General features: G+C 43.8%; 2 protein-coding genes across 8 annotated transcripts in view; both read left to right on the plus strand.

Annotated features, from left to right (window-relative positions):
• The window catches only part of LOC125282809 (phytanoyl-CoA dioxygenase, peroxisomal-like), an 18801-nt gene extending 15350 nt beyond the window's left edge, over nucleotides 1–3451 (plus strand). For 4 of the 7 annotated variants that reach the window (XM_048219523.2, XM_048219521.2, XM_057304756.1 and 1 more), the window contains 2 exons: nucleotides 702–836; nucleotides 3136–3451. In XM_048219523.2, coding sequence (XP_048075480.2) covers nucleotides 702–836; nucleotides 3136–3189 — 189 coding nt within the window. In that variant the 3' untranslated portion in view covers nucleotides 3190–3451. The remainder of the gene's footprint in view (nucleotides 1–701; nucleotides 837–3135) is intronic. The other 3 variants (XM_057304755.1, XM_048219525.2, XM_057304754.1) reach the window with 1 other exon arrangement.
• Nucleotides 3452–37317: 33866 nt separating this feature from the next.
• Nucleotides 37318–47936, plus strand: UCMA (upper zone of growth plate and cartilage matrix associated). Its single transcript, XM_026478660.4, has 5 exons — nucleotides 37318–37559; nucleotides 37882–37947; nucleotides 38040–38135; nucleotides 42440–42538; nucleotides 47493–47936. The coding sequence occupies exons 1-5, from the start codon at nucleotides 37502–37504 to the stop codon at nucleotides 47588–47590; spliced, it is 417 nt and encodes a 138-aa protein (XP_026334445.2). The 5' UTR covers nucleotides 37318–37501; the 3' UTR covers nucleotides 47591–47936.
• Nucleotides 47937–51468: the final 3532 nt, after the last annotated feature.

Here is a 51468-nt window from a genome sequence, read left to right on the forward strand (position 1 = left end):
TGCCTAGAGATCTGATGTTCTGGGCTAAGCAGGCAGACCTTCCAGTAGGCATAGTCACCTCAAGAGAAATAACTTGAGTCTAGGAAAGTGAGTTTTAAGTTTAGATCAACTTGTAAGTCTTTCAAGAATGGGGAGAACCAAGTAAGCTCCATCATACGTTCAGGAGGAAACAAGATGGGGATCGTATGTGAATTGGACTTCAAATGTCAGGCTGATTTCAAAGGGGTGGGTGTGTATGTTATTTTCGTTTGCAAGGTATTTTTGTGGATTTTTTTTCATGATCTGTAGCCATTGAAGTAACAACTCAGCACAAACTCAACTGAGTTAACTAACTTCTCTGACTAAGAAGATGATAAAGAACCCTGGAACACATTCCTGTTTAGGACCTGAGGACATCCACACCCAGAAAAATCACATGTTAAAAAGTAAAGTCCTCTTACTCATGTCATTATGTTGCCTGCCCATTTTGAACACAAGTATTGCAGGGAGCTAAAAACTTCTTGTATTTCTCAGTTAGCCTTTAACTGTACCTGGGGGGAAAAAGTTATTGAACCCTGAAAAGACTAATACAGAACACCATGGAACATTCTAGAAACCAAATGCTGAGTGAAATAGCTGACTTTCTAAAAGAAGTCTCCCTGTTTGGTTGCTGGTGTTGATGGAATTTTTATTCCCAATATTCATCCTGTCACTCGGCACAGGTAATTTCCTGCCATTTCGCCAGTGCGGACTGCCACTACATTGATGTGAAAGGCACCAGTCAAGAAATCACTGAGAGGGAGGTTGTAGGGGTAGGAAACAAAATATATGGAATTCCAAAAGACACCAGCCTGAAGGTACGTTTGTGTGAGATGACAGGTTAAGATATTTTTTTTCTTCTTTTCTTCAGATGCTTAATAATTCTCATACCTGATGTAATTTGGAAGTATAATGTGCTTTGTTTAGAGTGCCTTGCAGAAGCATTGCTGAGACCCACTAAGAATGACAGTGTATTTCAGCTTGTTCTTGCTTCCCAGGCTGGGGCACCTGAGCGTCCCACGGTTCTCTATGTCTTTGGCCACCCTGTGGTATGCAGGCTGTCCTGTTCCAGGACAGAGAGGTGGAAACAGAAAACAGATCTGGAGGACAGCAAGTGAAGGACAAAGGCTACCTTCTGAACGCACAGAAGGAAAGTTAAAAGTTTGGACTGTCCCCATAGGTCTCCTTTATGTGCACAGAGCAGAGGATTTACACATAGGCAAATCCAGTAAGATTCCCAGAAAACCATTCTTACGGAGGGTTTTGTTTGGGTCCGTTAGCATCTGGAGTTTCATGGAGCAGATTCCAGAAACCACTGATGCTTATCAATATGGGACATGAGACATTATTTCATATGCTCTCGTACTTAATACACATCACTTGTAAAGTCCTTGTTTGTAACTAGTGGACATGCAAAGCTGATGATGCTCACCAGACTAATTATAGTCAAGGCAAAGAAATATATTCACTTTGTAGACAAAGTCCACTTTAGCCTCCAAACCAAGAAGCTGATCCTATGTTTTAATTTGCATTAATCATAAATGTGTGCATTTCCTATGGGGGTGACAGGACCCCCAAGGAGACGGAGTGTCGTGATAACTCCGGGTATTCTGGTACTGTGAAGAGTACCGTCCGCCAGCACTAGGCTACCGTGCCATTGGGAGTCATCTGCTGAAACTCCTTCCCAGCTTAAGAATCTCACTTCTCCCTTGGCCCCTTCTTCCTTTAGAATGTATGAACCTATCCTGTATCTGAAAAGGCTCTCATTTCACATTTGCAGGTGGTAGACAGTCCTGTCCTTCTCCCTCAATCCAATACTTAAAATGCTTTATGAAGGCATCATATTTTGTCAACTGGGGCTTCCAGGCAATACTCTGAACTTTAAAGCAGAAAAAAAATGCATACATTATGTTTGAGTTTTGCCAGGGTTGTGATAGATGAATTGCCTCCTGTATTTATTTCATTTTATTTTTTAGAAGATTTTATATATCTGAGAGAGAGACAGCAGACGGGGCGAGGCGGAGGGGCAGAAGAGGGAGAGGGACAAGCAGACTCCCTGCTGAGTAGGGAGCTAGATGCAGGGCTTGATCCCAGTACCCTGAGATCATGACCTGAGCCAAAGACCAGCACTTAACTGATGAGCCACCCAGATGCACCTCCTGTATTTATTTTTAAATGTTAGTCTCACAGATATAGTTTCTCAGCTTTACTTAGAATAATGATATCAACTTCTGCTACATAGTTCTTTGTAAAGTACAAGAGCACTTTCATAGCCCTAAGTTCTGCTTTCTTCACAAATCCCATGAAGCAGTCATTCTCACTTTTTTTTTTTTTTTTTGGAGACCTATGTATTTATTTGAGAGAGAGAGAGAGCACACAAGCCAGGGGAGAGGAGAAGGAGAGGGAGGGAATCTCTAGCCAATTCTGCACTGAGTGAGGAGTCCCAAATGTGGCTCGATCCCACCACCCTGAGATCATGACCTGAGTCAGACACTTAACTGACTAGCCACCCAGGCTCCCCTCACTCCATCTTCTTAAAGAGAACGTGAAAAGCCCAAGAGGTTGGCCAAAGTGATGTAAGAGACAGACCTACACTTAAGGGTCACATCAATTTCCAAAACCATTCTTTCCACCTGACCTTGCTGTCGGCTCAAAAAAAAAAAAAAACAAGAAACAAAGAAGTCTGAATTTTTTTTAAGAAAAAGGAAAAAAATCCCCAAATCAGCAATTTTCAACCCATAACTCATGACATCATTTTCACTTGGGAGCAGATCACTCAATGGGGTAGCGCCTGAACGAACCCAGGACATGGGGGAGTGTGGGCTGTTCTGACCAAACACAGTGCTCAGCTGGTTGGAGATACCTGTGGTCAACAATAGCGCCCAATAACACAGGCTGACCTTCTAGCAACTTGCTCTCTTAGTTTGTTCAACACTATTCTAGACGTGGGCAAGCACATTATTTGGAGACGTAGAATATGGTTTATTTACTACTTGACAGGACTGCTGAGCAACGTTTTTCCATTTAACCGTTGGTAGATGCTAGAAATCGACTTTGTCTTATGCTCAACAGATTCCCAGTGTTCCATCAACTAACTGGGTTTGGCTTTACTTCCAGGATGTGTTTAGATTTCGAGGGCGGCTGGTGAAAGGCGAGAGGACCAACCTGTGAGCAGCCCTCTGCTGGAGCTCTTTGAGAGAAAACCCAAACGAATCAAGGTGCCTGGGGAAAACGTTTTCTTAACAAGCTGTCCTCATCTTTTCTATCCCTTGTTATCCAAATCACGACCTGGAGATCGGGTACTTCCTGGCACGTGGTTAGCTCTGAGCACAGAGCTGTTCCTTTCATGGATGAATAGATGTAACAGTGGCCGATTACTATTTTCGGGAAAATTAACTGAGGGTTGCACCTAATAAAAGGGATTGATGTCTAATTTAAGTGTGTTCCATCCGTTTCTTTCGTTCAGTTGGCTCTTTGCCCAAGCAGAAAGGAATCCTTTGAAACTCAGGGTATGCTGACTTCTGCATCCCTCTTCTGGAAAACCCACCACCCACCGACTTCAGGGCATGAGACTGTCAGATCTAGAACACTGTCTAACACAGGCAGGTGGAATGAAGGGCACTGAGGAGTACAAATAAGGGCGATGCTCGTGCTCTGACTCAGGATTCCCTGCATGACTTGTCAACCCAAGCGGCCTCCTTAAGAAAATAGACCAGATCTTCCCAAGTCGTTTTCTCGGTTCCTGAAGAAGGAAGACAAAGGTGGCTTCATCTGCTAAACTTTATTGAGTAAGGCGGCTGAAGACCTTCAGCATTTGTGAATGAAACCTAAACTCTTTCAAACAACAGAGAGAGTTTTAGTTTGGTTTTCTAAAGGGCTTGAACCAGGGGGATTTATTTCATTTTTAAGATTTCATTTATTTATTTGAGAGATACACACATACACACACACACACACACACACACACACACACACACACGAGTGGGGGTAGGGGCTGAGGGAGAGACAGACTCCCCGCTGAGCAGGGAGCCCAACAAGGGGCTCAATCCCAGGACCCTGATCCCGCCCTGAGCCTAAACTAGATGCTTAATCCACTCAGCCTCCCACGTGCTCTATGGGGGAACTGATTTTATTCAGTGCTGTATTTCTACACCAGCTGAGGGCAGCAAAGAGACATAGGTCTTGATTTTTAAAAATAGCAATTTGGTAAGAAATAACAGAGTCCCATTCTTGTCAAGAGGCTAAGCACATGTTTTCCTAAATCAAGTTTGACTGTTTTTGTCGGTGGCTTTGTGAGAGCACCCTATTTAAGGTCAGGTCCAGCTGACAACTGGAGAAGGCAAGACTAACCCGGACAGGGTTTAAGGAAACTGGATGAAGGGGTAATTGGACATAAAACGTACACAAGGAATGCCCGTGTAAATAGCGTGTATGGAACACTGCTCCACAAAATACTTCTCAAACCAATCACAAATGTAAAACAAATTTGAAAAAAGAAGTCAAGCAGAGAAAGACAATTATCATATGGTTTCACTCATATGTGGAACATAAGGAATAGTGCAGAGGACCACAGGGGAAGGGAGCGAAATCTGAATGGGAAGAAATCAGAGAGGGAGACAAACTGTGAGACACTCTGGACTCTAGGAAACAAACTGAGGGTTACAGAAGGGATGGGGGTTGGGGTGACTGGGTGATGGGTATAAGGAGGGTACGTGTTATGATGATGAGCACTGGGTGTTATATGCAACTAATGAATCAGCTTGAATACTGCATCAAACACTAATGTTGTACTACATGTTGGCTAACTGAATATAACAAAAATAACAAAATAAATGAAAAAAAGAGAAAGAAAACTTCAGTAGGAAAACCAGACAGCACAATTTGTTATTTCCCTCATGCATTTTGGAGTGCACGCCAACTAGTCCATCAGGATACAATTCATTTCCTATTTTATCTGTGTCCCTCTTGACCATTCGTTCGTTTCACAAATATGCAACCATCCATTCCCCACAATAGGACCAGATGTGGAAGAAAGACAACACCGGGATGAGTTAGAATGGCTCGTTGTGTCTGTGTGGACCCACCTGGGAAAGGTGGGAGCGAAGGTGAGTTGCAAATGAAAGCTAGAACGGGAATATCACGGCTTCTGGGCAGAACGAGGAACAGCTGCTTTCCCGGGGGTGTAAAGGGGATTTACCCTGGGTTAGTGTTTATTTGCCCAGTGACTAACCTCAAAGGACTATAGGAAGCACTCAAAGTGCAGACCAAACGAATAGAGTGGATCCCCTTTTATGATGATTGGTGCTGACAGCCTAGGAAAAACAGACCTTTGCTCCTGGTGTCTGCTTGGAACTCCCCCTTTGTGAGCCACAGATAGAACCAGGTTGCTGATTGAATCAACAAAGCACAGTAATGTTTCCCAAGGCCAATTCTAGTAATAAGGCTCCATGGTTCACACCAAATCCACCTGTGCACAATCTTTTCTTACTAACCCAGGGCAGCCCCTGAACTCAGCTCCTGTACCGACTCGGAGGTTCGGCATGGACCTCCACGTGGCACCTGATACTGTTCCTGAAAGCACAATTTTTTCCATGTTAATATTGTGCCTTCCCATATAGCGATGGTAGGCCCCTTCACAGCCCTGTCTATTCCTTTGCCCCCCACCCCAGGCCACTTACACTGCCCTCACACACGAGGCACTTGCTACTCATGGCTTGTTCAATGTGAGCACCAAACTTCTCACTTTTGCAGCTGTCCCTCCTACAGAAGAGAGTGCCTCCCGGGCGTTGAGACATGTGACCTGCAGAGCCTGGGCACCTATTGTGGGTCCCGGACGTGGTTTTCTTCCCGAGTGTTCCAACCACCTCTAATTCCACTGCTCTCTTCACCAAACCTATTCTGTATAGGTAGGGGGGCTGGAAAAGCTGGTGACTGTGACTGAGAAGTCATTCATTCCTCAGAAGCTCTTGAAGATGTTTCTGCTGAGTTCAACAATTTTTGATTTTTAGTTTGATATTCTTTATTTTTTTAAGTTTTATTTGATTTTTAAAAAGTAGTCTCTATACCCATGTGGGGCTTGAACTCACGACCCTGAGATCAGAGTCAGATGTTCTACTGACTAAGACAGGTGCCCCTAGTAGTTTTTTCTGGGTGGTGGGGTGGAGAGAGAGAGAGGGAAGGGCTCCTTACCTCTCCCCTCACGTGAACAGGAGGTGGGGCAGAGGGAGACAAAGGAGCACACTCCATGCTCAGCAGGGAGCCTGAGGCTGGGCTGGAACACAGGACCCCAAAATCATGACCGTAGCTGAAGACAGACTTTCAAACGACTGAGGCAACCAGGTGACCCTGGAGACCTTGCTTTCAATTCTTTGGGGGTATATACCCAGAAATGGGGTTGCTGGATCATATGGTATTTCTAGTTTCAATTTTTGGAGGAACCTCCATACCGTTTTCAATAGTGGCTATACCAGGTTGCATTCCCACCAGTAGTGCAGGAAGGTTCTAATTTCTTTATATCCTCACCAACACTTGTTATTTTGTTTTTTTGTTGTTTCTTTTGTGTTTTTGTATGTTTCATTTGTTTGTTTTCTTTTAGACAGTACCCATCCTAATGGGTGTGAGGCGGGATTGTGTTAGATATTTTTAACCAAAGTAAAATTCTTAGCTCATTCTTCTAAGGACAACTGAATGTTAACTATGACTCCACAAGGACTCAGTGACAAACCCATTTTGAGGACAGCTAGCTTGAAGCTAGAGGGTTAGACAAGTAAAACACAAAAATGAGCTGGTGTTAAGAAGGGGGTGATGATACATTACAAAGCTGTTTCTGAGTTTGCCGTTTGTAAGGCACCATGCTAATAAAGCAGGCCTGATTTCTGGTTGACTCTAAGGAGGAATGCCTTGCAAATGAAACACTGGTGCAAGGATTCTGCAGCCCCCACCCTGATCACAGATGCGCCTCTTGGATGCTTTGGGGGCGGGAGCTTCACAGGAAGGTGGAGGGCTTCAGGATTCTGGCTCTGCCACTTCCTAGCCAGTTAACCTCCCTGAGTCTGTGTCCTCACTCTCAAGTAGCAACAATTATGTCTGCCCTTTAGGGTGGCAGTAGGGGATAAACAGGATAATATATTGGGGGGGGGGCATCGATGCACTGCTCAGATTCCTTTCAGGAATACAGAATTGGAGTGCCTGGGTGGCTTATCAGTTGAGTTTCTGACTCTTGATTTTGGCTCTGGTCATGATTTCAGGGTGGTGAGATCAAGACCTGTGTCAGGTTGTACACTGGGCGTGGAGTCTGCTTAGAGTCTCTGTCTCCCTCTCCCCACACCCACCAGCTCATTCGTGCCTGCTCTCTCTCTTTCTCTCCCTCTCTCTCAAAAAACAAAAAAGAATATCTATCCAGCTGTTGGAAGTGCTGCCAGCAGATGTCCTTCAGCTGTCAGCTCTCCAAGGAGGGTCCCAGTTGCAGAGCTGCCTTGGCCAAGGTCACGTCCCTGCCCTTCGTCCACTGGCTGGTACAGTGTAGGGGGCATGAAGGCTGTGACTTCTCAGATCAACTCAAGGCAACTCTAAAGGGTCATCCCGTTTCAGAATGTCTCTCGGCTCAGGGTGCCTATTTCTCTACACTTTGCCAGCATTAGATGGTCTAAATCCTTTAAATTTTTGACCATGTATTAGAACAGCAACATAGAAGTGATAATTAGAATTTGCATTTATTTCATAATAATGAGATTGAGGATTTGTCTTATCGTTATAGGCCTTCTGAGATTGACCTGCTAAATGCTGTTTTCTTCTTAGTCCTAGGGACACCTTCTTCCTTAATTGGTGTAGAAAAGATTTCATGTAGCCATCCATGGCTCAAATGTCTTGAGAGATTGAGCTTACTTCTCCTTCCCATTCACTGCGTGCCTGAACCCCATGTTGTAATTCCCAGACTCAGGGATTTAACGGAAGCAGAGTGTGACATCAAGTCCTAAACCCAATGCTGGGTGTTGATATATGTCCTGGACGATAGGGAAAAGAGGGTGGGGACAAGGGTTTGTGCAGGGGTGATGTGTGAAATATGTCAGAAGGGCAGCTTTAATGAGACATCGTGCAGACAGGAATGTAGCACGTCTTGACAATCTGTGAAGTTCCTGAGAAGTGGGCAACTCATCAGGCTCACTGGAAGTGCTCCAGGAAAGCGGCCAGACTTCAGAGGGCTCTCAAGGAAGGCTGGTCCCTATGGCAGGTTGGGGCCTGGGTCTTGCAGGCTGGCTCAGTCCATGTCCACTATTTCCAGAGCAGCATGCTCTCTGCTCTCCTTCCCTGGTACCTTATATCAGAGTAATACCCACGCACCTTTACTCAAAATAGGGGGTACTGGATACATCATCCAGACAAAAAGATCAATAAGGAAATGATGGTCTTAAATGACATATTAGACCAGATGAACTTAACAGATAAATACATAACATTCTACCTAAGAGCAACAGAGTACACATTTTTCTCACATGTACATGGAACATTCTCCAAGACAGAGCATCCATTAGGATGCAGGAAAAGTCTCAATAAATTCCGGAAAATTTAAGTCATGTCAAGCTTCTTTTCCAACCACAATGGTATGAAAATGAAAATTAATTACAAAAACAAAATAGGAAAACCCACAAAAATGTAGAAAGTAAACAACATGCTACTCCAGAGCCAATGGGTCATCAAAGAAAGCAATGGAAAAAAAATACCTAGAAACAAATGAAAACAGAAACACAACATACCAAAATCTGTAAGAAGGAGCAAAATGATTGTAAGAGATAAGGTCACAGCAGTAGAGGCTTACCTCAAAAAGTAAGAAATATCTCAAATAAACAATATAACTTTACACAGAAACAAACTATAGAAGGAGCACATGAAGTCCAAAATTAGTAGAAGGAAGGAAATAATAAATCAGAGCAGAAATAAATGAAAGAGATTAAAATGATAATAGAATAGATCAATGAAACTAAGAGCTGAGGCTTAGAAAAGATAATGGAAATGTATAAAATTTTAGCTACACTAATCAAGAAAAAGAGAGAAAACTTAAACAAACAACATCAGAAATGAAAAAAGAAAAGTTACAACTAATACCACAGAAATACAGTGGATTGTAAGATACTACTATGACCAATTTATACACCAGCAAGCTGGACAACCTCGAAGAAAGGGATAAATTCATAGAGAGTATACAATCTTTCTAGACTGAATCATGAAGTAATGGAAAGTCTGGAAAAAGAGATTACTAGTAAGGAGTTTGAAGCATTAAACAAAAATCTCTGAACCAAGAAAAGTCCAGGACCACATGGCTTCACTGGCAAATTCTACCAAGTACTGAAAGAAGATATAATACCCATCGTTCTCAAACTCTCCCAAAAAGTTGAAGAGGAGGGAAAGCTTCCAAATGTATTTTACAGCATTACCCTGATAACAAGACCAGACACACCCACCACAAAAAAAGAAATTACAGGGCTATATCCTTGATGAACATAGTGGCAAAAATCCTCAACCGAGTATTGGCAAATCAAATGCAACAGTACACTGAAAGGATCATGACCACATGATCCTTTGACCACAATCAAGCGGGATTTATTCCAAGGATGCAAGGATGGTTCAACATCTGCAAGTCAATAAATGTGATACATAACATTAACAAAATGAAAGATAAAAATCCGACGATCATCTCAATAGATCCTGAAAAAGCATTTGACAATATGCAACATCCATTTATGATAAAAATTCTCTACAAAGTGAATATAGAGGGAATGTACCTCAACATAATAAAGTCCATATGTCACATCATACTCAATGATGAAAAAGGTGAAAACTTTTCCTTTAAGAACAGGAGCAAGATAAGGATGCTCACTCTTGCCACTTTTAGTCAACATACTACCAGAAGTCCTAGCCATTGCGATTAGGCAAGAAAAGGAATAAAAGGCAGTTAAGTTGGGAAGGAAGAAGTAAACTGCCAATATTTGCAAAGGACATGATATCTATATATAGAAAACAGTAAAGAATCCACTAAAAAACTATTAGAACTAATAAATAAATTCAGTAATTTTGCAAGATATAAAATTAATATACAGAAATCTGCAGTGTTTCCATACACTAATAATGAAACATTTGAAAGAGAAATTAGGAAAACAATCCCATTTAAAATTGCCTCAAAAACAATAAAATAGCTACATATAAATTTAACCAAAGAGGTGAAAACAAAACACTAAAATCTATAAAGCACTGATGAAAGAAACTGAACACACAAATAAATGGAAAAATAGTTTGTGTTCATGGATGAGAATAATTAATATTGTTAAAATGTCCACACTACCCAAAGCAATCTACCAATTCAGTGCAATACTTATCAAAATTCCAATGGCATATTTCACAGAGTAGAAGAAATAATTCTAAAATTTGTATGGAATCACAAAAGATCCCAAACTGCCAAAGTAATCTTAAGAACAAAGAACAAAGCTGTAGGTATCACCCTCCCTGATTTCAAACTATACAATAAAACCATATGGATCAAACAGCATGGTATTGATACAAACATAAACACACAGATGAATGGAACAGATCGAGAGCCCAGAAAAGACACACACATATATGAACAATTAATCTATGACAAAGGAGCCAAGAACACAGATTGGAGAAAAGACAGTCTCTTCCACAAATGGTGCTGGGAAAACTGGGCAGCTGCATGCAAAAGAATGAAACTGGACCACTGTCTTACACCACACACAAAAATTAACTCGAAATGGATTAAAGATTTGAATATAAGACCTGAAACCATAAAATTCCTAGGGGAAAACTAAGGCAGTAAACTCCTTGACATGTTCCTTAGTAATGTCTTTGTGGGTATGACTCCAAAAGCAAGGGAAACAAAAGCAAAAATAAACAAAGGGGACTACACCAATTCATAAAACTTCTGCCTAGCAAAGAAAATCATCATCAAAATGAAAATGCAACCTACCAAATGGGAGAAGACATTTGCAAACCATGTATCTGATAATGGGTTAATATCCAAAATACATAAAGAACCCATACAACTCAACAACAAAAAGACAAACAACCTAATTAAAAAATGGGTAGGAGATCTGAATAGACATTTCTCCAAAGAAGACAGATGGCCAAAAGGCACTTGAAAAGATGCTCAACATCACTAATTATTAGGGAAATACAAATCAGAAGCACAATGAGGTGTCACCTAACACCTGCTAGAATGGCTAATGTAAACAAACAAACAAAAAATAACAAGTGCTGGAGAGGATGCGGAAAAAAGGGAACCCTCATGCACTGTTGGAAGGAATGAGAATTGGTGTGGCCACTGTGGAAACACTATGGAGACGCCTCAAAAAAATTAAGAACAAAATTACCATAGGACCCAGCTATTCCACTTTTGCATATTTATCCAAAGAACGTGAAAACATTAATTCAATAAGACATTCACCTTTATGTTCACTACAGCATTATTTACAATAGTCAAGGTATGGAAAACACGTGTGTTCATCAGAGGGTGAATGGATAAAGATCTGGTATATTTATAATGGAATATTACTCAGCCACAAAAAAGAATGAAATCTTACCATTTGCGACAACACAGGTGGATGTGAGAGTATACGTTAAGTAAAATAAGTCAGAGAAAGACAAATACTGTATTTCACTCCTATGTGGAATCTAAAAAAAAAAACCAAAATCAAAACCCAACAAACCTAAACAAACAAAATCAAACTCAAAAATACAGAGAACAGACTAGTGGTTACCAGAGGAGAAGGGATTGTGGGGTAGGCAAATGGCCTGAAGGAAGCCAACTGTATGGTGATGCTTGGTAACTAGACTTGTAATGGTGATCTCACTGTAGTGTATACAGATGTTGAATTATAGAGCTATACATCTGGAACTTACACACACATAGATATCTATATACATACATATACATGTATATAAATGAACAGCCTGGGTGGCTCAGTCAGTGAAGTGTCTGCCTTCTGCTCAAGTCATGATCCCAGTGTCCTGGGATCAAGCCCCACATCGGGCTCCCTGCTCAGCGGGGAGTCTGCTTTTCCCTCTGATCTTCCGCCTAACTTGTGCTCGCTCTCTCTCTCTCTCTTGTCAAATAAATAAATAAAATCTTTTAAAAAATGCACAGGAAGAAATTATGAGCCACCTAGAAACCGGACACTCAGAAATACGAACTTTCTCTTGGTTGATTTGGGGATTTCTGCCCTAGTTTGGGAGCCGGTGATCCTTTTCTGTCAAAAGCCAGATCGTAAATATTTTCTGCTTCACAACTGTACTCTCTGTCCCAAGGACTTAGCTCTGCTCTTGCAGCAGGAGGGCAACCGGGAACAACAGCTACATGAAGAGGTGTGGCTATGATCCAACGAAACAATATTTACAGAAAAAGGCATTCCGCCAGATTTGACCCTGGGGCTCTAGTTTGCCTACCCTGCATTGGATGAGTATGTGTATTTACTAAAGCAAACAATTGTCATGCACCTTGACAAAATCTTTACCCGGCGGCGTTGGAGCTATGCTTCAGAACACCTCCCTGTTTTTTGAGGTGAACAGAAAGGTGCTGTGAGTCTGGCCCTGCTCAGTGCAAAGCACAGCTTGCTTCCTTAAGTGATGTCCAACTGTTTGTTTTTTTCCCTTTGATGTGGCCAATTGTTAACATAGATTAACTTCATGCACCCTGTGAAGACTTCTCACCCTCAGTCCTCTGGTGTAATTTGTAGCCCAGAAAGGGGTTGCTCTGAAATAGTGTGGGAGATATACAGTACTCGAGTACTCCGTTTATTTTTTTATTTTTAAAGATTTTATTTATTTGTCAGAGAGACAGAGAGAGCACAAGCAGGGGGAGTGGCAGGCAGAGGGAGAAGCAGGCTCCCTGCGGGACTCAATCCCTGGACCCTAGGATCATGACCTGAGCCGAAGGCAGACGCTTCACCAACTGAGCCACCCAGGCATCCCAAGGACTCCACTTATTTACGCACATTAGTATCCATCAGAAATCTTGGTTGCAAACAACAGAAACTGACCCTAAGCATGGGAAACAGAAATCAGACTGTGTTAGCAGGCTCTCCACGGCTTAGGGAAATGCTGTGTGGCTAGGGGGCCAGGTGTACTGTGGACAGGAGCACAGCACAGTGGCTATGGTGATAGATGTGCCACCTGTCCTCCCACCCCCATCCTCGGGGCCCCTGCTTTGGAGTCAAAGCCCTGGGGACAGGTCCTGGGGCCAGAGTGTGAGCCACATGCCATGACTGGTGGCCGCAGAGGCCGAGACAGACAAAACGTGGGCCTTTCTGGTTCTGTGCTTTGGGACGTTACAACCTACCCTAAGTCCACACTTCATGGTGGGGTGGGATTGCCTCAAAGCAAGATCGGGTTGCAAAAAGAAAGAAGACAGACAAAATGTCATCGTCTGCTACAACACCCACACATCTGGATTCCATAGTCTGCCTGCATGGGAAAGGTAAAACCCACTGTGAACTTGATGAAGGGAAGGGCTGTGTCCCGACTGGCTCTCTCAGGCCTGTCCTAGGTGCCTGTCTCAGCCCTCATGTGACACAGGCTCATCACCCATCATCTGGGAAGCACACTGTGGCCCACAGGAGCTCTGGCCTGGTGCAGCATTCCTCACACTGAGGTGGTGACTCATTATGGGGTCACTGTTAGTACTTCAGTAGGTCACACCCTCAGGGTTTTTTTGAGAGAGAAAGCGCAGGGAGGAGAGAGGCAGAGGGAGAGAGAATCGAGCAGGCTCCATGCCCAGTGCAGAGCCCAACTTGGGGCTGGATCTCATGATCCTGAGATCATGATCTGAGCTGAAATCAAGAGTCAGTGCTCAACCAACTGCACCATCCAGGTGCCCCTATACTCTCAATTTCTAAATAAAATTATAAAGTAGAATAGAATAAAAGAACAGAGAAGACAAAATCAGAGAGCACTGCATATGGTAAGGGAAAGCAGTGCTTTCTGTTTTATTATTATTTTTTTAGATTTTATTTATTTGTCAGAGAGAGAGAGAGAGAGCACACAAGCAGGGGGAGCAGCAGGCAGAGGGAGAAGCAGGCTCCCCACTGAGCAAGGAGCCCGATTCGGGACTCAATCCCAGGACCCCGGGATCATGACCTGAGCCAAAGGCAGCTGCTTAACCGACTGAGCCACTCAAGCGCCCCTGGATTTCTTACTCTTGACTGTGGTCACAAAGTCTGGAGCCCATGAACCTTACTCATGACATACACACTGTATTAGTGTGCTTGGACTGCCATCACGAATACCCCAGATGAGCAGCTTAGTAACAGCTTGCTAGTTCTGGAGATCAAGGTGCAGGTAGGGCTGTTTCTTCCGAGGCCTCTCTCCTTGGCTTATAGCTGGCCGTTTTCCCTGTGTCCACACATGGTCTTCCTTCTGTGAGTCTGTGTCCTGACCTCTTCTTACAAGGACACCAGTCACATTGGATTAGGGCCCATCCCAATGACCTTATTTAACCCTGACTGCCTCTGTAATGACCCTATCTCCATATACAGTCACACTCTGAGCTACTGGGGGTTAGGAATTTTGGGAAACAACTTAGTGCATAACATGCACCTTGAAGCTTTCAAGCAGCTGATGAAGCTTCGGGAGCTTCAACCTTGCTTCTGTTTTCTTTAGTAACCCACTTCCAAACACGATTATAGTTTTAATATATGCTTTTATTTTTCCAGCATCCAGATTCCTTTATTTCTTGGTAGCATTGGTATTTCTTGGTATAATTTACACCTCTTCTAGTTTAGAGAGAGCCAATCTTTGCTAGTGGCCTGAGACAATTTAAAAAATTATAGCAAGGATGGTTTGGAGATACTTCTTAGCAGAATGAAGGGCTAGGGACCAATAGGACAGAAATAACTTTTGTCTCCCTAAGTCACTGATTTTTGTGTCTTATTTCCAGAGCAAAATGACTCAACATGGCCTTTATGAGAATAAATGTTGTTAGCAGTGTCTTCAACTCCCAGAGTACATTTTATTATGCGTTTACTAGTATGTGATTATTATGGAGCTTAACATATTTTCATATGCATTTCATTCCTTTGGCAAGCTGAACAGCAGTGAGAAGATAATGAGCTTGGAGGTCAGACAAAACTGCATTTAATTCCTGGTTCCAATGCTACGGAGCTGTGTGACCTTGGGTAAATTACTTAACCTCTCTGGGTCTTACAGTGTTCATTTGAAAACTGGAAGTGATAAGGCCTGTCTTTCGAAGTAAAGGCATCCAGCTTGTGCGTGGAATATGAAAGAGATCATACAGTACAGCAGGCACTGAATAAGTGCTAGTTGTAACACGTATTAATCCTCACAAGTATGAAGTAGGGAAGAAGAATATATGTTGCTCCATTTTATGGTAAAACGCTCTCTGAAAGGAATTTAGTTGCTTTGGGGAAGAGATGATATTGGCAAATCGAGGAGTTTTGATCCCCAGTCCAGGCATTTTCTACCACATCATACTCAGAATACTTGCTGATGTTTTTTTTTTTTTAATCTTTTTATTTTTTTAAGATTTTATTTACTTTTGTGAGAGAGAGAGAGAGCACGGAGGGAGGGGCAGAGGGAGAGGGAGAGACAGAATCTTAAGCAGGCTCCACACCCAGTGCAGAGCCTAGCACAGGGCTCAATTTCATGACCTTGAGATCATGACCTGAGCCGAAATCAAGAGTTGGGCATTTGACTGACTGAGCCAACGAAACTGCCCATACTGATGCTTTTAATTCTTGCAACAACTCTATAGTCTAAACACAATCATTATCCCCATTTTACAAATGAGACAATTCAGGCACAGAAAGGTTAAGTAACATGCCTAACATCATACAGCTAGCAAGTGGTGGGGTCAGGATTTGAACCCCAGCAACTGGGCTGCAGAGTCCTCACCACTTTGTCACTGGAATAATGCATTAAAAGATCATTTATACATTTTTAGTGAATGATTTTATTTCATATAATGTTAAGAACTTTGAATTTTTCCAAAATTTCAGCTATACTACAATTCAACTTATATTTCATGAAATGTAACAGTGGCAGACAGTAAGAGTAATCTTTAATATAGATATTGATTGTGTTTACAGTAGTTGGTATTGTAAAGGGATTCTATTGTATGCACAGAAACTGTGTCCAGCAATCCACTGATAAATAGTGGGCAAATGAACAGTTTATAGAATCAGAATACACAGGACATAATAGAGAGGGTCTTAAGGATCATGTAGACCAATCCCCTGATTTCTTTCTTCTCTCATTCATTCATTCATTCATTCATTCATCAACACTCTGTGCACAGGCATATGCTGTGTGTGAATCACATAAAGATGATTAGGACATGTTTTCTGACTTCAAGGAACTCACCTCTAAGCTCAAAGGGTGGGGGGAGGGGTGTCTCTGGGGTGGTACACGTGTCTGCAATTTACTGATTGTTAACCGAGAAAGGAGAATTAAAAACCCCTAAAAATACTTTACCTTAAAACGTCAATAATCGGTTTAATTTCTATAAAGAGAATATATTCATATACTACAGTAACTAAAAATTAATTTTTAAAAGTTCATGCAAATGACTCTTGGTAGTAAAACCCCAATGTATTTCACTAGGCTAATAGGCAGAGGTTTGAGCCTTTTTTTGTTTTTTGTTTTTGTCCTAGAGAAAATAGCAGATACTATTACAGAAGCAAGTCCTTAAGTCCAAAGTCTGTTTGAGTTGGACATGTATGTTTAATTGAGTAAACCTTGATTGCAGGAACCAGTTTGAGCATAAGAGGACTTTTATGATAAGGATCCTGGGTAACTCTATGACATTTAGAGAGTTAGACCGCAGTCCTCCTGGCCAGGAACATAGTGCTTCAGGGAACCCAAGTCTCCCCTTCTCCAGCAGCTGCTTCGTCCTCTCTCCCCACAAGCCAGCTTCTCCTGGGTCCCAGCTGATGCTAGAAATGGGCTTTCACCACAGTGCTGAGTTTGTCTCTCCTATCCAACAGAGCAGTCAGACGGTGAAAATCTCAGTTTAAATTCCAGATTCCTTGCAATCCCTATCAAAATACCAATAGCATTTTTCACAGAACTTGAACCATCCTAAAATTGATACAGAATCACAAAAGACCCTGGGGTAGGCAAAGCCATTTTGAAAAAGAAAAACAAAAATGGAGGTATCACAATTCCAGACTTCAAGTTATATAACAAAGCTGTAGTCATCAAAACAGTATGGTACTGGCACCAAAAAAAAGACACCTAGATCAATGCAACAGAATAGAAAACACAGAAGTAAACCCACAATTATATGGTCAGTTAATCTTGGATAAACCAGGAAAGAATATCCAATAGGAAAAAGACAGTCTCTGCAACAAATGGTGCCCGAAAAACTGAGCAGCTACATGCAAAAGAATGAAACTGGACCACTTTCTTACACCATGTACAAAAGTAAATTTGAAATGGATTAAAGACCTAAATGTGAGACAGAAAACCACTAAAATCCTAACAGAGAGCCAGGCAGTCATTTCTCTGACATCAGCCATAGCAATATTTTTCTACATATGTCTCCTGAGGCAAGGGAAATAAAAGCATGGGACTACATCAAAATAAAAAGCTGCACAGCAAAGGAAACACAACAAAACTAAATGGCAACCTATGGAATGGGAGAAGATATTTGCAAATGACATATCCGATTAAGGCTTGGTATCCAAAATAAATGAAGAACTTCTATAACTCAATACCCCCAAAACAAATAATCCAATTAAAAAATGAGCAGAAGTAATGAACAGACATCTTTCCAAAGACATTTAGATGACCAGCAGACACATGAAAACATGCTCAACACCACTTATCATCAGGGAAATGCAAATCAAAACTACAATGAGCTATCACCTCACAGCTGTCAGAATGGCTAAAATAAAAAATGCATGAAACAACAAGTGTTGGCAAGAATGAAAACTGGTGCAGCCACTCTGGAAAACAGTATGAAGTTTCTCAAAAAATTAAAAATAGAACTACCCTATGATCCAGCAATCACACTACTGGGACATTTACACAAAAAATACAAAAACACTAATTCAAAGGGAGTACATGCACCCTGTTTACAGCAGCATTATGGAAAGAGCTCAAGTGTCCATCAATTGATGAAGAGATAAAGAAGAGGCGGTATATGTACACAATGGAATATTAACCATAAAAAAGAATGAAATCTTGCCATTTGCAATGACATGGATGGAGCTACAGAGTATAAAGCTAAGGGAAATAAGTCAGTCAGGGAAAGACAATTACAATATGATCTCACTCATATGTGGAATTTAAGAAATGAAACAAATGAGCAAAGGAAAAAAAAGAGAGACAAGCCAAGAAACTGATTCTTAACTATAGAGACCAGACTGCTGCTTACCAGGAGGTGGGGGAGATGGGTAAAATAGGTGAAGGGGATTAAGTAATGCACTTGTTGTGATGAGCACCGAGTGATGTATAGAAGAGCTGAATCACTATATTGTACACCTGAAACTAATATAGCACTATATATCAACTCTACTGGAATTAAAATAAAAATAAAATAAAATAAAAATAAAATAAAATAAAAGCCAGATTCCTAGGAAAGAAGCTCAATGGCTCATTTTAGATCAGGTGCCCTGACCTGATCTGATTATTTCTTAGCATTATCAGCTGCTCCCTTAAATAATGCTAGCAGTAGCTAGTTGTCCCAATCAAGTGTGTCAGGGTGTGGGGGACGAAGGTTGAGGGACAAGAGATATAGGTTAGGTGAAGTAAGGCAGGGAAAAAAGCTGACCAGACAATGTAGCTGCGGCCAGGGCAGTCTGTATACTAGGCAACACATCTCTATTAAAAATGCACCGATCCAGGGGTACCTGGTTGGCTCAGTCGGAAAAGCATTCAACTCTTGACCTTGGGATTGTGATTTTGAGCCCCACATTGGGTTTAGAGATTTTAAAAATAAATAAATAAACAAATAAGTAAATAAATAAATACATACCAAAAAAAAAAAAAGGACGGATGGACGGATGGGAAGAAAGGAAGGAAAGAAGGAAAGAAGGAAAGAAGGAAGGAAGGAAGGAAGAGGGAGGAAGGAAGGAGAGAGAGAGGGAGGGAGGGAGAGAGAGAAAGGAAGGAAGGAAGGAAGGAAGGAAGGAAGGAAGGAAGGAAGGAAGGAAGGAAAAGAAAGAAAGAAAGAAAGAAAGAAAGAAAGAAAGGAAGAAAGGAAGAAAGAAAGAAAAGAAAGAAGGAAGGAAACGAAACTTGCATTAAAAAAAAGTGCACTGTGGGTGCCTGGGTGGCTCAGTCAGTTAAGCGTCTGCCTTCGGCTCAGGTCATGATCCCAGGGTCCTGGGATCCAGTCCTGCTTTGTGCTCCCTGCTCAGCAGGGAGCCTGCTTCTCACTCTGCCTCTGCCCCTCCTTCTGCTCATGCTTGCACTCGTGCTCTCTGTCTCCCTCTCACTCTCAAATACATAAAATCTTATATATATATATTTATATATATATAAATATATATAAAAGAAATGCAGGGAAATGCAAATCAAAGATATATATATATATATATATATATACACACACACACATATATATGGAAGCACTGACCCAATCTAGCCGTTCCATTTCTGGGTAGGTATCTAAAAGAATTGAAAACAACGTCTCAAAGAGATGTCTGTATACCTATGTTCACAGCAGCATTACTTAGAGCAGCCAAAAGGAAGAAGCAACTGTGTACATCAAGGGATGAACAGGTAAATCCAATGTGTACACATACAGTGGTATATTATTCGGCCATAAAGGGAAGGAAATCCTGACTCATGCTACAGCATGGATGCACTATGAGGACATTGTGCCAAAGAAAATACACCAGTCACAAAGGCGAATACTGTATGATTCCATCTCTATGAAGTAGCTAGAGCAGTCATATTCATAGAGACAGCAGAATGGCTGTGGCCAGGGGCTGGAGGCAGGGAGGATGGGGAGTTAGTGTTTAATGAGGGCAGAGTTTCAGTTGGGGAAAATGAAAAGAGATCTGCATGGATGGCGTGATGTGTGTAGACGTGGCTAAGTCTAATGGTTAAGGGCAAGCCACGCCTCCAGGCCTGAATCACAGAGCCCCCAGAATCAGCGCTGAACAGTGTGCAGCACCAACTGACGTGACTGCTTGGGAGTGATAATGCAGGGCCACCCAGCCGCGGCTGGGACGTCGTCTGGGTGCCCCTTTCAAAGTCTTTCCAAGTGGGGAGAAGCCTTTGCCATCAGATGTTTGGGGGGGGGGTGTATACTCCTTTCTAATATCTTAGGAAATTTGGGTGTGTTTTCTTTTTTCAATATTAAATTTGTTTTGTTTTTTAAGATTTTAGTAAAACACACATAATGGAGAAGTTACCATCACCATCAAGTCTTTTCTCCTCACCAGGTGCCTGGAGACTGTCCTCCTGGTCTAAAACCTGCATTTCCTGGTCTCTGGGCATTTCCCAGACCTACGACAGGGCCAAAGAAGCCAAACCAAAATCAGAACAGTTCTCAGCTTTCCTTGGAGGGTCTCTTAAGGATCGCCTTCAGACAGCCAGAGGTGAAATCCCAGCTATGCTATTTACTCACTGTACTTGTCACTCAACATCTTAGACCTCAGTTTCTTCATTTACAAGATGGGGCTTCATGGGGTGGTTTTTAGAATGAAATAAGAGTGTTGGCTACATTTTTTTTTCTCTGTTCTTACTGTTTGTTGAGAAGTCTATTCAGACTTCACTTTAGCAAAGAAGATCTTAAAAATGAGGTCCATGTTACCATAAACACAAAGAAAACTACCCCCAAATCAGTAACAACTGTAACTAGTATGTTGCTAGAACCGGGCAGGGAAGAGGGGTGTCCCAGACTAGCTTCAGTTAGGGTGACTCATGGGCCCCTAATCCTGTGTTGGTTCCTCTTTGCTCCGATGGGACCAGAAATCTTCCTCCAAACAAAAAGAACAAAAGCAAAAACACCCGCGTCATCCAGGGCTTGGGAGACCCTCAGGTTGTCTCCATTCATTCCTCATTATATTTTTTTTAAGCACCAGGGTTTTATATATATATTATATTACATAGTGTATATGTAATATAATATATATAATATATTTAATATAATTATTTTATATAATACATAAATAAATATATAATATATATATAAAATAGGTGATGATCTGCTTATTATTAGGACACTTTGCCTCATTAAATTCAGGTAACTTGAAAGGGATGTGGGAAGTTTGGGCACTGTGTGTGGAAATGAAATAATTAGAGGATTGGATACTAGGACTTACAAGATGGCAAAGACAGCTTTAGAAGATCTTAGGCTGACCACACTTCTGAGTGATGTGAAAAATTTACATATGTTCCTGCCACACTTCTGACTCAGCCCTCAGAACTGCACTCCAAACAGTCTCACAGACTCCCCCAGTCACAGGAACAAACTCCCTTTCACATGCCTGTACACAAGACTTCACTCACACAAGCCCACATTCACCCGTTTGTTGACACTCATAGTGTCCACACAGACACCCTCTCATGCTATTCCCTCAACAGAGAAACCCAGATGCCGGCCAGCGTGTGTACCCACACAGTCAAGCCACATCCCTGTCTCCAGGCCTCCTTCCCTCAGATTTGCCTGGATGCTGTTGCTACTTCCCTGGCTTTCTGCCAAGTTCTCCACATAAATCCCCTGCAACAAATATGTATTGGGTGACCATGCCGAGTTGGGCACTGTCGTGACCCCTGGGAGCAACAGAACTGAGGGAGGGCTGGTCTTTGCTCTCAGGGAACTCCGAGTCTACTGAAGAAGGGGGATGGGGGGAAACCATGCAAAATCTAAATGCTTGGGGTGTGGCTGGTCCTAAAACTGAGGTAGGGCCAAGGAAAAGGGATGGTGAAGGGCAGAGGGGAGAAGTGGGGCCGGCCACAAGGAAGAGAAAGTGTCTTTAACATGGAGAGGTCAGGAAAGACAGGTGTTGAAGAGAAGGGGGTGCTTGAGAATAATCTTGAAAAATTAAAAAGACTCTGCCAGTGGGGAAGGAGGAACAGCTGCTCACTGAAGAGGCTGTGAAGAAAGGGAGAATCCGCAAGGCATGGCCAGGGTGTGATATGCCAGAGCATAGAGGGGAAGACGGGGTGGGGGGTGGGGTGGGGACTCGGAGGTAAAACAGGGCAGATGACGAAAATACTTTTTTGCTGTGCAAAGGAATTTGGAATGTATTCAATATTCAGTGCTGAGTAACTCAGGGTGCTTTTGGTGGCAAGTAACAGAAAAAGTTGATTCTGGAGGCCACCAGTAACAAAATGGATTAACTCATATAACTGGAAGCCCAGAGTAAGGGTATGGTATGCTCAGTGTCACCAAAGACCTAGGTTATTCTCACCTGTTTCCTATTCTGTCCTCAGCATGTTGTTCTCACAAAATGGCTTCAGTGGCCTCAGGCCCCGCATCCTCACACAGCATCCAGAGGCAGACAAGAATTACCTCTCTTTTTTTGGGTCTCCTTTTCATCTTTTCTTTGTGTCTCTCTTTTTTTTTTTAAGTTTTTTAGTTTGTTTGTTTTACTTAAGGAATATCTACACCATATAACGTGGGGCTCAAACTCACGACCCCAAGATCAAGAGTCTCATGGTCTTCGGAATGAGCCAGCCAGGCAGCCCTCTTTGTGTCTCTTCCTAAAAACTAAGAATCCTGTTCCAGAATCTCCCCCATTCCAGCGAGCTTCCTTTCACCCCTCAAGTTCATATGTCCTCTCCCAAATCAACGATTAGCAAGAGAATTTACTTGATTGGCCAATCAAGACCTGTCCCCTGGGGCTGAAGATGGAGTCCAGGGGCCCCGGAATCCCATGACTGACAGAGAACTGGACAAAATCTTGGCTCTATTGGCAGAGAGGGTGGCAGTCCCCTGGAGAGGTGAAGGTGGTGGTGTGATGCAATCAAATTTGCAATGCAGAACAGGGACTCTGACAATAGTTTGCAGGATTAGAGAGAGAGGAATGAGAGCAGAGGCAGGAAAACCAGTGGTGGAGGTGTAAAATGACAGCCTCTATCAGGGCAAATGCATTCATGGGAAAAGGGACTATAGTGCATGGTATTTAAGACATGGAAATCTGATGGAGGATGAGGGAGAAGGAGGAGCCCAGGTGACCCCTGGTGTCGCAGGGCACTCACACTTTCCTGTGCCAAATTCACCCAAGAGACCTCAGCACAGCCACTTTGGGACTCTCCAAAAGAAGTGCTTTCCAAACCCTTAGAGATCCCTCTGAGAATGAGAGCCCATGTTGACCAGACACATACGGTTCCTTCTGCCAAAGAACTCACCTTCCTCTTTTGAATCTTTTAACCCACTGGCTGTTCCTTCTCAGCCTTCCCTGCTGGTTCCTCTTCCTGACCCTCATCTCTAAATCTGCACCTGCCTTAGGCTTCTTCAGCCTGAGAACTTCAGACGGGGGTGCCTGGGATCTTGCTTGGTGTATGGGCCACAGACCATTTTAAGAAGATCAAGACCTGGGTCCTCGATTTCCGTACATTCCCTTCCCAAATCTGTTCTGCCCCAGAAAGTGCCTGGATGGAGGTGTGGGGTCTCCTTCCCACATCTAACAAAAGACCTTCCAAAATCTTTCTGAACCTTAATGAGATTCATTGCTCCAGGGAGTAAAACCCTTCAGAACTGTCTGCTTCTGAGGAACTTCTGGTGAGAATAAAGCCAAGAGACTGTCAGAGAGAAAAGCCATGGGCAAGGGGATTGATTTCATCCCAGAGGGAAACTCAAGGCGAGGCTCCGTGCCTTACCTATTTAGCTTAGCAGCAGAATTCAGAAGACGGTTGTCCCAGGAAGTATATTAGCAGATTTATTTAATCTGAAAAAAAAGTCAGACTTTTGATGACAGCAAGTCTGCGGGGCCTGGTTTGACTTTATATTGGGGCGACACAATGTTCTTTGCAATCTGGTGAGGCAGCATGTCCTCTGAAGCAATGAACAAAATATGCAGCTCCTGCTGTTTGATAAAATTAATGGAAAGTATGCTTGGGATGAAATTTTTGTTAAAATATTTTATTAGCAAGTAATAATTTAATAATAAATAATTTCAGAAGTCTTGATAAAATCTTTATTCTATTTTCCAGAAGCTGGGAGAGCAAATGACTTTAGTGACAGGTAACAAATCCTTTTCCAACTCTAGTGGTTTCTAATTCTTTGTTTTCATCAAAATTGAAAAAAGGTCTAATAGACCTGTCAGCTGATAGGTCTTCATAAATTAATATTTGATGACAGATCACTATGTGATTTTTGGCTTATAACTCAGAAGACTTTAAAAGAATTGGGTGACAGCTACTATACTAAAAATCCTTGCCTCATCTATGTATTTACAAGAAAAAGTTTCATCAGTTCTTCTAGCAATAAAAATGAAAAAACAGGAAAAATACTGCTGCTGACTCTTGTCCCAATCTAGCAAGAATAGTCACCCACACATATATAATCTAATTTGCAAACAATGACCCTCATTTCACGAAGTATTTAATAACTAACATCTACAAGTCATCATCTGTTGTTTCTAATTTAATACGTAATAATTATGTTGTTTGATCAGTTATGCACTAATGCTAACTGTAATGACAACTCAATCTAGAAGAAAAAATTCTAACAACAGGGATTATGGTTTCAGAAAACTCCCCCACAAAAACCCCACAAAACACTGACAGAGAAGTATGATAGGGTGCCAAATAAATGACTTACAAGCTTAAAGATACATTGCATTAGGAAAATATTTTGTGAAGAAGTGGAATGAAAAGGCTCTAGGGTCTTGCCACTTGTCATTTCAGACCAACAGATTGTAACTAAGGGTTCAAGGAGGAAGAGGAAAGTATGTTAAATTTCCAACTGTTAAAGAAGAGCCTGTTTATGCATTTTTTAAAAGAAAATGAGTGATGGTGGCTATAAAATCACTACTGTATTTATTTGGATTCCCTTCAACACATTTAAAAGAGCAATATGGTAACTCTACTTAAAAATGTGAATGCCTATAATATGCCTAAAGTCACTTGTAATTATTTAAACTTATAAGCAAACTGCACCTACCACTTTAAGAGGCGTGAGGAGAATACTAGTTTTTAAAAAACAGTTTTTTTTTAAGTAGGCTCAGTGTCCAACATAGGGCTCCAACTCACAACCCTGAGGTCCAAGAGTCATGGGCAACTGACCGAGCCAGCCAGGGATTCCTCAAAACTTTTTTTAAGACCTTGATGCTGAAAAACCACGACAGTCAACAACTGCAGAAATCAAAGTGAACCCAAATTTTTATCGACATATACCAAATATTGGCCATAAAACAAGTCTCCATAAATTTCAAAGGACTGAAATCATGCAAAATACATTCTCTGACTATACAATTTATCAGAAGAGTTATCTGGAAAAATCCCTGACTATATGGAAATTAAACAACATACTTCTAAATAAGGCATGGGTCAAAGGAGTCACAGGGGAGCTCAGAAAATATTTAGAAACCAATGACAAAAACACAACATATCAAAATTTGTGATATGTGACTACAGTGGTTGCTGACAGAGAAATCTTATGACTTTAGATGTTTATATTAGAAAAGAAGAAAATAAATAAGATCATTAGATTTAAACTTCCCTCTTAAGAAGCTAGAAAAAAATAAGACAAAAAAATACGAGAAAAGAAATAAAGAGTGTAAGTCAATTAAATAGAAACTGGACAAGCAATGGGAGGTAAATCAATGAAACCAAAAGCTGGTTCTTTAAAAAGATTAATAAAATCAATAAACACCAAGCAAGACTGATAAAGAGAAAAAGAGAAAATGAGAGTTTACGATTTCAGGAATGAAAGAGGGGGACATGAATTCACAGCACAGAAACAGGAATAAGTTAAGAACAGGATATTATGTACAGCTTTCTGCCAATTGATTTGGCAGCTTGTTTCAAACAGAAGATCGGAATAGCCATGTATCTATATATCCATATCTATCTGTTAAAGAAACTGAAGCTGTAATTTAAAACTTCCCACAAAACTCCAGGCTCAGAGAAAACTGTAAGTTCCAATGTCTTCACTAGTGAATTTTATCAAACATTTAAAGAAGAGATAATATGAATCTTACATACAACTTTGAGAAAGGAGAGGAGGAGAGGATACTTCATAACTCATTCTAGGAAGCCAGCATTACCTTGACCCTGACACCAGTAAAAGATACTACAAAGTAACTACAGACCTGTAGCTGGGAACACAGATCCAAGAACTCTAAATAAAATAGGATCGGTAGAATTCAGCAGTAAATAATAAGGATAATCCAGTATCACCAAGTAGGGTTTAGCCCAGGAATACAAGATGTGGGTTTCACATCTGAAAGTCAATCAAGATAAGCCATCACATTAACAGAATAAAAGAAAAATCATAGGATTATCTCTGTAGAGGCAGTAGAAGCATTCAACAAAATCCCGTAACAGTGACAAAACCAAGAGCAGACTAGAAGTAGAAGGAAATGATCTCCTTCTGATAAGGGACATCTGCAGAAAAACAACTGCTGACACCACACTTAGCGAGGAGAGACTAAACTTTCCCCCTAAAACAGTGCTCTTACACTTCTAAGCAACCTCTCGTCATAGACTTCAGCTGCTGTGCCAAGGGAACATAAAGCATACGGATTTGAAAGAGAGAAGGAAAACTTTCATTCACAAACAACATGACTGGGTACATAGAAAATCCTTAAGGATCTACAAAAGCCTACTATAAAAAGGGAATTTAGCAAGATTGCAGGATAAAAGGTCAATACACAAAAATATATAGCATTTGTATATATTAGCAGTACGTAGAAAATAAGAAATTTAAATTCCATCTAAGAAAAAAAACCCATAAAATACTTAGGAATAAATTCAACAAAAGCTGTGCGGAGCCTCTCTACAGAACAGTACAAAACACTGCCGCAAGGCATTAAATAGGATCAAAATAAATGGAAAGAAACATTATGCCCCTTGATTGGAAGACCCAATATTGTTAAGACTCCAATTCTCCCCAAATTAATCTCCCTAAAGTGCTTCTAAAATGTATATGGAAATAGAGAAACATGCAGAATAGCAAAAGAAGGAACACAGTTGGAGGTCTTATGCCACATGCTTTTATGAAGTAAAAAGCTATAGAAATCAAGACAATTGGTATTGACATAAGGGGAGACAAACAGATCAATGGAACAGAATATCACACAGATATGGCTGATTTTTGACAGATGCAGCAAAGCGATTCTATGGAGAAAGGAAAAATATTTCAACAAATGGTGCTGGAATAATTGGATATCCATAAGGAGAAGAAACGAACGTCGACTCCTATCTCATACCATACATAAAAATCAGTTCAAGGTGGATTATATAACACTTGTATAAGAAAATAGAGAAGATCTTTGAAACCTTGGATGAAGTATTTAAAAATACATTAAAAAATCTGTATCTGACAAAATACTGTATCGAGAACATAAACAATCTATAATAAAAAGACAGACCAAAAAAAAAAAAAGAGCAGAATACTTGAACAGAAACTCTACAAAGGAATACATACAAATGGCCAATAAGAACATGAGAAAGTGCTCAACATCCTTAGTCATCTGGGAAATGCAAAGTGAAACCATAATGTAATATGGTTTTATTGACACTCACCCAACCGGCTAAATTAAAAATAGTAACATCACCAGATGTTGGTGAAGATGTGGAGCAACTGGAACTTGTATACATTGCTGGCTCCTCACACTCTAGATTTTGAGTCATAAAGGTGACGTTTTAACCTTCACCTACTGCTCTGTGTTGTTCTTTAATTTGTCTAGGACCCCAGTGAGAAAAAGGGGGTTCTCAGTGATCTTATCTCTGAAATGGTGACAACCCCCGCATCGTGGGGTTTAGGGTTGTCCTGAGAGTCAAATGTGGTGATGTGGTGATTCTGGCCTTGGGACAACACAGATACCCTACATGATCATACAAAAGCTTGCGCTCATCTTTTCCTTGAACAGCTATTCTTATGCTTGGAACACTCTGTCCCCACCTTCTTTGTGCCACATGACAGCCAGTCTCTGCTTCTCTCGCTCCCCAGCTCTTTCTATAAGGATTACAGCCTCAAGGATCGGCCTCCTTCCTGCCCAGGTTTCTACAGCAGCCACTTCTCTACCTGTCCATCTCTAGCTGCCCTCCCTGGAATCAGCCGTGCCAAAAAGTACGAGTGGCAAAGATTTGGGGCAGGGGGACTTTGTTTTCTTTTTAAATTTTAACAATTTTACCAGCATTGACAATTCACACTCTTAAGACACTGAAAGATCTTAGAGTAGCTACTTCAGTGAAAACAAAAAACAAATCAAAACAAAATAAGAGCCAAGCTCCTGAGCTAGGTAGCCAGCAGCGCAGCCAGCCTTCCTTGGGAGCTGTCCAGCAGCAGAGATCTGGGGCAGGAGCCTGCCCTGGCAACAATGGCCCTGAGTTCCCAGAGATGTCTGAAGAACTGATGACATGAGGATACCGTGCATGCAATGAGATGTCAAGGGCTGCTGTTTCTAGGACAGATTTATTATAGGTTTAAGGCTTTGTTTCTATGCAAACGAAGAATGACTTTTGAGATTCCATGCCCTAAGTTGGGCTGTTTTTCAAACAGAGTTTGCTAATCAGAGTCTAACTAGGTCATAGGATGAGACACCACTTTTCCTGATATTAACACTGGTCAGAACAGATGACCCTGAACTCAGAATCTTTCTAATCTGGTCCAAATATGAGGAACATGATTTTCCTTCTTTCATGGGTCCATATCTATATTTATCCTTTCTGTGTTAGATTTTTTGCTTTATCAAAAGGTAAGACCAATAACCCCAGTTTAGAATGCTTCCCCTATTTCTCTGTCCTGAGGCATACTGTGTTCATCCTTCAGAAACTTGCATCTTACTCTACACCGGTGCTCTGTTAAAAGCTTTCCTGCTTACACTGACCACTCTCTTTCCTAATTCTTTGTCCCTACCAATGACTCCAGCATTCACAGCTTATTATGTTGTCATTAAAAAAAAAATCTGTTTCCAGTTAATAACCTGTCACTGTCAATTAGCCAGTATATTATTTGACATTAGTGGCCCAAATATGTAATACTAACTAAATTCTTCTCCTCCTCCTCCTCCTTCTTTCTTCTTCGTCTTCTCCTTCTCTTCTCCTCCTCCCCTTCCCCTCCCCCTCCCCCCTCCTCTTCCTCCTCCTCCTTCTCCTTCTTCTTCCTCTTCTCCTTATCCTTCTTCTTTTAAATTTTATTTTTAAGTGAGCTCTACACCCAACATGAGGCTTGAACTCACAATCCTGAGATCAAGAGTCACATGCTCTATGACTGAGCCAGCCAGGCACCCCACTTTATGTTTTTTCTTAGAAATGGAACTGAATTATTGACAAATACCATTCTAGCTATGGACTCTCCTGCCATAAAGTAACCAATTCAGATCCTCCCAAAACAGGCCCTGGATATTAACAGGTGCTCCATGAATAAAGATGGTAGGGTCAATTAAATTTGGAAGGATGCTGGGATTTTCCAACTGCAGGACTTGTCAGAGTCTTTAATACGCTTCTGCATTTTGAATCTGGTAGAGAGGAGGGGGATAGTCTAGTAGTTCCCAAATTTATTTGATTCTGGAACCCTTTCATCTTCAAGCATTTTGTAGTGCTAGTGTGTCCAAACTTTAGGGAAGCTACATCCTAATATATTCCCCAGTGCTGGGGTACAACTGGGAAGTCACATAGGATGACGCTTTCTTCTTCCAAGTAAGATGCATTTTGACATTTACTATGAGGAAGAAGGCCAGGGGTCTTACCTGCCATTTCCCAGTCCCTTTGGTTTCCCAGGCCTGCCATGTAGGACTTAGCCTAGCAGAGCCCCCACAGAGGCTTGCCTTCAAAGCCATCCCTATGAGGATGGCAAAACAGGGGCCTGTGTGCCTGTTTACCTCTGGCACAGCTCACCCCTACCCAGGCTTCCTGACATGGCTCAGTTCCTCTCCTTCCCGGGTCTGCCTTAAGATGTGCTGAGCTGCCAGAACTGTGGAGAGCTCAGAATAAAAGCCATATATTCACCAGATTCCTGGACAGACAGGGACCCTAGCCAGCTTGGCCCACACTTCTTATTCCACAGACCTCACTTGTATGTTCTTCCACAGACGTTGCCAATGCATCCTTTCCCTTCCGTTCTCCTAGATAGTCCATCTGGAGACCAGAAAGCCGCTCTGTGCTTCATCTCCAGAGACAGAGAGAGCGTCTTTGTTCAGAGAACTGAACGACTCTCGGCGCCAGCTCAGGCCCAGGTTATCAATAATACCTCTGTTCCTGCAAAGACGTGCCAGACCCTGCCCTCTGGGCACTCCGTGGCTAGGGGGAGGCAAGATAGCAACATGGAACAGAAAGCAAGCAACTGTAGTCTCCGTGAAGTGCTGGGTGCACGGGAGTGGTCATAGGCTGGGAGGAATTCGGGGGAAAGATGTCAGATGAGTGTTGAAGTGGCTCATACAGAGAGCTGAGATGTATCTAGAAAGATCAGTAAAGTTATTTTAAAAATAGCACTTTGGCTTCTTTCCTTGGGATTATAAATGATTGCATGACCACTGTACAAAACTTGAAAAAAAGAACCCCAAAAAAACTAAAGGAAGAAAATCAAGACCACTCCCATTACAAGTTTTTTCCAACACACACACACACACATATATATTTTAATAAAAAATTGGAGGGGCACCTGGATAGCTCAGTCAGTTGAACATCTGACTTCAGCTCAGGTCATGATCTCAGGGTCTGGGATCAAGCCTCCCATCGGGCTCCCTGCTCAGCAGGGAATCTGTGTTTCCCTCTCCTGGCTCTCTCTTTCTCAAATAAATAAATAAATAAATAAATAAATAAATAAAATCTTTAAAAAATTGGAAGAGTCTCTGAGTGTGTGTGTGTGTGTGTGTGTATAAATATCCATGGGCATCTGTACACATATATTATCTATCTATCTATCTGTACATTTGTATCAGCGGTTCTCAACCTTAGCTATTCATTAAAACCACCTCAAATGTTTGTAAAAGATATCGATGCTCAGACCTCACATAAACTGAACAAGAACCTTAGAGGTCTGGGTGATGGATATGTTAAGTAGCTTGATTATGATGATTATTTCACAATGTATACATCAAAACACCATTTGTACAGTTGAAATACATAGAACTTCCATTTGTCAATTATACCTCAATGAATCTGGCAAAAAATAAATTCAGGGATTTCTAATCAGCACTTACTGATTACACATGCATATGCAGACACACACACATACACACACACCACACACACACAGTGGTTGAGGCTCAGGCACTGTGTATTTTTACAGCACCAGGGAGATCCAAATGTGCAGTCAAATGTGAGGTCCACCTCTCTAGACCCTTCAGAGCAAAGTGAATGCATCTCCATCCATCCCAAGAGTGACTGCATTTGAGTCCCCCCCATCTGAAGACAATGGCAGAGTCCAGAAATTCAGTGTCTCCCCACTGTACTTGGGGGATCTGCTTTGGCGGCATCTTGGGAGTTTGCTCTTGGGATGGTGGCCTGGTGAGACTGGGGCTTGTGCTAGAACCTGAACTTGGTGAGATGTACCCAAGTCTTGCTAGCTGGGTCAAGTCTTCAATACCTAAAGTAGCTGCACTTGCTAAGCTGTCCTAGAGCAATAAATCCTTAGTAGTGGACTTCTTCCCCTCAAGGGTCATTTCTAGGAGAGGGGCTTTGAACCACTCTGACCAGGATGCTCTTTAAATTCTTGACAGGCCAACTTCTGAGCAGTGAAGATTTGGGCTGTGATATACCAATGACCCCAGACACCAAAGTGTCACTCCCAAAGCATGGGCAGTGCAGGAAATGGGCAGCGATTCAGTCTCTTAGGTCAGGAGGCAAGAGCCTGCTGGCAAAGGTGGGAGCAAGTGGGTCTTAGCCAGAAGGCTCAGGCTCCTGGAGATGGGGGCACAGACTGCCATGACGAAGGCTAGATGGGGATGTCTGAGGAGCCTGCTCTAGTTGCTGCCACAGGCAGTAGAGCAAAGGTCCCTCACTTCATATCTTTGGGGGAGGGATGAGTCCCAGGAGACAACTCTCAGTCTACGATTTTAAGCCCAATGTGTAATGAATCTCAACAATCTTAGTGATCACCTCTTTCTGGATCCATGAGCAAGAAGCCAAGGAATGCAGTCAGGACTTGCTCCCCTTCACTGACCTGAACCACCTCTCTGCCCCATCCTCTTCCTTTCCTTCCCCTCCCACAAAGGGTGAGGACAATTTTTGTCATTCATAGCACTAAAGATCTTTTTACACACTTTCCTGAGACCAGCCAAAGTGATTAATTTTGAGAACAGTTATGATCTATCCATTCAAAGTCATATTCCAGAAAAACAGGGTCAACTCACCCTTCCCTTACACCAATAACTGACTCTACCCTACCCTATTCTAGAAGAATCAGCAAACCAGGAGAACCTACTGTAGTGGAACACCTCTGGTAGAGCATCTGGTTGGCTACTCTGTTATGGCTTCCTCTTGTCAACAATCATTATGACACCCCATTGCCAAGTCTTTGAGAACATTTCCAATTGACACATACCCTTCTCTCACACATATACCCTAACACATGCCCTGCTTTGTAGTAGGTATGGGATTTTTTTTAAATGATTTTTTTTATTTGAGAGAGATAGAATGAGCAGGGGGAGGGGCAGAGGAAGAGGGAGCAGACTACCCACTGAGCACAGAGCTGGATGCAGCTTGATCCCAGGACCCTGAGATCATGACCTGAGCTGAAGTTAGGCGCTTAACTGACTGAGCCACCCAGGCGCCCTAGTATGGAATTTTTGACGATGGTTGGGGGTAGTACTTCATACGGAAAATAGAACAGAGGTGACAAAGAGAAGAGGTGGACAAAATACAAGGCAAGTTCAGAGGAACAGTGAGAAATCAGAAAGCCCAGAGTTCACAGAGTGATAGGCAATACTTTTAGCTGGCACAGGATGGGCATTGATGAATCAGAATCAAGGCTAGCTGTGGGAGCAGAGCAGGGTTCTGCAGGCTCCCTGCTGGGCCAAGCATCACCCCTTTCGAGAATGGATTGTGGACAGCACGGGTTCTGGGGGAGAGCCTGGAGCACTGGGGGCAGTAGAAGGCTTTGGGAAGATGGTTCAGGAAAGTGGCTATTTATCCATTAATAGGAAAGTATTTTAATATTTTAGTAATATTGTAGCCATCACAGTGCTTGCTGGCTGAGTATCAACCTGGACATGGGTGATCTCCTGGCAATATGCAGGCAAAAATGCAGTTCTAGAATATTCCTTGCCTTTTTCTGAATGGGGACTTCGCCTCTCAGACTTAATTCCCCAGGGAGACCTCTAGAAACCATTTTCATAGGGACTAATAATATTCTGTAGCATGTGAGGGGAAAAGCTCTAAAGAAGCTCCATGACACTCTGGCTAGGCGCTTAGAGAAATGAATGTCTTTTACAGGAAAATAAGAAATGAGAAAGGTTTTAGACATGTCCTGACTCACGAAGTTCTCATTTTCCACACCCAACCATGTCAACACAGTCATCTCCAGAGGCACATCAAATAATCCGAAACTTTTTTCTCAAACTCTCACCCTCTTGCCCAACAAACAAGCCTTCACATTCACATCTAAGGTGTTTTAATCTCACTGCTCCTGTGACCTGAGGAGGTGGCAGGAAAAATGTTCATCTATATTCATATGGGGACTCCTGAGAAAGTTGAGTTCTGGGGATCCCCTGGTTCCCAGGGTCATGAGTCCCCTTTTTGGTATAATCCTTAACCTACCCTATCAAATGGGCAAGGGGAAATGGGCTCAGGAACATAACTAGTCCATTGAAAATGAAGTAATATGAAAGAACATAATATATTATTTTTTTAAAAGACCTATTTATTTTTAGAGAGAGAGAGAGAGTGCATGAGCAGGGGGAGGGCCAGAGGGAGAAACAGGCTCCCTGCTGAGTGTAGAGCCTGACTCCGGGCTTGATCTCATGAATCTGAGATCATGACCTGAGCCTAAATCAAGAGTTGGAAGTCCAACCAACTGAACCATCCATGCACCCCAAAGCATAATATATTCTTAGTATTAGGTGCAGAAAATGGGGTTTTACATATTTGTTTTGGAAGAACACTTACCATGCACCATAGCATTTAGTGATGTCATTTGCCTGGACACACTGTCCCCAAGGGCCATTTCCACTTACATGAGTCATGCCCACAGGCCCTGCTGGATCAGGTGATATGTTGAATCAGTGACCTTGTCAGAGTTAAAATTGTAAAAGACAAAGTTAAACAGGCAAGGAAAGCTTTATTCAGGACTACTGCAACACAGGAGTGATGCTAAACTCAACTCCACTGAAGCAAGGACCTGGAGGGTTTTTAAGAGGTGGGGTGGGGGGAATCTCAGGCCACCTGCATTTGTTAACTGCCCTTCACAACTGGAGCAAGGTGCCTACCAAAGTCAAGTGTCTACCCTCCCATAGAGATTGGGACATAGGGGTGCTATCTTGTTTGAGATTTTCATTTCAAAAAAGAAGGTCCCCAGGTCCCTGAGAAAGACATTCCTGGATTGTAAGACCAGCAAGAGACTGGGAGAAGATCTGCATAGATTTCAAAGGGGCAGAGAAAGAATTTATAATTGCAAGTTTTCTCAAGTAAATGCTCTAAGAAAAGGGAGGTCAGGGGCCTGTCATCAGGAAGGAAATTGCCTAAACTTTGGTCAAGTTGAGGAGAATGTTAGAGCCAACTTGGCCACCCTCAAATGCAATCCATAAGTGCACCACAAAATTTGTTCCTGCTGCTTGAGAACAATCCTGAACCCAGTGATACATTAACTTGGAAATTTTGAGTCCCTGTGTGAATACCTTCTTATGAATAGAGCCCACTGAAATAAGCTTATAAATGTTCCCTTTTAATGCCCTCACCCAAGAGTATTTTCACTGATTAATTCAATAAACATTTATGAAGTACCTATTCTGTGCTGGGCATCATTTTAGTAGAGCAAGATGGAAACTTCTCTTCAAAAAGACCTCACAGCACTAGAGAAGGAAGATGAGTAAATGAAGATGGAAAAGATAATGTGAGAGTTCCTCAAAAGTTAAATACAAAGGTACCATGTGACCTAACAATTCTGCTCCTAGGGATCTACTCAAGAGAAATAAAAACATATGTCTACCCAAAACCGTGCACGAGAATGTTCATAACAGCCTTATTTATGATAGTCAAAAGGTAGAAATGACCCAAATGCCCATTAAGTGCTGAATGCATAAATAAAATATGGCATACTCTACAACAGAGTATTATTCCGTAGCAGGGAGAAATGAAGTACTGATGTGTGCTACAACATAAATGAACCTTGAACACAATATTTGAAGTGAAAGAAGCCAGTCACAATGGATCACACATTGTATGACTCCATTTAGATGGAATGTCCAGAACAGGAAAATCCAGAGACAGAAAGCAAATTAGTGGTTGCTTAGGGCTTTGGGGGTTGAAAATAGTGGGGAGTGATGGCTAATGGGTATGGGATTTCTTTTGGGGTGCTGAAAGAGTAAAGTTGATTCTGGTTTAGTATATTCACAAAATTATTGTTGTGGGAAAATGAGAAGAACACTGGATTTGACATTAGAAGATCTGGTCTGAATCCCACAAGTGTCAGATTCTTGATTTGTTCAATGCATGTCCTTTGAGCTTTCTCCTGTGTTCTCCATCTCATTGAATGGTCTTGCCATCCACACAGTTCCCCAAACCAGAGACACGGGAGCCATCTGAATGCACACCTTCCAGTCTCTCTCTGCCTTAATCACTGCCCAAACCTTCACTAACCAGTTGAGCCCTGCGGATTCTTTCTTCAGTCTTTTGAAATGCTCTGTCTTCTCCATTTTTGCTCTTCCTGCCTTTTGCTGACACCATCTCCCACCTGGACTACTGCAAAAGCCGTCTCTAAGTCCTAACCACTCCCATCCTCCACATCACTGGGAGGGTAGTGTCCCTAAGAAAACCTTCCTGTCACTTCTCTGCTCAAAATCATTCAATGGTTCATGACTGTGTCATGATAGCAAACACATATCTAAGCTCCATGCATGCCAGGCACCATTCTGACTTTGGATGTGTTAACTCCAATCCTCACATCAGTCTAAATGGCAGAGGAGGGGATTAGGCATGAGGAGGTAATGACTTGTCCAAGGCCATGCAGCTGGCCAAGGCTGGAGCTGGGGTTGAATCCAGGGAGCCTGGTCAGGATCTGTGCTTATAGCCCCCACACTAGGCTGCCTCACAAAGATGGAGCCCAAACTCCTTCCTGTGGCCTCGGCCCTGCCTACCTCCGACCCTCCACATTCTTGTGGGCTCTGGTATTATCGAACTGTATTTCCTCACAATGGCCTCACTTAGCTTTGCCATCCCAGGTATGACCAAGAAGTTCACTGAGAATTGGGGTACAGGTCTCCCATGGGTGCCCTCCTTCTCCCCACACCTTCACGTAGGTGTGGGCTGTGCTCTAGGTCTAGTGATGGTTGCCATTAAGAAAACTCTAAACAATGTCCAAAGTGCAACTCTTCAGTTAGTAACAGAGTCGAGGATCGTTCATAATGAATGACAATGTCAAGAACGTATCTCCAAAGGGACTGCACTCTGATGGCCCCACAGAGCTCTGATCCCATTAGTGTTACCACTTCTAGGAACTCATTTCCTCCCATACATGGGGTATGCCTTTGTCTCCTTCTAGAGACGCATGCTCAGCTGTGGGCTCTTCACACACTGTGTGCTGCTCTCCCTCCGCCATGATAGGCAGTCTGCCTCTCTTCCTCAAAGTCTTGAAAGGGCACTGGGGCCCCGCGACAGGGGTCCGTGTTTTGCTGGACAGTGAACATCAGCTGGGGGATATGTCTGGTTACTGTTGTAACAGCCTATGTATCCAAGCGAGGGTCACCTAAGGGGGTCTTTCAGGCTTTCTGGTCCCTCTGCCTGACATCTCAGTCAAAGTCTCCCACTGAGGCCCACTCCCTTCCCCCACAGGCCTCAGTCTCCAGGACTAGAGCTCCCACCTCCCCTGAAGCAGATGCCAGGATCTCTTTCAAAGTCTTTGGAATCCTGACTCTTGGGCTGGGCATTCCAACAGCAACTCCTTGGGTGTGGAACTTGGAAAGGCCACTTCAAAACTGTCTCGGCTGGGGCCCGACGACAGGCTCTGCTTCTGTGAAGTTCTGCAGGACGCCAAAACCATCTCCAGTGCTCCAGAAGGAGCAGCCAATGGAAGCCGCAGCTGAGACCCCTCCCACACTCCCCCAGGGGTATCCAGGTCTCCTGCTTCCCTCCCTCCTGGTATCCCTGGCACAGACGTGAGGACCTGGCAGCTGGCTCCAGGGTCTGTAGAACCCTCTCTGCCCTGTGGTTCCCAAACGGAGCCTCAGCCCCTCCAAAAATGGCCTGGAGACAGCTGCTCCTCGCCTTCTGTCTCTCAGCTGCTGTGCTCCTGACCAGTGAGTATGGGGCGGCTCCAGCATGGACTGGTGTTAGGTGAAGCTGCTCAGCTGGCCCAGGTAGAAAGGGGTGGGGGTGCTTACTGGTAAGACGGCTGTGCCGGTGTGTGTGTGTGTGTGAGTGTGTGTACAACACAACACAGCAAGAACAGCTTACTTGGTGGTTTCCTGGGGAGACTGCTCTGCGACTGGCATGTGAGAGCCCCAGGGCCCCACAGTGGGGCCTGGCAATTCACAGTGTCTGGGAAGGACTGTCCCAGCCCAGCTCTGGGTGAGGGCTCCCCTTGAGGTGCTGCAGCCCTCACCCTGTGCTCTCCCACAGTGCTGCAGGAGGGGACTGGCGCATTAGTGGGTACCCGGCAGGTGGCAGGACAAGAGGCCCAGGAAGGTGAGTGCAAGGGCCACCCAGGGCTGCAAGGGGGGTGGGCCATCTACTGCAGTAGCCTGGGCTGGTTGTGATGGGTCTCTCTCGGGTTTCAGATGTAGAACAGAAGATTTTCATGCAGGAATCAGATGCATCAAATTTCCTCAAGAGGCGCGGCAAGCGGTCCCCCAAATTCCAAGATGAGGCCAATGGTAAGGATGCTAGAGGCCTGCCTTCTGCTCGCCCCTCCCATTCCTTTCGCGCAGTCAGCTGGGCTGTGGGGACTGCAAGGGATGGAGGAGGGCTCCACTTGGCTATCGGGTATCAAAGTGATGACGGCTCTGAAGTAGGAATTCCACATTTCCTCGATTGCAGGTCACATCTTTGACCACACCATCAGGGTAAGGCACAAAAAGGGGCAGTGCTACATCGAATGCACTTAATAGAAAGAAGATGCATCCCAATTTCAGGAAGTTTAAAACGTTCAACAGAAATATGTTCTAGTCAGGAGGGAACACAGTATCTGGGTGTGTGCTTCTTGTGGGTATCGGACAGTGCCCCACGTGCAAGAGCAACCAATAGCACTACAGGCAGGGAGAGGGCGCGTGGGACTGGGAGCTGGGACTCTGGGCTTGGTGACAGCTGTGTTGCCAAGTGACCTTGGCCACTTCCCCCCCCCCCCCCCGGTCCCAGTTTCCTTATTTATAAGCCCCTGAAATTCTGGTATTCAGCCAGTAATGATTTTTTGTTTTTGTTTTGTTGTTGTTTTTAATTTTCATTTCCAATGCATTTGGAAGGCTTTTGAGCTTGGAAGTGTGTCTCCTTCTTAGTCTGAAGTAGGCCCTGGTGTCCCCTGCCTGGCAGGGACCATCATTTCCATGATCTGCTGACTCTTGAAGGCATCTGAGTTTTCTGCCCTTGAACTAGATTCTTCCAAGGACTCTGAGCTCTGTCTCCGAGTCTGTGGCTTGATTCATTACTTGCGCGTGTGTCTGAATAAACTCTCTGTGTCCCTTGGCACTCTCAGCAAGGCCAACTTGCTCAGTAAAAATAACAGGACTGTTTTCAAATGATGAAAATGCTTGGAGATGAAATTCCTGTCCCCTCCCCCCAGCCGACTGGATAAGTAAGAACCACACTGGGAAAATCTCCAGGCCTCACCCAACTTGAGATTTAGAAATTAGCAAACATCCAGACACACGGGAAGGGCTGTGATGAAGGCCGGCCAGTTTTTGATGGAAATCAGAGAAGCCGCCTCCTGGCAGACTCCCAGTGGGCAACAGGCGTCAATTTAGGAGAGGTGAATAGTTTCTATCCTCATAAGCTGATTCAGAACCATGAGGAGCGTGATGAAGCCACAGGTCCCTCACCTCAAATAGAAACTGTGTGTGTCAGTCATGAGGGGCCCAGGACAGCCTGGTGAAGACGTGGGACGCACCTGAGTTCACCTGCTGTCACCTGGGCGACTCCCGTGCATGGGCGGGAGAGCAATGCTCAGTTATGTCTCAGGCTGGGGAAAAGGCAAGTGACACTGATAGGCTGGAATCTGGAACCAGGAACAGGCACCTGACATCTCTAAGCAACTAGGTAAAGATGCAGGAGGTTCCTTTAGGATGAGAGGAGGCACTGAGAATGAAATGCATCACCTGAGAAGGGAGGTACATGACACACAGGATGCACAGGGTTGACGTGGCCTTTTGTCCCAAGACAAATCGTTCTTAGCCTCTGCCGCGTCTAGGGTCCCATTTGTCTCACCTTCAGAAAGGCAATTTGGGAAGACAGCTACTTTTTCGAAGTACATAGGACTAGAAAATGCTTCTTTAGAATTGGTGATGGCTCATGAAGCACTTGCTTCCTACACTCCAAACCCCCTTCCCTCCCATCGCCAGGGGGTTTCTGGGGCCTGGAGCAACACTGGGGCTCATGGTGGGTCATAAGGGGGATGGTGCCATGAAAGGTTTGCTCTGGGCCGAGTAGTGGAGTGTGGGCCCCTGGGGCTCTAGCTTGTCCCAAGCTATGCCCTCACCAACTGTGTGACTTTGATTAGGTCATTGCACCTCTCTGAGCCTCAATTCCCTCCTAAGAAATGTGTGGATGTGGGGCAGGGGTAAGCGTGGGGTAAGGACTGGAGTACCAATTCCTTCTGCCAGACTCAAGTATCCTACAACTATGAGCGTAAAGGCATAAATGTGGGAAAAACAAGGGACTTACCTAAGGAATCTACACTGAGATCAATTCACAGATAATTGGATTTTTACTCTGAGTTACATAAAATAATGTAATATAAATAACAAGTATTTAATTAATTTACTTATTATTGTAGGCCCCTTAACTTTCAAACATTTCAGATGGTTTATGGTATTATTATTGCACGAAGAAATACTTCGTTGTTTGTCTTAGCTCCCCTCTAATGTGGGGTGGGGCAGGAACCCAACGGCTTCCTCAGTTTCTGCTTCCAACATGACTTCCTCCTGCAAGGCCAAGCTGGGGGGGGGGGGAGGGTAACGGCGCCTCAGTCTCCCCTCTTTGATGTGATCATACAAGCAGAGTGGGAGGGGTCCTTGAGGGACCAGTTCCTCCGGCACCAGACATGGCCTTCTTGCTATTGTGAATTTGTCCAGTTAAAAGCAATTATCTTGATACTAAGAGAGCTTTCAATAATTTCCTTCAGACAACCAGAGTTCTCACACCAAAGAGGTCAAGATTTAAGGGTAGAAATGGATGAACCTGGAAACTCTTTTACACCAAAAAATCTCAGATCTAGAAAGATTTTTTCAGGCTAAATTAAAGCAGCTGAAGAACAGCTGTACATGCTGGTGAAGTGTGATGTTTCAGGTGGGGATTCCCACGGGGGGCTCAAGGTGCTGCTGGGGGGTCTTGAGTGTTCAACTGCCAAGGAATGGTCACCATATTTATATGTTCCTAGTGACAGTTTTCACTTATCACTGGGGGTATTTCTTCTGACCACAGAGGTGTACCCCTCAATTTTATCATGTGGAACTCAGATTTCTCATAAAAAAGTTTACAGCTGGGGCACCGGGGTGGCTCAGTCAGTGAAGAGTCTAACTCTTGGTTTCAGCTCAGGTCATGATCTCAGGGTGGTGAGATCAAGTTCCACATCAGGCTCCACGCCCAGCGTAGAGTCTGCTTGAGAGTCTCTCTCCCTTTCCCTCTGCTCCTCTCCCTGTTCTCTCTCTCAAATAAAATCTTAAAAAAAAAAAAAAAGTTTACAGCCAACTTTACTAGAATGCATTGCCTTAAAAAATAAGGGATACCTGTAGTCAGTATCGTCATCATCAGGAAGTTTACCTGATCACCTCATATTCTGTACCAGTTACCCACTGCCATGTACCAATGGACCCTGAATTCAGCAGCTTAAAACCAGATTTACTGTCTCCTAGTTGCTCAGCAGTCCAGATATGCCTCAGCTGGGGGCCTCAGGCTCAGCAACTCTCCCAGGCTGTAGTCATCTCAAGGCCTGACTGTAAGATCTACCTTCCAACAAGCCTGACTATCCATCAGGCCACCAGTTCTTTGCCATGAGTAGGCCTCTCCATAGCACTGTTTACCACATGGCAGCTGGCTTCCCTCAGAGCAAGAGATGCCCAAGAAGGAAGCCACATTCCATCATGTCTGCCAACTTCTGTTCATTAGAAGAGAGTCATTAAGGCCAGCCCACACAAAGGGAAGGAACTGCCTAAGGACATGGATATCTCATTTTATCATCCCTCAGATCTATCTCATTTTATCATCCCTACCATCATTGTGCCCTGTATACATTCTATCATAGCAGCCATACTGCTGGGCATGACTTATTTTTGTATCTTTCTCCTTATCTGGATTATAGGCCTCTAAAATAAAGGGACAGAATCTTTCTTACTTGCCTTTTTAATTTGTGCCTGGGGCACATTTTGGCTATGACAGGTGCTCAAAGACAGACTTGAAAGTATTAATGTGAAATTAACTTTATTTTTTAAAAAAGATTTTGTTATTTATTTGAGAGAGGGAGCCTGTGAGAAAGCGAGAACACGGACGGGACAGGGGGCAGAGGGAGAGGGAGAACCGGGCTCCCTGCTTATCTCTGAGCCCGACCTGGGGCTCGATCCAAAGACCCCACGATCATGACCTGAGCCAAAGGCAGATGCTTAACCAACTGAGCCACCCAGGTGCACCAATGTGAAATTAACTTTAAGCTGATTATTCCCTCCTAGAATTCATTTCTAATCATTGGATTTCTAGTTTCTAACTGGCCCAGTATACTCAGATGCACCACTAATTTTATGAGTGAAACTAACTAGCTTTTCTCATTTGCAAAATGCAGTGCTTGGATGGGGTGAGTTCCTGGGTCCTTCAAGTTTTAAAGTAAATCACCTTCATGAAGCTTCCATCTGCACCCCTCCTGAGCAATCCCTCCCCACTAGGTTCAAGCTGCTCAGGCAAAATGACCAGTGTTCCCCTAAATGCATGCAGCTGCCCCCATTCTTAGAGGCAACTATTGCTTCTTGCCTTTTCCCAGTGGAGAACGGGCAGAAGCTGCGGGCTGACGAGCTGCGGAGAGAGTATTACGAGGAACAAAGGAACGAGTTTGAGAACTTCGTGCAGGAGCAAAATGACGGTAAGAGCTCTTCAGCCACCCTCCTCGGGGAAGTGGGCCTTTGGGGAAAAATCAAAAGTTGCTTCCATATCTCCCTAGACTTCAATTAGAGGAGGGAGGTGTAAGTGAGGCTCTTTCCTCAGTTCACATCTATTGGAGTCTTGAAGGAAGAAAGACACACCAATGGGTCAGAACTTGAGAAGGCACGAAGAGGACACAACACCTAGATTTCCACTGGCTCAGGGAATTTTTGGCTGATTCTATTTTCTCCTCCTACTTGGAGGAGGTGGTGGCCCACGTTCCCTGTCTTAGCGCCTATGCTAGTGGCTTAGCTCTGGTGACAGGTGCGTTGGAAAGACTTCAAACTCACTTTCAACTCCCCCGGATTCACATCAACATAATGGCTCTAGGAACTACTCATTCTGGCCTTTGCTCACCTATTCACTATATCAGTATCTTTTTTTTTTTTTTTTTAAGATTTTACTTATTTATTTGAGAGAGAGAGAGAGAGCACAAGCAGGGGGAGCAGCAGGCAGAGGGAGAGAGAGAAGCAGGCTCCTTCCTGAGCAAGGAGCCTGATGCGGGGTTCGGTCCCAGGACCCCGGGATCATGACCTGAGCCAAAGGCAGACGCTTCACTGACTGAGCCACCCAGGTGCCCCTATAATCAATATCTTATCTGACAAGTTTAACCAAACCAGGAAATCTGACCTCAGAAAGCAACTCACTGATAGCACTGGGCACACTCTAAGTTTGATATGCTTTGCTTGTGCCTTTACGCAACTGCTGTCTTTTCTAAACCTTGGCTTTTGTGTCAGAGTCTCTTGCCAGGCAAACGACACACTTCATTCGCTGCCTCAGCCCTTGGACAGACAGGACTCCTGCCTCCCTCAGGCAATGCTGATTTCACCAAGGCCGCAGTGGTGACAGCTGGGTGTGGGCATGGGCAGGGGCAGAGGGAGATGTTTTTGAACCAGTCTCCCATGGCATGGGATGGGACTTTGCAACTATTAAGTGTCCTCAAGTGTCATCCAGAGCAAAACCCTATAGAAACACTGATTAGGGCTAAGGCTAGCAGGCCGGAGTGTGTATTTATGCTTATTTCTGTTCTGGTCTTTCCCCCACACTTCAAGATGGAAATGCTCCCGAGCAAGCTCCTGAATGTAAATGAGCTTGGACAAAAGGCCCCAGTTTAGGTGAGCTTTGCTAGAGAAAGTCTGTGATTTTCGTTCTGAAGTCATGAGCCTCCTGGCTTGTATGCTCTGGTGGATTTGGGAGGTAGCACTCTCTGAGGGCATCTCTTAGGAAAAGGATACAATCACCAGGTACCCAAGGGCTGCAAGCCATGCCCACTGGATCACAGGTGGCACCTGACCCCTGCAAACAGGTACTGGGCTCGGATCCCACCAAATCAAGCTTTTCCGGGAACATCCTGGGAAAAATAAACCCAGGCTGTTGTAACTCAGAGGCAAAATATTTCTGTTCAACATTTGTTTACCTTGGTGAACAGCTTGGGGAGAGGCATTTAAAAAATGAGAACATGGCCTGCAAAATTCCTTCAGGGTCTTTTTTTCTTTTTTTGAACTCACCGTATTAATAATAGGACTTTATTCTGGGCATTTGTAAATGTTTCCGATCCAAATCCCTAGCATCTGGGTGGAGAACACTCACTGTTTTCCCTTTCACATTGAATTAGGGTGAGGGGCCAGGCACTCGAGGGATGGCCAGTCCTCTACCAAAGCCAGAGAGACAGCCATCAGGGGCCTGAGGCCTTGCCCACAAAGATGAAGACTGCAGGCCAGGACACGGGCCTATGGGGGTTGTAATGACAGAGCTGTTGTCACTGGTTGAGCACTTGGCTCTGTCCGGTGCTGTTCTAAACCACCCACCCCTTACACCCAGCCTCTCGGGTCTTACAATTTCTGTGTTTTTGTTTCAAAAACTCAGGCTTAGAAAGGAGCTTGAATATCCAAAGTGCCATCACTAGTCAGGGATTCAAACCAAGGTATGTTTGCCAGCCAAGAAATGTTCTTATAAATGAAGGATGATCAGGTGCGTGGAGGTCTTGGGGGACCCTCTTTGATCTGGGAATTAGTCCCTGCAGTTGGATGGAGTGAGGAGTGACGTGAGTAAGGAGAGCATGCCCTCCCCACCCCCAGCCCCAGCCTCTCCAGGGCTGCTTTTTTTTTTTTTTTTAAAGATTTTATTTATTTATTTATTCGACAGAGATAGAGACAGCCAGCGAGAGAGGGAACACAGCAGGGGAGTGGGAGAGGAAGAAGCAGGCTCATAGCGGAGGAGCCTGATGTGGGGCTCGATCCCATAACGCCGGGATCACGCCCTGAGCCGAAGGCAGACGCTTAACCGCTGTGCCACCCAGGTGCCCCTCCAGGGCTGCTTAATAAAGGAAGGAGGCAAAAAGGTAGAGCAGGTCCAGCCTGCCTGAGGGCAAATGCTGATGTGAAATACATCTCAATTTTCCTCCTCTCCCCTCACCTCAGCCCCAGAGCACATGACTGCAGGGTGTTAGCCCACACCGGGTTGGTGAAACCTCTACCCCAGGGAAGCGCTCTCAGCCCTTCCCTGAGACCCCCACACACTCCTCAGTCAGGACCCTGGTTTTTCAATTGGCTATTTTGATCTGACCATGTCACCTAGTCTCAGAATAACCAGCAGCCGCAGCAAGTTTGGTCCCACCCTTTAAAAGCAAATGCTGAGGGATGACCATGGATAAATGAAAGGCCTAGGATTTCCAGAGGAAGTTTAGGCAGGTGGTCTGGATCAGAGGGACCTTCCTGAGAGCCTGAGAACACCATCTTGAAGGCCCATCAGCCCATCCAGGACACCAGACCTCCTCTGGGAAGGCTGTGGCTCCTGGTTATTTCTCTACTCAAAACCACCAGTTTTATGAGGCAAAGATGCTCTTTATGCCTTTGAGTTCTGCCTCTGGAAGTGCCAGGATAAAGAGTGTGTTGCGCTCCTACCTCTGCAGTCTGTGTGGGAGCAAATGTCTCCTTCTACCTTCAAAGCCAGAAGCCTGGGTTGGCCCATCTGGGCTTGGCTGCATGACACCTGGCTTGGCTAAAAATGCTCAGCCACAGGTGGTCCCCTACACAAAAGCCACACTGTTCAGGCCTTTACCAGGGAGGCCTTCCCTTTGTCTAGGTAAAATGGTGTATGAAGAAACTGGCATGACCTGGAGAAAAAAAAATCAACTTCTATGTCAAAATCATGTTCTCAAGATTGGCAAAGAGTAGCTGATCTATCTTGCCTGAGAAAGGTCTGAAGGGCTGAAGACCCAAAGCTCCAGCCACGGCCTGACTCTAAGCCAGGCTGTCCTGGGGTACTAAGTCCCAAAGGTGATTTCCAGCATCAAGGATAGCACCAACTCCAAGCTCACAGAGGAAGGAAACCTACCCAGCAGTCACGATGTCTGAACACTCAGCAGTAACAGGGGGTTCTTCTTGTCGAGGGCATCTGGCTTTCATGGGGGCTAAGGACCACGCTGACGCCCATTTTCTCCACATCCTGACGTCACCATTCGAACCATGCCCCAGAGAATGAGGTTCACTGGCACCAAAGTCAGGTTCACAGGCTTTTTGGTGGTGAAGCCCACATTTGAAAAAACAGAGGCAAGGACAATTTTTGAGGTTCTGAGTCCTTGATACCATCTTTTTCTGTTAGAACTTCCTATCCTCCCAACATTTTCCGCAACTACTAAAAACTGTGGTAAAATTTACATAAAATTTGCCATCATCACCATTTTTAAGCATACAAGTCGGTGGCATTTAGCACATTCACACTGTTGTGCCACCAGCACCACTATGGATTCCTAGAACCCTTCCATCACCTCAGAGAGGAACTCTGTACCCATTAGGCAACAGTTAACTCCCCATTCCCCAGTCTCTGCTCACCTCGAATACATTTCAGGCTCTACCAATTTGTCTGTTCTAGGTATTTTATAGAAGTCGAATTACACAGCACATGTCTTTTTGTGTCTGGCGTATTTCATTCCTTTTTATGACTGAATGAATAATACATATGTGTGTGTGTGTATCACTTTTTGTTTATCCATTCATTTGCCCCTGTTTTCACTTCTCTTAGCTATGGACCTAGGAGTAGAATTGTTGGGTTATGTGGTAATGCTATTTAACTTTTTGAGGAGTCTTACGTTTGCCTTTTTACACACTGAGGGACTTGTGAAATCTGCTCGTGCTTTCATGGCCCCTAACAATGACAAGCAGTGTGGACTTGGTGTCAGGAGCCTAATTCTACAATTGAACAAAGTTGTTATTCAGAAAATGTCTGATTAAAGACAGCAAAGTTAGGACTTTCTTACTAAAAACTCCCTTCTGTTCTTTTCAGCCTTTTACTTTGAAAATCTCCAACATATGCAAAAGTATACAGTTCAGTGAACCCCCATATAATCATCACCCAGAATCAATGATTATCAAATTTCCCTCCATTTTGCTTCACCCACCCCCTTTTCTGGATAGTTCTTAAAACATCATTTTATTTTTAAAGCCTGAGAAAAAATTACTCATAATGCCGCCACTTGAAGTTGACAGTTATTTCTATCCATGATGTATTTTTTCAACCACAAGCCTATCATCTCTTTTCGTTACTGTTCTGTTCTCTTTGTGCTTCATTTCTTAGTTGTTGCCTCTTTGAGCCAGTTGTTACCTCTCCCTGCTTTGCTGCCTGTGTAGGGGAAAGAGCACAGGACTGAGACACAAATCTTGATCTTGGCTCTCCTGGCTTCCAGCTCTGTCTCCTGCCTGGGCTTGGCTCCCAAAGTGAGGCCTTTTGACTCACTGTTCTATCAGGTCTTTCAACTCAGACGTTCTGTTTGGCACAGTTTGTTCGTGTCACCACAGGGTAGGCAGTTTGGGTTGACGGCTGCCAAGAGCTTGGTGGCTCTCCTCAGATCTGAGTCCTCTCCATGCTAACAGGACCATTTTATTTCTGCTCCTCAGAACAGGAAGAGAGAAGCCGGGAAGCTATGGAGCAATGGCGCCAGTGGCATTATGATGGCCTGTACCCATCATATCTCTACAACCGCCACCACATCTGACCTCATCTTGACAGACCAAGACGACGGAGCAAACTCACATATCCACTGCAGGTGTTTGAACAACGCTTCCATACAAACAGGCCCCTTCAAAGGGTCTCACCTTGGGGCTATGTAAACACACATGCCTTTTGCTCTGATGGATTAAGATGCTCTGGCTTTTGCTTCTTTGCAGATGATTTTCTGAGTTGGGCAAACACCTGCGGGGCCTCCTAGTATCCTACAGTAACTCCCCCTTCCTTAGCCATTGTTCCCACTGTAAGACTCCTGTCCTGTAGAACAATGAAAAGGATCGCAATAAAGAGAAAAGATGACATGTTTGCTTACAGCTTAGAAATAAAAGTGCTGAGTCGACACTATCATCTTTTGAAATCTCAAACTGTCATGCCAACTTGTCTCCCTGAGCCTGACTGACACGTTACTCTCACTAACTTAGGCATTTGAAACCCTGAACTCAAGGTGTATTGCTCATAATTTTCTTAGTCTGTCTCAGTAAGTCACACAAGTGCAAGAGAAATGTTAACACAACTGTTTAGGTTAAGACCATTCTCTGGGATAGATACTGAGACCAGATGTTTCCTCATGTCTCTGAAGAGTTTCAAGGTTCAACTGTGGTTTCTTAACTGCATCAAATCAGAAGCCAGGATTATAGCAAGGCCAGGTATAACCAAAACTATAAAGCAGAAATTTAGCTTTGGTGTTACCTCAGTTTTCTTCCTAGTGCCTGTAGGCCTTAACATAAAGCTGCCATAGCATCGTGTAACAAACTGGGTAGCTTGACACAATAAAAATGGATTCTCTTACAGTTCTGGAGGCTGGAAGTCCGAATTCAAGGTGTCAGCGGAGCCATGCGTGCTCCCTCTCTCTAGGGGAGGATCCTGCCTTGCCTGCTGCAGCTTCTGGTGGCTCCAGGACTCCCTGCCTGGTGGCAGCAGCACTCTGATCTCCATGTCTGTTGTCACAGGCCTTTTCCTTTGTGTCTTCACATCGTCTTCCCACTGTTTGTCTATGTCTCTGCTTTTTTTTTTTTTTTTAAAGATTTTGTTTATTTATTTGACAGAGATAGAGACAGCCAGCGAGAGAGGGAACACAAGCAGGGGGAGTGGGAGAGAAAGAAGCAGGCTCATAGCAGAGGAGCCTGATGTGGGGCTCGATCCCATAATGCTGGGATCACGCCCTGAGCCGAAGGCAGACGCTTAATGACTGCGCCACTCAGGCGCCCCCTCTGTCTCTGTTCTTCTTGATATCACTTTATTTTTAAGTCAACTCTACACCCAACGTGGGGCTTGAACTCACAAACTCGAGATCAAGAGTCACGTGCTCTGGGGCGCCTGAGTGGCACAGCGGTTAAGCGTCTGCCTTCGGCTCAGGGCGTGATCCCAGCATTATGGGATCGAGCCCCACATCAGGCTCCTCCACTGTGAGCCTGCTTCTTCCCCTCCCACTCCCACTACTTGTGTTCCCTCTCTCGCTGGCTGTCTCTATCTCTGTCAAATAAATAAAATCTTAAAAAAAAAAAAAAGAGTCACGTGCTCTACCTTCTTATAAAGACCCCAGTCATATTGAATGAAGGGGGGGACCCAACTCAGCTTCTAACAGTGCCCCTTTCTTCTCTCCCAACCACCCCACTTCCTGCCCCAGACTCACCATCTATCCTACTTTACCCTTGCTCTCAACTACCCTCGGGAATTCCCTACTAAGAACGAAGAACAATCAAGAACAGCTGCAGCAGGCACCTCCGTGGGGGACACACTATATGAGAAGATATAGAGGAGTCTAGAGGAAGTACAAGCATCCCCTCTTAGCGACCTCCCTGTCCCCCACCATGGGGCCACTACTTCCCCTGAGACCTGGGTCCCTGGCCGGCTAGTCCAGTCTGCTTCTGAGGTTGGGATCCCAGGGCAGCGTAGGGGGACTTTGCTTTAAGGCAAAGCTGCTCAGCTGGGGTAAAATACTCCACCAGAGGCGGGACGATTTATTAGAGCAGGCCATTTTGTAACGAATGCATGTATTTTTAAGTAATCTTTTAAAAGGCTGATAAGATCCTAATGATTAAGCAATCATGCATATTCCAAGTCGCCTCATCTACAGTCAGCACTGTATTTTCTCACACGAACTCCAAGCAGGAGCTGAACCGGCCTTGGGAAGGCAAGAGGGGCACGGGGCAAACTCTATCATTAAACGCTGTCACCTGGGCAGGTGGAATAGAGGAGCCGTTCTCTTCTCAGGAGTCCTGGGATTCACACTTCAGAGATTCAGGCTTGGGGCCCAAGTCCCAGCACAACAAAAGCCAAAGCAGTGCCCAATTTTTCCACTGCATGATGTGCTTGTGTTCAATGTGCCTTAAGCTGGAAGACTGGCAGCGGAGCCTCCGGAATACTCTGATGACCCTCCAAGTGTGTCCTCCGAAGTCGCGCTACCGACCTACACGTTCGCCGTCTGTGGGTCTGTCTAAACTGGATCAAATTAGAATGCTTCCAAAAGAAAACCAGCAGAGTAATGAAAACTTTCCTCAGAATTGGAAAAACATGCACAAAATATTTAACGGAAAACTGCTATTTCACCACTTAAAATGTTTTTTATACATTTACTCATCCTTACCCAATCTTTTTTTTTTTTTAACATTTCCACCGTAAAATTATTTCATTTACAATATGTGCTCAATGTAGCGAATTCAAGCAACGCAGAAATCCATTACACACGGGGCGCCCGGCTGTGTCTGGCTGGCTCAGTCAGTAGAGCATGCAACTCTTGATCTTGGGGTTGTGAGTTTGAGCCCCATGTCGGGTATAGACATTACTTAAAAATAAAATCTTAAAAAAAAAAAAAAAAAAAAAGGAAATCCATCACACATAAGGAGAGTTCTTCCTTTTTGCTTAATTCTACTCTGAGGTATGCCCTGTCAGTGGCTTGGTATGTATCCTTCCACTTTTCCTGTCTATTCTCACACACATACTTCATTCTTTATAAAGGCAAAATGACACGTAATTATGCAAATCCAGATAGCCCCACATCCAGTGCAGATCTGAGTTGGCCACACAGAACTGGCTGATACCAAAGTTGAGCTCTGAAAACTCCCTCTTTCTAACAAGGTCTAACAAGAGTATTTGCCTCGACCAAGTAGCTCATTGTTATATTGTCACAGGCATGTTCCTTGCTTCTTTCCATAAGCAAGTGGAGCACCACGGAGTTGGGTCCTTTCACTGTAATCCTTTTCATGGTGGAGCTGGTGCAGCTCTCCCCAGCTTAAGCACACTTCTCTGTGAGGACATGGGTGCTCAGGGAATTGTCTGTGCTCCTAAGTTTTCCCTCAATAAGCCCTACTGTGTATTTACATCACATGGCTCTAGTGGGGAGTGTGTTTGTGTGTGTCTTGCTCCCTTTGCATGTCAGTGAATATGCTAGACTTTACTTACCCATTCCTTTATTAGTAAGATAGGTTTCTGGAAATGAAATGATGGGATCATAACTTACACACGTTAAGCTGGATAAATCAGACTTCTCTTCGAAGATTTATATGTGCTTCCTGTCACTGGACACCTTTACCAATCCTTTCTTTTTCTTTCTTTTTTTTTTTTTTTTTTAAGATTTTGTTTATTTATTTGACAGAGAGACAGCCAGCGAGAGAGGGAACACAAGCAGGGGGAGTGGGAGAGGAAGAAGCAGGCTCCCAGCGTAGGAGCCTGATGTGGGGCTCGATCCCAGAACGCCAGGATCACGCCCTGAGCCGAAGGCAGACGCTTAACGACTGAGCCACCCAGGCACCCCTTTGCCAATCCTTTCTTAAACCCAGCAAACTGAGAATATTGGCAGAAAGGTCGGGAAGAGGGAACTCTTTCAAGATACATTGTCCATGGTGTTTCCTCAGACAGAAAATGTCA

This window comes from Ursus arctos, unplaced genomic scaffold (genome assembly GCF_023065955.2).
Source record: "Ursus arctos isolate Adak ecotype North America unplaced genomic scaffold, UrsArc2.0 scaffold_30, whole genome shotgun sequence".
NCBI classification, from domain to species: Eukaryota; Metazoa; Chordata; class Mammalia; order Carnivora; family Ursidae; genus Ursus; species Ursus arctos.

What these genes read in the sequence shown, in the direction of transcription:
- UCMA (XM_026478660.4), top strand. Translation starts at nt 37,502, where the DNA reads ATGGCCTGGAGACAGCTGCTCCTCGCCTTCTGTCTCTCAGCTGCTGTG. An exon ending in AGCTGCTGTGCTCCTGACCA is followed by an intron (nt 37,560 to 37,881) that starts GTGAGTATGGGG and finishes GCTCTCCCACAG; the next exon opens with TGCTGCAGGAGGGGACTGGC. An exon ending in ATTCCAAGATGAGGCCAATG is followed by an intron (nt 38,136 to 42,439) that starts GTAAGGATGCTA and finishes GCCTTTTCCCAG; the next exon opens with TGGAGAACGGGCAGAAGCTG.